This window comes from Macaca thibetana, chromosome 16 (assembly GCF_024542745.1).
Source record: "Macaca thibetana thibetana isolate TM-01 chromosome 16, ASM2454274v1, whole genome shotgun sequence".
NCBI classification, from domain to species: Eukaryota; Metazoa; Chordata; class Mammalia; order Primates; family Cercopithecidae; genus Macaca; species Macaca thibetana.
This window is the reverse complement of record NC_065593.1, coordinates 6,558,004-6,630,092: the sequence shown is the minus strand read 5'-3', so window position 1 is coordinate 6,630,092 and position 72,089 is coordinate 6,558,004.

Genomic DNA, 72,089 nt, shown 5'->3' with positions numbered 1-72,089 from the left:
CACACGTCCCCAGGATGGCTGAAAGTGGTCAGAGGTCTGGGAAAAGAACGGGCTTTGAATCCTTGGCGTTCTTTTAAACAGGCCTTTATTTGGAGAGCCTTCCAACCTCCTAAGCCTCATTGAACTTGAAAAGCTACAAGCTTCCTTTCTTTCCGGAGACCCTCTGGCCTCTTCGCTTACCTCTTTCATCGAAGCCATTGTTAGGGGCTGCATTAGTGGGAACCACCGATCCTTCAGAGGAGGCAGCAGTATCATATCACAGATGTAAAAATGACAGAACAAAGGCTCTGAACAATCCAGAGGAGGGTCGAGGGGGCCCAGTGTCGCGTCTGAGGGATTGACGCCTAGGCCCCCGCTTCTCTGCATAAATAACATTTTTTCAGTTTACAAATTGCTTACCCGTACAGAATGTGCTTTCTTGCTGAGAACAACTACTATTTCCACTGGACAGGTGGGAAAACTGACACTTGCCAATGAGACACTTGAGGACATAGGTCAGTGATGTGGCCTGGATGGAACCTCAGAATTCAGACACTACATCCCAAGATCTCCCACCAGATTGCACCACAGTGAGGAATTTTAGGACGAGGTTGCTTGAGGCTTTCCACTTAAGCAAGAACTGGCTAAAGTGTTCAATATAACTACGATGGATCATCCTTGCTATGGAATATTTTAGTGGCAAATCAAGGAAAATAAATTTTTATGTCCCCCAAGATATTGCAGAGCCTGGGGCTCAGGGCTTGGCAACAGAGCTGCTGACAAACAGCACCCTAAGAAGCATTAGCAAATGAATAGTTTAATTGAAGTGTGCCCAGATGAACTAGAGCAGCGCTGGCCTGAGCCACATGAGGAAGCCTCACCAGCTGGTCTCCTGCCTATCTCATCTGCAGGCTCTTTCCCCTGCCCTCCATAAGCCCCCAGCACTCCACAGTTCCTAACATTTGCTCTCCAAAATCAGGAATTGTCATGACACTAACCCCTGGAGGTTGTTGGCTAATTGACCTCATTTTAATGTCATTGGACTCTAGCCCAGTGTCGGAGCTCATGGTTATTTGCATTTTCACTTAAAAAAACAAAAGATTACTGTAATTACATACAGTAAATTCACTCTTTTATAACGGACAATTCTATGTGTTTTGCAAAATGCATACGGTTCATAACCACCATCACAATCACGGTATAGAACAGCTCCATCACTCCTCCCTGCCTACGATTAATTCTCTCATTCTGCTTTATAGTCAATTAAATCCCCCACGAGCTGACCCCATAGTTTTGCCTTTTCTAGAATGTCATAAAAACGGAGTGATACAGCATGTTGCCTTTTGAGTTTGGCTTCTTTCACTTTGCATAATGGCTTTGAGATTTTTTCACGCTGTTGTGTGGATTGACTTGTATTTCATTCATTTTCATGGCTCAGTAGTATTCTATTGCATGAATGCATCGTATTTTGTTTAGCCATTCACCAACATTTTGGTTTGTTTCCAGTTTGGAGAAATTTTGAACAAAAGTCACCACAAACATTTGCTGACAGTTTCTAGGTATGTTTTTATTCTCTCAGAGAAACGCCCAGGAATGGGATTGTTCATTCTCTGCTTAGTGCATGATTAACTTTATAGGTGACGGCTAATCGCTTCCCAGACCAAGTGGATTTTTTGTCTGTGCCATTGGTGTGTCCCTATCAGCAACACAGAGTTCCAGTTGCTCTACAACCTAATATTGTCTTTTTAAATATATAATATAATATGTATATTATATATGTAAGATATATGATATATCATATACGTATAATATTCTGTGTTTTGAAAAATGCATACAGTATATATGTATGTATATATGTATGTATCATACATGTATATGTGTAATATATATAGTACATATGTATAACATATATTGTATGTGACTATATGTTACATATTTTATATAAATATAAATTATAAATATATATTTGCTTATGTATTTATATGAAAATTTATATATAATATATTTATGTTTATATAAATACATATTTGTATATTACATGTAATTAATATATAATTAATTATATATTATTTTATATATTTAGAAATATAATTATGTGTGCTTGTGTGTGTGTATAATTGCCCTCGTAGGGGCAAAGAAGGAACGCTTCCCCTTTCCCCCTCTGAAGGTTCATGGAAAATGAACTGACCAAGGCAGATCAACAAGAGAAAAAGGCAGAAACATTGTTTAATATGCATAGCATGGAGGAATAGCGGGAGAATGACCAATCAATAGCCCAGTGGGGAGCAGAAACTTACATACCCTTCTTCATAGGAAAGGGGAGCTGGGGATGTAAGAGTAAACGATTTTTAGGGGAAATGAATGGATCAAATGCTCAGTCAATGGTAGGTAAATAAATACCTTTGGGAATTGAATGGGACTGGAGAACAAACAGTTGTTTGGGATGAAGTTTGCCTGGGTTTTAATTGTGGTGTTTAACATTTAGTCTTTTCCTCTATGATATGAGTTTTAATTTCTGTTTAGTGAAATTTCAGGGAAAGTATTGAAGCCAATCGTGTTTCTCTTTGGGGGGTCCAGTTACTAGGTAGATAATGAACCTTCAGAGAACAACTTCATCCTATGCTTTGGGAAAGACAGAGAATCAGAGAGATGGAGCAGGAGAAGGTCAGAGGGAGACCTTAGTTCTCAGGCTCATACCTGGGGCCTTTTAGTTTTCAAAGCGCTCAGCATGCCAAAGAGCCATATTCTGGGGAATTGTTTTCCGTGCCCTCAACACCAAGAAATTCTAGTAGGTATGTAGTGATGTCTCATTATGGTTTTCATTTTTCAGAGATAATATCTTGCTATGTCCTCCAGCTGGAGTATAGCAATCTTAGCTCACTGCAGCCTCAAACTCCTGGCTCAAATGATCCTCCTGTCTCAGCCTCCTGAGTAGCTGGTACCATAGGTGTGTAACCACAATACCCAATTTCATTATGGTTTCAGTTCGTATTTCCCTAATGACTAATGAGCTTGTGATGGCAGCTGTGGCCCATCTGGAGGGGCCACTGCGAAGATGCCAGCTGCAGCAAGGGAGGTGTGGCTGCAGTTGTGTGCTCTGTGAGGCCAGCAGGAACTGGGAACAGGTGGGAGCCCCACCCCTTACCGAGCTAACACAGGAGTCCCAGGCTCCTGGGCACGGCTGCAGCCACTCAGCCATGGCTCCAGAATTGGGCATCCCTGTGCTCTTGGGGACCCAGGAAGCCCCCCCTACCAACTCTGCAGTCTGAGAAGGGCCTGCTCGCACTCCTTGGCTTCTCCCTGCTCCCAGCACCTGCTCTGATATTGGAGTAAAGTTGTGGCCGAGCCTGGCTGCATGTGAGCACACTCAGGGTGGCGCTAACACAGCAGTCCCCTGCTGCCTCGGCCCCCTCTGGACTTTGGGCGCCAACAAGCCTGGGATCAAGGTCGAAAGGGAGCTGAGGGTGGCTCAGCACCGGCTTGCAGGCAACCCTCAATATAAGTAACCTGGACCCCATGGACAACATGTTGATAGTGGCAGGAGGCAGATAGGCTCCTGGGCAGAAAGGGGCAGGTGCCTGGTGAAGCCTCACCTTCAAGCCAGGGATGGTCTGAAGCCTGGGAGCCAGGTTGTCAGTTCTGGGTGGAGTTCATGGCCCAGAGTGAGAACTTACGTTGCTTTATCTGGGCCTCCCCATAGCCACTCACGGACCAATCAGCAGGCACTTCCTCCCTTCTGAGCCCATAAAAACGCCAGACCCAGCCAGACTCAAACAGACATCAAGACTACCAGCTGCAGGAAGGAGCTACCAGCTGCAGGAAGGAGCTACCCACTTTAGGTCTCTTCGACTTGTTGGGATGACCTGCCTGAGGAAAGGAGCTACCCACTGCGGGTCTCCTGAAAGCTGTTCTGTCACTCAGTGAAGCACTTCTCTGCCGTTCTCACCCTCCAGTTGTCCACATACCTCATTCTTCCTAGATGCAGGACAAGAACTTGGGACCCACCAAATGATGGGACTGAAATAGCTGTAACACAACCCTTGCTCACCACATTGTGGGTGATGAGAAGGACAGAAGAGCTACGGGCTTTTGAGGAGCCCAGATCTAGGGGCTCCCCAAGCCAGGGCTGTGACACCCTTTTTGGGGCTCTATGGTTCCTGGCATCTGCAAGCTTCCAGGCACCACCACATTCCCCAAGTCCAGATGCAGGTGCCTGTAGCAGAAGCCATGTGTGGTAAATTTGGTCCAGCTGCAGCCTTGCATGGAGCCAGCACCTATACCATGGCCTGGAGCTGTCCACCCTGCTGCAGTGGCCAGAGTGCCTGGCTGTGCACAATGGCTGGATCCTGTGCTCACTCACTCACAACCCCTTCCTGCTCTTTGCCTGGCTTGACCTTGGCAGGTTTAGGATCCAGGTGTGAGCCAAGCACACGCTGCTGGGCTGAGTAGGTAGAACAAACTCCACAGACACGAGCAATACTCAGGCAGAAGGTGCCGCCGGCCACAGATGTTTCCGGCTGGTGATGTGATACCCCAGGGATCCTGTGACAGTTGCAATTTAAAGTTTTAATTTCTGATTATGGACTGGAATCTTGTTGACTAGTTCAAGTAACTGTAATACTCAATTGTAGGCCTCAGTGATTTTCACATGTTTGTTGGTTAAGCTTGATTTTTTTTCAGCCCCTGTAGGATCAGGGTATCTCGGTGATGGTAACACAATCTACCCAACTGAAAAATTTAGATAAACTTGGAATCATTCATGACACTTCTTTCCCTAGCACATCCAACCATTACAATTGTGCCCTTATAAATCTGCCCTTAAGTCTATTTAGTGAACTCAGGTTTGATGTCTTAGTTCTGCTGGTTGGAGCTGAATCACAGGTCTAGGTTCAAGGCCAAAGTTCACTAAGACTTCTTAGTACCCCTCTGGCCTTTTCCCTAGCCCCACACTCTCATTTTGGCCTGAATAGCCTACCACATGGAAGAGAAAAGCAAGAAGGGAATTAAAGGTAGTCCTTCTTCCTCAGTTAAGACCTGCTTGCTTGAGCCTACCAACCTTGCCTTCTATCATTGATTTTATCATGTTTTCTTTTTCTTGGTAAATTACTAAACACCTGCTCAATCCGAAAACTTGGGACTATCAGTCTGTCATTTTTTTCTTAATTTCCAGATTTCTATCCTTAAAATTTTCAAACACACAAAAATGTTAATGGAATGAGACAATGAGCATTTGTAAAATTATGCCATATTTGCTTTATCTGTCCTCTTATTTTCAGTTGAACAATTTTAAAGTAAATTGTAAACAACTTGCCCTTTCACAATTAAATGCTTCAGCTGGAATCTCCTGAAAATAGACATTATCCTACATCCTTCAATATGATTATCCTGTTCAAGAAAATTAACACGAATTCTCCAATATCGAACTGGTGTTCCCTTTGGGGAAAGGCAAATTTCCCCAAATACCTTTATTTCAGTGATCCAGAGCCTAGTCAGGGTTTACGCATTTGGTTGTTATATCTCTTTGGTCTCTTTTAATCTAGAAGAGTCCCCTCAAATAAGTATTTTCTTTTCTTTCTTTTTCTTTTTTTTTTTTTTTTTTTTTGAGATGGAGTCTCACTCACTCTGTTGCCCAGGCTGGAGTGCAGTGGCATGATCTCGACTCATTGCAACCTCCACCTCCTGAGTTCAAGTGATTCTCCTGTCTCAGCCTCCTGAGTAGCTGGGACTGCAGGCGCATGCTTACACGCTTGACTAATTTTTGTATTTTTGGTAGAGATGGGGTTTCACCATTTTGGTCAGGCTGGTCTCAAACTGCTGACCTCAGGTGATCCACTCACCTTGGCCTCCCAAAGTGCTGGGATTATAGGCATGAGCCACCATGCCCTGCCAAAGTAAGTATTTTCTTACTTTGACTTTTGTGATGATAGCAAGCCAGTCATATTACAGAATGTCCCAAATTCTGGGTTTCTTATGTTGTTTCATTATGGTGCCATTTAACTTTGTCCTCTATTTTCTGCAAACCAAAAGTTCCATCTAAAGGGTTCATTAGGCACAAGTTAAAGCATCCTTGCAAGCATTCTGCATGGGTGATGCTCTGCATTTCATAAATGCATCACATCAAAAGGCATGCAAGGCAACACGTCCTACCATTAGTGATACTAAGTTTGATCACCTGATTCAAATGCTGTTTTCCCCCTTTGGTATTTACCTATAACCTGTGGGAGTGAATTTTGGCACCATCTGAACATCCTGTTCCCCCTCAGCCAGTCACCTAATGATTTTGTCATCTATTGTTTATCCTTGCCTGAAGCAGTTACCTCACTGGAGGTTTCCAAATGGTGACTTTTATATTCTATTTACTTTCCATAGTTATTAGCTTGCATTTTTCTATAAAAATAGCTTTCCATCATTAACAAACTATACTTCATCCTAAAAAACAGGGTAAATCCTTAGTTTTCCCTCTTAGTTATCAATTCTTGGAAAAAGGATTTGGTATAATAATCGCTGTTAGTGGTGGCAAGTGAGTTTTCTTTTTTTTTTTCTGTCTCTCTCTTTTTGTGCATCCGTGAAGACTCCTTGATTTTGGGTGTTTCAATTACCTACAGCCAATGTGTTTTTGATGCTTATCTGAAACTGAATTTGACCATCGAGAGCCCCTCAAGCTGCCTTCTGCACCTTTTGATATTCCCCCATTATCTCTGAGAACTTCCTTATTTTCTGGGGCAACAAGATATCCTAGACTCACTTTGTACTTTTTCTGCTCTAGACCTGGATTAGCAATTTCGCAGAGGAGCCTTATCTTTTTGCTTATGGGGAATGGTATTTAGAAAGCAAAATCTAGGTGTTAGGGGTGTTGATTATTACTTGGGTGTCATTGTTCCTAGGTTCTCTGTGGGAACTGATATATAATATATACAGATTTTTTAAAATATTAGTGCACATTAATATTTCAAATTCCAATTAAACAACACAGTTTTTTCCCCTTAACTTTGATTTCATATTACTATCTCTGTTTCCTTACATGAAAAATCTTGGTTCCTACAAATATTGAGATATATACTTATTTCCTTTATCCTACACTATACATAAGCCTGCTTAAAGTTATAATGCTATCAAAAGTATTAAGTGAACTTGAACATTTCTTTGCAGTTATCATTATTTTCCCATTTTTCTTATAATACAAAAAACAGTAGCATGCTAAATGTACCAGCCTGCACCTTGCAGGTTTTTTCCCTGCACATTGCAGGGTTTTCCCCATTCTTTCTCTTGGATGGGGAAGGTCTACTTATCAGAACACATAGACCTTATTGGTACACGTAGACCATCCTCATTCTTTCTTATGACTGCCTAGTAATGTGTGCAGTAAACATACTGTAGTTTATTCAGCCAGTCTGTGAGTTATGAGAATTTGGGTTGTTTCTAATAATATGCTATAAAAATCATTCCGCATGATAGTATGTTTTTAAATTTTATAGGACTTTCCATCCTCTTCATTGCTGTTTTTAATTCAAGGTTTCCCTGGCTATTCTTGCTTATTTACATTTTTTTCTTTTCTTCTGTTTTATTTTGAGATGGAGTCTCTCTCTGTCGCCCAGGCTGGAGTGCAATGGCATGATCTCAGCTCACTGCAACCTCCACCTCCCAGGTTCAAGGAATTCTCCTGCCTCAGCCTCCCGAGTAGCTGGAGTTACAGGCACTCACCATCATGCCTGGCTAATTTTTGTAGTTTTGTAGAGATGGGGTTTCACCATATTGGCCAGGCTGGTCTTGAACTCCTGACCTCAGGTGATCCGCCCACCTCAACCTCCCAAAGTGCTTATTTACATTTTTTAAAAATACAAACGTTATCTCTATCTCTTGGTGGGAGGTCGGGGGAGGTTTGTATGTATATGGAAAAAGTCTTGATATTTCTATTGGAATCATTTTAAATACATATTTATTTGGAAGGAATCAACATATTTATAATTTGGAGTCATCCCAACTAAGAACATAAAATGTCTTTCCATTTGTCCAAGTCTACTTTTATGTCTTTTGGCAGAGCCGTAAAACTTTCTTGACATAATTTTAGCCAATTTCTTGCAAATATTACCTCTAGGAATTTTGTCTTTGTTGGCAGCTTCAGCCAAAAATCTCCCTGCTGTCCCTCAGCCTTGCCTATATTCAAATCAAACTTCTGCCCTGCTAAAGTGCCATCTAAATTCTCCAAAGTCAGTCGGCCTAAAATTCCATAATAATGGCCTCCCATATCACTTCTGTCTCCCCTGCTGCCTTCTGGCCTCTGCTCTATACCTACTGAGACATCCTCAACGTGCAGATGCCTTTAGCTTTGCCTGATTCAGTCTTTGTTATCACCACGCCCTTTCCATTCCATCCTCCCAATCACATACTCACTGACGTTTGCTTATCCTTCAGCTTTCAGGACTTCCGTTGGAAAGCATTCACTGACCCCTCCAAGACTGGATCAAGTGCCTAAGCGCCCCATGTGAGACTATTGTAAGATGCCCACGCTGTTGGTCACTGACTGATTACTCATCCATGTTTCCGCTGGACTGTCAGCTCCCCAAGGGCAGGAACTGTGTCTTCCTCAGAGTTGAATCTGCAGGACCAGCACAGTTCCCAGCCAAACCAGCTCCTCAACCTATGCCATAGAAGCCATGCACACTTTGTACTTAGAGCCACTGCTCCCCCTAACCGGAGCCTCTAAATGCAGGTGGATGGACCTCCTGAGAAACTGGGTGCCTGGATTTGGATAAAAAGAGTTCAGAACCAGGAACAAAGAGTATTGTCTCCAGAGACCTTTCCCATGTGGACTTTGAATGCTCATAGCTACATCCCCCTTTATTTCTCTGATCACCTTTGCTCTCTACCCCTTAAAGTTCACTTAGCACTTTATGTACTACTGGAAAGAAAGTGGGCTTTGCAGTGAAGCCTGATTTTTTGCCTCATAGTGTTCTGCTTACCAGAGTCTTGGACAAAATGGTAAGAAAACAGTCTTCCTCTCTCAAGCAGGATGGGATTCATCTCCTTTCCATACTGCATACATGCCTGTCTGAGGTTTACGGTGTTATTTCTCTGTTCTAGTTCTACTAACATTTCACTGAGATTTGTGGGCATAAAGATTTATGGAAAAAATGGGAGCAGACAGGCAAGAATAGCAGGACAATAAAAGAAGCTATAGGATGTTAGAAGAGTTCAGGTGGAGCACGTTTGTCAGGAAAAAATCTAAATATCAAATATTTAGTGTAAGAGTATATAGAACAACTATGTCATAAATTTGTCTCCAAAAGCATTTAGCAGAGTGTCCAATATAGATTATGTACTAAATAAATGCTTACTGATTTAAAAAAAAAAAGATTTATGGAAAAAAATCTAAAAAATAAATCTCCATTTAGCATAGCGATGACAAGTAAGATACCTTGTTGGCCTTTGCTCTGTCAGAGTTCTGCTGTTGAACACACCACATGCGAAGCCTGCAGCATCCATTTTGCTTTCTCCCAGAAGAGGAATCCACGGTCATGCCAACCTAGTTCTAGCCCTAATGGTTTTAAAGGATCAGCGGTTCTCAATCGCTGGAGTGCTTCAGGATCTTCTGGGCTGCTTGTTAAAACGCAGGTTGCTGCACCGGCCCCACCCAGACCCCACTAAGTTTTGATTCAGGAGCTCTGGATTGAGAATGAATAATTTGCCTCTCTAGCAGTTTCACAGTGATGTTGATGCTGCTCGTCTGGGGACTACACTTTGAGAAGCTGTATTCTAGAGAAAACTCAAGGTTGAAGCGCCAGCCCCAACCAAGGAGAAGCTAATGCCTCCTCCTTATGGACAGATGAGGAGCACTTTCTCCCTGTCCGACGTCCTTATGACATACTACAGCTCCTCTCTCTGGGACCATGTCACCAAAGGTTCACAGCATTTTCAAAGCCAAGCTAAGTTAAATTTAAATTACAAAATATGCCTACGCTATTTATTACTTCGAAGGATGTAAAAGAAGGTTAGAAATGAGGCAAGGCTTCAAACACCAGAGAAGCAAGAATGTGTTAAAGACTTTAGAGTTACTAGGAAGCCCAGTCAAACAGAAACAGCTCTAATGAAGGGTTTTTTTTTTTCTCTTCTTGATGTTTTGGTTAAATTTGGTTATGAAGGTTATAAAAAATGAATAAGACCTGACCCCAACTCTCCAGGGGCACATAGACCAGCTGGAAGGCTGACCTAAGAATAAAGCAGAAGGAAATACGCTGTGTGAGAGAGGCAGGCAAAGGCTGTTAGAGCTCAGCGAGGAAAGGGCTGACTCAACCCAGAGATGGCACAGGAGAAAGAACTCGGCTCTCATTAGCGTCTCTGCTTAGGACTGTACGTGTCCTATCACATTGAATTTAATCCTCCAAACACCGTTGTGCGGTCAGTTATTTGTGAATCTTAGTGTCAGATCTTTTGGTAGTTTGGGCAGCCCTTTCACATATGAGGGTAATTGAAAGAAAGTAATGAACCACTTACCTGGCTGAACTTGAACTTGAATTTGGAGTTTTATTATTCTTGGGAAGCCTGGGGATCATACCAAAAATTAAGCCACTTAATGCCTTAAAGCTGCCTCAAAGGTTTGCATTGTTCGCCATGAGCTAAAGATAGAACAGAACAAAACACCACCCCCCATCACGGTTCTAAACTGTATCTCCCCGGACCAACCCCTGGGGATCAGCACTAGAAGCAAACGTCGCCCTTAGTCTGTGGGAACATGTGTGTTCTTCTGTGAGCCTCTGCTGTGTTCTGAGGCCGCACCCACACCCACTGGGGTCCTAGGCTTTACTGAACGCCTGTCTCCCATATTCAGGCATCAGAAACTCAGCAGACAAACCCCTCAAATCATATTACAGTCTACAGGCAACCAGCAGAAAACGGGGTTGGGGGTATGCTGAGTCAGAGGGAGAGAGGTGATTGTCTGTGACCTCAAATAACAGATGAGTACAGGCAGGCAAGGGACATTGCCTCCCTTATTTTATTTCTAGAGTGACCAAGAGCTCAGACCCCTAATCCTGAATCAGGAGCAGGGAATGCTCTCCCGCCACCCCTGATTCTGATGGACAGCACCCCAACAATGTCCACTTCACAGATGAGGGACATGAGGCACGGAGATGTGTTAGTTTTTTTTTCCAGTCACACAGCCTGTGTGACTCGGTCAGTACAGCACCCTGCTCCTCAGAGAAACTGAGGTCTCCCAGTGAATAAGCCATCTCCCATAGCTCAGAGGGTTCCTATCGCCTTAGTTGTTAATTCCTTTTTTCCTTCTCAACAAGCTCCAGAAAGCTCTGTCACTGTGCCCTTCAGGTCTCCAAGGTGAATAATTAAATCATTGTGGTTGCCTAACACCTGCTATGTCTCAGAAAAAGGGGTGTGGAGAGAACAACTTAAATTGCCTAAATGTATTTGCGCACACCTGCACACACCCACATATACGCTCATGCACATGCACACCATTACCTGCTGGGTGAATCTCGCCTCTGTTCCAGGTCCTTCACTAAGCCATAACCCCTGCCACACGATCCATGTTCCTTCACCTTGAGTATTTTTTCAGCCCCTCCCAGGATAACATACTGAAAGCCTCCTTGGTCTTCTCCTTGCAGTCTTACCTTGGTGTTTCTCTTGCATCTTGAATGTCCTCCCAGGTGTCTGCCTTCTCATCATCTACCTGCTCCTTTGAAGCATCACCTCCTCCAGGAAGTCTTCCTCCCCTACTCGCAGGAATGATGTGTCTGGCCTGGCCCTCACCCCGTCAGGGCTGGTCCAAACTGAAAATGCCTATTCATTTCTTACAATTGCCTTAGCTTTTGTACCAGCCCAGACTTCATAAAGTCCTGTCACCAGTTAGAGGAATGAGGTGTCTCATGTAGCCCTTTCAGCAGGAATTCCGGATTTGTCAAAATCAAACCATTAAAATAAGATCATTAAAAAGAAAAAAAAACATCTCAGGTGTTGAAGCAAACCATTTCCGACCACAGAGTCAAATAGCTGTGCAGGTATAAATGATGCCAGATTTGGTTCAAATTCATGGACATTTTTTATTCTATAGGATTTTCAAAAATCTTTGTGTGTATGCGTGTGTGTGTGTGTGTGTGATTTTTTTTTCCACTGGAGTTTGGGGGTGGAGGGGATGAGAGCAGGAGGAAAAAGCACAGGAAGTGTAAAGGATTCTGGAATTTCAAATGTATGGGGAAGACAAGTAACTTCCCCAAATCAAAGCAGAAGGTAGTGGCTGGAAGTGAAATTAAATAATTAAGTGGACCACCTGCAGAAAATGGGGACCAGAGGAAAAATACTCCATTGGCACAAATAGAAACCACACATTTCTAAAAGCTTCCGTCAGTGGATCGTTAAGCCTGCCGAGCCGCTAGTTTCGGGTTTGGATATCTTGGCAACCGTTGATGAGAAGCGTGCCAAGGCTCCTGCACCCGGGCTGGAAGCTTGCTCTGCAACTCCTTTACTCCTATGCGAGAGATCTGGTGAGTGTTAAGGAAGAAAAGTACTTGTGTCAAAGCTAAGAAAACCAGTTGCACTTCCAAAGCTAAGCCGCATGCAAACACTGGTTTGTTTTCTGAGAGCCTAGAGCAATTTCCACACCAGTGAAAATATCCTGAAGATGAAGGAGAGATGAGGCCGCTCTGCCAGCCACGTCCACCCACTACCAAAAATTACTTGTGCTTCAGAGTTTATTAAACGATTCCCATTTGTATGTACACTTTAAGATGGGTATTACCCATAATTTACAAATTTACAAGAGAGTCGCTGGACCCTCAGTTTAAATCATTTCCCAGATAATTATGATTAATAATAATAATAATGCCCCATATTTATCACTTTCTATGCCCCAGACACTATGCTAAGAACTTAATGCACACAATCTCATTGATGAGTCACAAAATCATCCTTGTTAGTCCTACCCTCAAAGTTTTGAATTCCCTTCCTCAGTTTTCTTGCATCACATGACTCGTTTCTTACATGGGTGGTTTCCTTCCGTGTTTAGGTAAAATCCAAAGTCTTCATCATAGCATCCAAGGCTTGCCATAATCAGTTCATGATGTTGTTAAGTTTAGCCTAAAGCTGCCTCCTTACATATTTTACGTTCAGCCTAAAGATTTCCCCATAAATAGCAAACTGTAACCTAACTGGATGTGTACACAGACCATAAACTACTTTTAAACTGCAATTATTTTTAGAGACGGGGCTTCATTATTTCACCCAGGCTGGAATGCCGTGGTACCATCACGACTCACTGCAACCTCCATGCCCTGGGCTCAGGTGATCCTCCCACCTCAGCCTCCTGAGTAGCTGGAACTACAGGTGCTGCCATCATGCCCAGTTAATTTTTTTGTTCGTTTTTGTAGAGATGAGGTGTCTTATGTTGCCCAAGCTGGTCTTGAGCTCCTGGGCTCAAGTGATCCTTCTGCCTCAGCCTCCCAAAATGATGGGATTATAGGCGTGAGGCACTGCGTCAGGGCCTGTAACCTACTTTTATGCTTGTGCCAATCACTGAGTTTGGGCCAATCACAGGCGGCCAGCTGCTCAAATCATGTTTAACTAAGGCAGATGTGGAGCTGCAGCCAATCCCTCACTTTCTCTACTTCACTTCTGTTTTCTGTGTATCACTTTCTCTTTTCTGCCCAGAAATCTACCATGTGGCTGCGCTGGACTCTCTCAACCTATGCCCCTGTGTGGGCTGCGTGATTCGTGAATGATTCTTTCCCTGGTTAAACTCTGTAAAATTTAATTTGCCTAAGGTTCTTCTTTTAACAATACCAAGCACTTTCCTGCCTCAGGGACTTTGTATTTATTTGCTCTTCCCTCTCTCCTGAGACACACTGACATACAAACCTCAGGCTAATTACTAATTTTCACTCATTCTTTGTGTCTTGGAGTAAGTATCACTTCTTCAAAAATCCTTTACCTGTGCCCTTTTATCTAAATCAAATTCCTCTCTTGTGAGCTCTCCGAACACACCCTGTACTTTTCCTTTAGAGCACGTGTCTGTTCGTAATATTTTACTTACTTGCTTGCTTGGTTTTTGTTTTGTTTTTGTTTTTGTTTTTTTGGGTTTTTTTTTGAGACGGAGTCTTGCTCTCTGGCTGGAGTGCAGTGGCCGGATCTCAGCTCACTGCAAGCTCCGCCTCCCGGGTTCCCGCCATTCTCCTGCCTCAGCCTCCCGAGTAGCTCGGACTACAGGCGCCCGCAACCGCGCCCAGCTAATTTTTTGTATTTTTAGTAGAGACGGGGTTTCACCGTGGTCCCAATCTCCTGACCTTGTGATCCGCCCGCCTCGGCCTCCCAAAGTGCTGGGATTACAGGCGTGAGCCACCGCGCCCGCCGCTTGCTTGGTTTTATCTTTCCAATCTATTCATCTGGGGCCAGGGACTGGGAGTCTTCTGTTCACCACTGTATCCTCATTACTTGGCTGCACTTGGCACACAGTAAGTGTTAAATAATTATTTATCAAACAAATAAGAACAGTTTGAAGTAGAAGTTGTCATTAACTAATTTTTTTTTTTTTGAAACGGAGTCTCCCTCTGTCGCCCAGGCTGGAGTGCAGTGGCGCGATCTCAGCTCACTGCAAGCTCCGCCTCCCGGGTTTAGGCCATTCTCCTGCCTCAGCCTCCCGAGTAGCTGGGACTACAGGCGCCCGCCATCTCGCCCGGCTAGTTTTTTTTTTTGTATTTTTTAGTAGAGACGGGGTCATTAACTAATTTTTAACTGCACAAAGAAAATCAGTGAAACGGTAGTTCTGCGATGGCATTGATTTCTCTATTGGTTTCTGGGGTGCTGGTGAATGTTTAATAAGATTTTAAAGGAGAAGGAAAAGAGAAAGAAACCCGTATGGAACACTTGCCTCTCTCTGTGGTGGAAATACTTCCACTGTGTTAGGCCTCAGTGTGCTGTCCACTTGGGCGAGGTGCACACACATGGCTCTTGAGAGCTGGGACAAGATGGCCCCAGCATATCTCAGGTCTAGAAAACCTGATTAATTACATCGTTCACTGGGAGGTAGAGAATTTCATTTAAGAAATTGAGTCCCTCACTTTTATACTGTTGGTGGGACTGTAAACTAGTTCAACCATTGTGGAAAACAGTGTGGCGATTCCTCAAGGATCTAGAACTAGAAATACCATTTGACCCAGCCATCCCATTACTGGGGGTATACCCAAAGGATTGTAAGTCATGCTGCTGTAAAGACACATGCACACATATGTTTATTGTGGCACTATTCACAATAGCAAAGACTTGGAATCAACCCAAATGTCCATCAGTGACAGACTGGATTAAGAAAATGTGGCACATATACACCATGGAATACTATGCAGCCATAAAAAAGGATGAGTTCGTGTCCTTTGTAGGGACATGGATGCAGCTGGAAACCATCATTCTCAGCAAACTGTTGCAAGAACAGAAAACCAAAAACCGCATGTTCTCACTCACAGGTGGGAACTGAACAATGAGATCACTTGGACACAGGAAGGGGAATATCACACACAGGGTCCTATTGTCGGGAGGGGGAGGGATAGCATTAGGAGATATACCTAATGTAAATGACGAGTTAATGAGTGCAGCACACCAACATGGCACATGTATACATATGTAACAAACCTGCACGTTGTGCACATGTACCCTAGAACTTAAAGTATAATAATAATAAAAAAAAAGAAATCGAGTTCCTGTTTTTCACACATTTGCTCTGAGTTGACTACATTACCATTTCTGTTGTAAGTTAGACTAGAACATCGCACCTGCAGCCCATGGTGAGGGCTCTGTGTGGGTGAGACACGTATCCCTTCAGCCCATGGGATGGCTTTGGACTCCAGGCTGGTCTTCTCTGGCCAAAGTGCACTTACCTGAGCACATACACATGTTTTTGTTTTTGTGTGTGTGAGAACATGGAAGGAGGTTGCAAAGCAAAATAAATGAAGTGGGCAGAGGGGGCAGAAGTATTCCACGTAACCAGGCTTCCTCCAGCTCTTCTTTTATGCTTGTGGGCAAAGAGAGGGGAGAATGGGCCCACTGTGTTTTAGAGGCTGCTCCCCAGGCCTCTCTTTGCTTGCTGCCTACATGCCTCCAATCATCTCTATCCCCGCAAACAACCACAGCCCTGCTCAAGCTGGCACATAGACTTGCATCGTGGTTTCAAGAAACATCTGAAAAGGCTTGGAAAGGGCTCCCTCCTCTCTCATGAGGGTTAGGGATAGAGACTATTTTCCATTTTACAGACAAGAACGTTAACACATGAAGAGGTTAAATTATTCAAGCGAACATACCTCTTGGCTTGGTGGCAGATCCAGGGGTTTAGAATGTTACTGTATTACTGTTTCTTAATCTTCTTGTCCAAGGCACAGATCACTAAAAATTTTATACAGCATTCCCCACCTCACCAAACTAGCAGAATAAAGCAAAATCTTCCAAACCCTCACAGTCTTTTCTTTTTCTACCTTTAATCCCATATAAAAAATCAAGCTAGGCATGGTGGCTTATGTCTGTAATCCCAGCTACTCAGGAGGCTGAGGCAGGAGGATGGCTTGAGCCCAGGAGGTTGGGGCTGCCTTGAGCTGTGATCACGCCACTGCACTCCAGCCTGGGTGACAGAGTGAGAACTTGTCTCTAACACACACACACACACACACACACTCTCTCTCTCTCTCTCTCTCTCGAGATGCTTTTCTGTTACCTGTAAACTCTCTAGCAAACAAAATACATCCTGTGCCTCTGCTTATTCCACACCACCATAGAACAGAAAAGATATTCTAAGATGGTAGGTATTTGCTGATAGACTCACTGAGTCATTAATAAGATAATTTATATTCACATTTGTATGTGTTTATATTTATATTATAATTTATATTCACATTTGTATGTATTTATTACCACAAAAAATGACTTTAACGCTACTTAACCCCTCTTTACACTTTGTTAGGAATATTATTTCCACATCAGCCTCTGTTTTGGAATTCTTTCTTTTTTCCCAAAACATGTATTGAATAAACACACACGCACACACACACACACACACACACACACACACACACAGAGAAAGCCACAAAAATATATACACAAATAGCCTAGTGAGTTACTAAAAGGTTAACATCCCTGTAAAATATCAACCAAGTCAAAAGAGAGATTTGCCAGCTCACCACCCCCAACCACCCCCAAGCCACTGCATGAGCACCTTCCACTCCTGGCCCCCTGCCTCCCTATAAAAGGTCTGCCCCAAGACGGGCAGATCACAATCTTCAGGTTATAGAACACATCTCATCACATTTACTTATGGAAAAATTTGGTTTTTCCCATTACAAACACACACACACACACACACACACGCAAACCACTGGTCACTTTCCGTTTCTTATAATTTGTCTCCTGAAGAAGCCATTTAACCTGAATGTCTGATGGTCTGGACTTTGCTGAGGGCACACTCCTGGTGCGTTCACTACGTTCCTGTGCCGCCTGGATCTCCAGCACATCAGCAGCTCCCTCCAGAGGTTTGCTGGAACTCAGGCTCCATCCCTTTGGCAGGAGGAGAGTCTCCAAGAAGAAAAGGAATTTGGGAATAGGGCATATGACTGAGCTATTGTGAAAACTAATGAGGACATGATAAAGGCAAACAAATCAAGAAAAAAGTAGGCAACTAGATACTCCTGAGAACAAAACAGAGAATGCACACACACAAAAACCAAACTGACCAAAAGGCCATGATCCAACAACAGTGAAACAAACTTAAATGTGGTATGATTTTTAAGCAGTTGATGGAATCTAAGATAAAAGAGCTCATTGGACTTTAGGAATATTCTGCTTTTAGTGGGCCAGGAATTATGACTCTGGGCTTATTGAAATGGAAACACAATCCCATGTGATTTTATATATTTACCTAGCTTCTGCCAACTCCACTTTTACTGTGTCAAGATTGTTAACATTTACCTTCTCTCTTGCAGTCTCCACGTGCTTTTGGACAAAGCACGGAAAGCTTCATTGAGGTTGAAGGCGCAAAGGTAAATGTTAACAACCTTGACATGGTGAGAGTGAAAGTAGAGTTGACAGAAAGTGGGTAATGGGAGTGTGGGTAAGGAAGGTGGGGGAACTCTCCTCACTTAACTGAATGGGGGTTCATGTACACTGTCTAAAGTTGATTTCTTGAGAACTAGAGAAATGTTTGAATATATTATTTTAAAATTGAATGTAGCCAATATGAGAACCAAATATTAAAATGCACATGTCAAATATTGAAGAATGAGGGTGGTATTACAAGTGACTAAATATTCATCTCTCATGAGGGAGTCTGTGGATATTGTCAAAATACTTTAATTGAGAAAGAGATACAAGCATTCAATTTGAAGTTTTGAAGACATTAATAACCGAAGGAGTAAATGAAATTCGTCTTTGCAGAGTAGGACATAGGAGGAATGAGGTCCTTGGCTTCTGCCAACGAGATTCTGTGCTGCGTAACAGTTATTATCTTAGTTTGGGTCCCCCTAGAAGTAAACCTTGAACCAGGATTTGGACGCACATTGTCTATTGAGTGGTGCAGGGCACAGCCGCCAGGGAGGAGAGGAAATGATATAATGCAGGATGAGAACCAGAAAGACTCGGTTATTAAACCAGCACACCACAGCAGGCAAGGAGAGTTCATTCCAAGGAGAAACCAGAAAACATCTTATACACATCCGCACTGAGAAGCAAGGGAGCTGGGGGCTGTTTCTATACTGATCCCTCTCAGCTGTTAGCTGAGGGCGACTCCCAGAGTGCTGTTAATTTCCAAGCAACTGTGGCCCGCCGTTCTAGGACAGCCTGCTGTGGTTCTAGAAAGAATGCGCTCAGGCGCAGAGATGGGGATGTGCCAGTCAGCAGTGTTGGGGATCACATGGAAATGGTGCGGATGCATGGATATTGGGTGGGGCACGGACAGCATCTGCTACAACTACCCTGTGTGCATATTAATCTTATGGGGACACAGGGAAAACCTCCCATCGCCCTCTGAAGGTTTGCTGAAAATTACTGATAAAAGACAGATTAATTGGAGAAAAAACGCATGAATTTATTTGATCACAGTTTTATGTGACAGGGGGAACTGTCCATTTTTATTTTTAGGTTCAACAAAATATGAACAGACATATAGAAATCAGCTGGGCACAGAGGCTCAGGCCTGTAATCCCAGCACTTTGGGAGGCCAAGGCAGGAGGATCACCTGAGGTCAGGAGTTGAGATCAGCCTGACCAATGTGACGAAACCCTATGGCTACTAAAAATATAAAAATTAGCCGGGCATGGTGGTGTGTACCTGTAGTTCAGCTACTTGGGAGGCTGAGGCAAGATAATTGCTTGAACCCGGGAGGTGGAGGTAGCAGTGAGCTGAGATTGCAGCATTGCACTCCAGCCTGGGCGACAGAGTGAGACTCCATCTGAAAAGAAAAGAAAAGAAAAGAAAGGAAAGGAAAGGAAAGGGAAAGGGAAAGGGAAAGGGAAAGGGAAAGGGAAAGGGAAAGGGAAAGGGAAAGGGAAAGGGAAAAGGAAAAGGAAAGAAAAGAAATAGGATTGGACCAAAAGGTATGATCTAATGCTAATGGATTGAATGGGGAAACCCCACAAGGTCTCCCTGTCTAGATTCTTCTTGGCCTTTCTGAGTATGCCTGCCTTCTGGATGTGAGACATTCCTCTCTGGAATGGGGGTCTTCTGGCCTGCAGTCAAACATGATGGGACAGATAATTTCTTTATGACTAGTTTTTACATAGAAAAGCAGATGGAAAGTTAGAATAATAATTTTAGGTTTTATGGCTGCATTTTGGGGAAAAGCTTTCTGGTCTGTGACCTGCCTTGGAGAAGAGGGATTCTAGTTTCTACTGCTAACCTCCGGGAAGAATGAAGAGCCAGAGACAGGTGGGTAGGAGAAAGTCAGAGAAAAACTTCGGCTTCTGAGGCCTCATTTTAGGTGTCATTTTCTGAGCCCAGACACTTTGATACAAAAACAAGAAAAAATGAAGTAACAAAATGTGTTGTAAAATTTCTTGTGTATCCATGCAAAGAAATGAACATTTATTGCACATTGTCTATGGACCAGAAATCATACTAAACAGAGTCATTTGTATTGTCTCAATTCTTATGACAACTACATTGTTGCGTATATTGCTATCTATTTCAGATAAGTAAAGGTGGCTCATAGAATCTTTGTATTACAAGGAACTTCAGTTTCTAAGTCAATGCGTCACATGTAAAAATAAACAAATATTGAATTGGAATGATGCCAAAATTGACTGCAAAGTTTCCAATGCAGAAAATCCTAAGAATGATGAAATAGGACAGTAAGAATTACAGGAGAATAAAAAGATGACCGTTTTACTTGGGAAGATGCTGAGTGGGAGGACAGAAGGACTCATCACATGTCCTGCCAGCAGCTGCGAATCGGGAGCTGTGATGGGTGAAGAGTCTTGTCTATAGCACAGTTCACAGGCTGTTCCCTCTGCCTGGAGTGCTTTGCACTCACATCTTTATTTTCCTGCGTAGCTCATTCCTCATAGCATTCAGACCTGTTTAAAACCCTCCTCCTTGGAAAGATCTTCCATAACCATGCCAACTAGAAGAACACATCCCAGCCCCACATTTCCACACTGTCACAGGCCCCATTAATACCTGGCATCGACCTCTTGTGACCAATTTAAGAGGAGCGCTGATCTTCTGTGCATGAAAAAGCCAGCCTGAGGAAACCAGGGAACAAATGCAATATCTTCTTTCTTGCTCCAATCTTCCCTCTCTCCAGTTTCCCACTGGCTGTGTCCATTCAGAAGGCAATGCATACGGGACTTCATTGATGCAGCCCATACAGGTCAGTCTTTTGGGTAGAAATTAGAGTGGAGAAGGCTAGAGAATAGATGTGAAGGGGTGTGATGGATTGCTTGTAAGAATGGTCCTAATTCTCCACCTCTCTATATATTCATAATGTTGGCAATTTGATTTTATAGCTCTACCCATCACAAAGTTGAATCTGTTTTATTATTCCTTGAGTCTGGGCTAATCTTGGAGTTGCTTTGACCAACAGAAAATGATGGAAGTGATATTGTGCCATTTCCAAGCCCAAGCCTTAATGACACCATCCACATTCCCACATGCTGTCTTGGAACACTGCCTAGGACTTTGAGAAATAGCCTTGATAATCGACTACCAGATGAGAGACCATGATAAGCAAGGATAAGCTCTCTAATTTGAGACCATCACAGACTAGCCAGTCCTCATCCAACACAAGAACTGACTGTAGTGCATGAGTGAGGCCAGCCACGACTGGAAGAACTGCCCTGCTGAGCCCAGCTCAAATTGCTGACCCTTAGAATTATGTGCTAAATAAATATTTATTGCTTTAAATCACTGTTTTGGGGATGAGTTGCTATTCTGCATTATGATACTAGATGACTAATATGGAGCACTGGCACAGTCCTCAAAGAATGTTTGTTAAGATGCATGAATGGCTTTTCCTTATTTCCTATCTTGACATAATTTGGCAAAATTTTCTTTCACCAAACCAATATACACGTATTGTGCTTTACAATATACATAACTGTTTTGTGGATATTTGGAACCTATATCACATTTCAATTGTTGCAGTGGGTTTCCCCCACTTAGAAGAAGACATTGCTTTGGGGTGTTAGGGCAACTTAAGTTCATTTTTATTCTCCCTCTATACTTATGATTAAGGTGATTCCTGAAGTTCTGAAAATAAACATATTTTCTGAAGATGATAAATAAGAAGAGCTAAAGGTCACAAAATGAAACTTGAGGCATGTCCCTGCTAGCTATGTAGAGAGAGCAGAGGAAGGGGTAACCGAGAGAGAGACTGAAGGCAGTCTTTGACTTACCCGGTGACTGGGCCAAGGTAAAACTGCTTGTAGATGTCATTTGTCTCTATAGTTTCTAGGGTCCCAAAGCATCTAGAGTCATGAATATATTTGGACTGAGAGACGAAAGCAGGACAATTTGAGGGAAAGCAGGAAACCCATTGCCTCTCTTATCCACACCAAGTCTCTGTATGACAAAGAGCTCCAAGCTCACATTTTTCTCTTGGCCTGGACTTTGGGTCTTCACATCCTCATAGGTCAATTTCTTCCAGGTCTGGAGAGAGGGGCTGTGTCAGAAACAAGACAAAAGTTCTGGGTGAAAAATGAAGACATTTAGTCAATCACTACATTGCTAGGTATATTAGTCTGTTATTACATTGCTATAAAGAACTACCTGAGACTGGGTAATTTATAAAGAAAAGAAGTTTAATCGGCTCATGTTTCCTCAGGCTGTACAGGAAGTGTGGCTGCAGGGAACCTCAGGAAACTTACAATCATGGTGGAAAGTGAAGGGGAAGCAAGCACATCCTACATGGCTGGAGCAGAAGGGAGAGAACTGGGAGGTGCTACACACTTTTAAACAATGAGATCTCTTGAGAACTCACTCACTTTCATGAGAACAGCAAGGGGAAAGTCTGCCCCTATGTTCCGATCACCTCCTACCTGGTCCCTCCTCCAACATTGGCTATTTCAATTTGACATGAGATTTGTCCAGGGAAACAAGTCCAAACCATATCACTAGGCCTCCATGCCAAACTGCTCCATGCTGAGGAGCATCTAAGTAGTCAATCATTGTACACTTTTCATTTAGAAATGTTGGCAGACACAGCCCTGACCAAAGACATGGAGAGGCTACAGATCTGTTCACCATTACAGCTTTGGGGAGCCCAACCCCATGAGGTCTATAACCATGAAGTCCATTCTAGAAGAGTAGATTTGAAAAGGAATTCATATGCAATCTAGGGTAACTAGAGTAATCTACTATTTTGTAGATAAAGAAGCTGAGGTCCAGAGAAGGGATATTACTTGGCTAAGTCCACACAGCTACTTGATGACTTACCCTGGTTTAGACACTAGCCCTCTGGACTTCTATATACTTTGTTCCATTTCTCCATTTTCTCCTTTACTTAGAGGCAAGAGAAAACTTTTCAACTTATGCCTCAACCAAAAATAAATGAGTAAAATCCCCTCAAATAGGCAAGTTCACTTGTGCAACACTTTATGGCTTATTCTGTGCTTTACCAAATGCTTTTTGGGGCATCACAATACTTGTAGCAGACAGCAGCTAACTGTATGCTTACTTACGGAAGAAATCACGTGTTGGTCTTGCAATCAGAAAATGACAAAGCTGGCATTGGAAACCAGATCTTTTCCTTGCATTTCTTTTTTTCTTTTCTTTTGCATCACTCAGTTTTTAGAGTTTGTGTCACCCAGGGTGCCTTGCTTGCTCTGTCACCCATGCTGGAGTGCAGTGGTGCCATCTTAGCTCACTGCAGGCTCTAACTCCTGAGCTCCAGAGATCCTCCTGCCTCAGCTTCCCAAGTAGCTGGGACTACAGGCACACACCACCATACCTGGCTAATTTTTTTATTTTTTGTAGAGACGGGGTCTCGCTATGTAAGCCCAGGCTGGTTTCAAGCAGTCTTCCTGCCTCAGCCTCCCAAAATGTTGGGATTACAGGCATAAGCCACTGTGCCTGGCCTGCATTTATTTTTGCAAATATTTATTGGGTGCCCACTTCACACACCCCAGACACTATGCTGGGAGCACATTTGTATCCATGTGTATTAATGCCAGTTATAGGTACGTTGCCTGTGTATCCGTCAGCTTTGGCTAAATCATGCTGCAATAACAAACAGTTTCAGATACCTGTGGCTTAAAATATGAAGATTTTATTTTGACTCATGCTACACGCCCTGGTTCTGCTACCTGTCCTTATCATCTCATTCTAGGATCCAGGCTAATGAAGTAACCAAGAACACTATGTCCTAGACATGGTGTTTACTCTATAGCCGTTATAACTCTTCTTAGAGGCCTCAGTTCTGGAGGAAGGAGGAAGCAAGAATAAGGAAAGGGTGCCCCAGAGATAGAAAGGGAAGCCATTGTAAGAGCTCCGCAAAGATGATTTCATTAGTTACAATTGTAGGAACAGAAAAATGACTGGTTTGCATTTCAAACAAGGGAAAAAAGAACCATTGTTTTGTGTGTGAGTGTGAGCCGGCTGGGTATTGGATTCTGAATTCTTTGTTATATCCTCTGGCAAGAATTCAGCTGGCCTCTTACTTCGTCCTGTCAAACCCCGAAATGGACTACAGCCTTTGAACTAAAATGCTGCACACCCAACCCAAAACTCAGACAGCTCCGAAAGCGCTCACTGCTCAGCAGCCGATTTTAAACCACTCTTGCCCTTGGCGACTTTAAATCATCTCCCCACCAACACCCTGGAACACATTAGACAACTTTATTGCCACATTCCTTGCCAATTTAATTTTTGTAAATCATATTCTAGCACTTTAGATTTCCTCATGTAACAGAGAAGTTTTCAAGTGAGCCTTGGAATCTAAGAGTGGACTCCCGGGCCTGTGGGGATCACGGCATTCCATCCTTAAAAGGGAGCAGGAGTAATTGTTAGCTGATGTCCCTGGCATGTTTTGGTGTCTTCGGATACTGCTCTAATTATGACTGTTATGATAACATGACATGGGTGACTCTGTGGAATCTGAAATATTGCATGTCCAACGTCAGCCCAAATGAGAACCAGGAAGCCGGCAGAGAAGGACCCAGTCAGAATGGATTTGCTGACTCTGTTACTGCGTTAAAATCACCTGAGTGGATTTATCCAAATTCAGAGTAAATGTTCCATAAAAACCTCTTAAAACTTTTATTTCAAAATGGCTTTTTAAATTAAATTTTAGAAGTAACAATAAATATGATAAACACAGAGTATGGAAAATGGTAAATACAGATAAATCAAAAGAAAAAAGAAAAAAAGAAATGAATCTCATTACCCAGTAATAATCACTGTGGCCTTTTGGCATAAGTGCCTTAAGTCAGTTACTTTATCTGTGTGTGTGTGTGTGTGTGTGTGTGTGTGTGTGTGTGTGTGCGTTTATATATTTCTTTTTAAAACACAGGCCGGGCGCGGTGGCTCAAGCCTGTAATCCCAACACTTTGGGAGGCCGAGACGGGCGGATCACGAGGTCAGGAGATGAGACCATTCTGGCTAACACAGTGAAACCCCGTCTCTACTAAAAAATACAAAAAACTAGCCAGACGAGGTGGTGGGTGCCTGTAGTCCCAGCTACTCGGGAGGCAGAGGCAGGAGAATGGGGTAAACACGGGAGGCGGAGCTTGCAGTGAACGGAGATCACGCCACTGCACTCCAGCCTGGGCGACAGAGCAAGACTCCATCTCAAAAAATAAATAAATAAAATAAAATTAAAGAAAGAAAGAAAGAAATAAAACCCAATTAGAATTTTATTCATGCCAACAAGAATCCTTATTCAAAACAACTTTTTATGACTGCCGTATAGCTGTATTGATCAATTCTGTATTGTAATGCATTTAGGTTCAATCCAGTTTTTCCCTATTCTAAGCAACAATGCGATGAACATTTTCGATAAATATTTCCCAATCACTCATCGGAACAGGAAAAGAAATGTTTGAGCACTCCTAGCCCACACTGTAGTGTCTTCTATTTTATTCAGTTTATTAATTTGATCTTTGAAAAAGAATTTTTAAAATTTACTTTCATTTGATGAAGCTGAATCTTTTCACGCTTTTTGTTTTTTTTTTTTTTTTTTGTAAATTTTCTGTTTGTGTCCTTGCCCATTTTATTACAGGGGCAACTCATATTTTCATAGTGATTTTTAAGAACTCTGCAAAAGTTGATGAACAGCACCTTGACTGAGTAGAGAATTCTTGGGGGCACATCATATGTCCTTCAAAACTGTTGACCTTGCCTCCCAGGCCTTTGGTGCATAAAGTTGTAAATATTGGAAATAGCCTACTTTTTGTCTTTTTGGTGACATGTTTATCTTACTTCAGTGATTTTCAGCCAGGGGTGATGTTGCCCTGCAGGGGACATTTTTGGCTGTCACAACTTGGGGATGCTACTGGTATCTAGTGGGTAGAGTTCAGGGATGCTGCTAAGCATCCTACAGTGCACAGAACAGGCCCTTCCCACAACAAGGAATTCTCTGCTCCAATGCACAGAACAGGCCCCTCCCACAGCAGGGAATTCCCTGCTCCAATGCACAGAACAGGCCCCTCCCACAGCAGGGAATTCTCTGCTCCAATGCACAGAACAGGCTCCTCCCACAGCAGGGAATTCCCTGCTCCAATGGCAGAACAGGCCCCTCCCACAGCGGGGAATTCCCTGCTCCAAAATGTCAACAGTGCTGAGGTTGAGAAACCCTAATCTAAATGATTGGACAATTAATTCTTAAATAAATTCACCAAGATATGTCTTGATTTTAGTCATTTTTCAATAATTTGCCTGTTGCATGTTAGGGCCTATCAACAATTTTTCGGAAAAATTCCTGCTATCTAGCTGCCTTTATGTGTTTTTAAAATTTTCCTCTGCCTTCTGGCTAACATCCGCTACATAATTCCATTTGTTATGCCATCTTAATTTATGTTCTCTACTATTTCTTTCCATTTCATAGGGGCTTTGTCTCCTACCATTGTTTTCTTAGCACTATCAGTTTTCTCTTCACCTTTGTAGAGTGCTTGCCCATTATTTTTAATTATATTGACAAGTAAAGCATTTACTCTTCTAACCTTTCTTATAGTTGCAGAAATATGTCTTTTCTAGAAGTATACTCTTAGTCTTTTTTTTGCTGCTTGTGTTTATTTTCTTTTTTTGTTGTGTTAGAAAATTTTGTACAAACCCTATGTTGTGTTTCCTTTTTTCTTTTTTTGTTTTGGTTTACTTATTTTAGAATGGATACTTATCTATCCAGTCTTCCTATTTATCATAAAAAGTGTGGCTAGTTTTACTTTGGGTTTCCTTCTTATTTACCTGGGCTCTCTTTGAATGTCCTCCATGGAGGACACAAAATGAAGGCTGGTTCAAGTTTATATAATTAGTCAGAATTTCAGGAGCCTGGAGATGGGAATGGGGGTCACAGAAGCTAAGTAACTTAGTCATTGAACACTTTTTCTTCTACATTTTATGTAACCATGTTATAAGGTACCATCTCAACAGCTTGGAGAAGTAGCCTTTACCTTTGAGAGAATGTCCCAGTGGCACCAGATTCATCATCAGCTTTCAAATGACACAGGCTTATTGCTTGAAGAATAATAGAAACCTTATTAGCAATGTGTTATTTGGAAAATGCAGTCATATATTTGTCTGTTGCTTTTGAGGCTTCTGGGCTACAGAAAAGCTACAAGTAAATTGGAAACTCTGTTGATCCAAATGCCTACTCTTCCTAAGCCATATTTAAGGCTTTCCAACTAAAATTAATTAACCTGTTAATCCAACTATATTGTTTTTAAAAAGATCCCAATGCACAGCCTCAATGGAAAACAATATGGTAGTTTCTCAAAAATTAAAAATAGAATTATCATACCATCCAGCAATTTTACTCCTGGGTATATACTCCCAATAATTAAAAGCAAAAATTTCAACAGATATTTGCACGCTCATGCTCACAAAAGCATTATTCACAATGCAAAAAAGGTGGAAGCAACCCAAATGTCCATCAATGGATAAACAGCTAAACAAAATGTGGTTCATCATACAATGGAATGTTACTCAGCCTTAAAAAGGAAGGAAATGATGGTACATGCTGAACACGGATAAACCTTCAGGACATCATGCTAAGTGAAATAAACCGGTTACAAAAGTATAGCTACTATGTGATCCCACTTACGGAAGTACCTAGAATAGTCAAATTCATAGAGACTGAAAGTAGAATGGTGGTTGCCAAGGGGACATCAGGACAATGTTGTTAATAGTTGTTAATAGGTATAGAGTTTCAACTTGGAAAGATAAAAAAGTTCCAGAGAAAGATGGTGGTGATGGTTGCACAATATAAGTATACTTAATGCCACTAAACTGTACACTTAAAGTGGTCAAAATGCTAAATTTTCTGTTATGTATATATTATCAAAATTTTAAAAATTTGAAATTTCTAAGCAAAGAAAAAAGAAAGAAAGAGCCTGAATGGAAGGATGTATAAGGTTATAAGAGATTGTGTCTCATCTAATAACCTAGACAAGCCAGATAAACTACTAGTCATAGAGGGTTTCTTCCTTGAGCCAATAAAATAGCTGAGAAAATTAGGTGAACTAAACTTCAGAAAATCTCTTCATAGAAAAAGAAGCCTATGGCTGCTCTTATGCCTGTCAGACCATAGATGGAAGGAATGCACCATGGAAGAGGGTAGGGAGAATCTGACTGAAGAGTATAAATACTTTCGGCAGGAATGTATAGGCCAGAATAATGAATTAGAGCTCTGAGGACCCCTACACACAGAGCATATCTGTGCCCAGAGGTGAAATTTGTTTCATGTGCTGGACTATGAAACACATCTCATATGGAGTATATTATCTGATCACTATGGTATTAAATTAGAAATCAGGGCAAGGCACGGTGGCTCACATCTGTAATCCCAAAAAGTTAGGAGACTGAGGCAGTTGGATCACTTGAGCCCAGGAGTTTGAGACAAGCCTGGGCAACATGGTGAAACCCACCTCTACAAAAATTTCAAAAACATTAGCCTGGCATGGTGGCATGCACCTGTAGTCCCAGCTACTCAGGCAGCTGAGGTGGGAGGAATGCTTGAGCCTGGGAGGTGGAAGTAGATGCAAGCTCAGAACATGTCACTGGACTGAAGCCTCAGTGACAAAGTGAGGCCCTGTCTCAAAAAATAAAATAAAATAAATTACAAATCAATAACAAAAATACCCCCAAGTCCAAAATATTTGCAAATTAAGCAACATACTTTTAAATAGCCGAAGAGTCTAAGAAAACATTGCATGAACTATTTGAAAATATTTTACACTGAGTGATAATCAAAACACGTCAAGTTTGTGAAATGCAGCTAAGTTAGTAGTTGGAAGGAAATTTGATAGTTTTAAATACTTGTATTAGAAAAGAAGGTACGAAATACTCTTAAGTTTCCATTTCAATAATCTATACAAAGAGAAAATTAAACCTAAAGTAAAAGGAAGGAAATGATTTTTAAAATAATAATGAACAATAAAGCAGAAAATAAGCAGCATAGAAAATAAAGTTAGAAGTTAGTTTTTTGAAAAAAAATGAAAAGAGTAAATCTTCAGATACATTAATAAATAATAAAAAAGTACAAATTACCAAGATCAAGAAGGAATGAGGAGATACTACTACAGACCCTACATACACTAAAAAGAAAATTATGATACACTATGTCAATAAACTGAACAGCTTTGACAAAATTGGCAAATTCTCTGGTAAAACATATGGAACTGACATGCAAAGAAGCAGAAAACTTAAATAACTTCATATCTATTAAAAAACTGAATTTGTGACAATAGGAAAAAAAATCTTCCTACCAAAGAAACTGCAGGTTTAGATATATTCACTGGTGAATCTTATCAAATTCTTAAGGAAAGGATAACACCAACAATATGCAAACTGTTTTGGAAAATGGAGGAGGAAAGTAACTTCAAAATTCACTTTACTAGGGCAGCATTAGCCCGATATAAAAACCTGGCAAAGATGTTGCCAGAAAAGGCAATTAGAGATTAAATCCTTCATACATATAGATTAAACATACCGTAACAAAATATTAGCCAATATAATTTAGCAACATATCAAAACAGTAACACGTCATATACAATTAGGGATTAATTTCAGGAATGCATAGTGGTTTCAAAGTTTAAAAACTGATCTGTATAATTACCACATTAACAGAATAAAGAAGTAAAACATCATCTCTTTAGACACAGAAATTGCATTTGACAGGATGCAACACTCATTAACAATTAAAAAATAATAATTTGAGAAAAGTGGGAATAAAATAAAATTTACTCAATTTGATAAATAACATCAATGAAAAACCTATAGTTAACATAATACTTAATTGTGAAATATTAAGCCCTTTTTTTCCTCAGACAGAAAAAAGGTAATAATGTTCATTATCATTACTGTTCACCAGTATAATGGACATTCTAGCCATTGCAAAAAGGCAGGGGGAATTAAAAAGAAAGTTCAGAAAGGTTAGAAAGGAAAACATCAAGTGTCTTTTTTACCAGAATAACATTATTATATATGTTGAAAACTCTGTGGAACCTACAAATAAATCTACTATAACTAATAAGTAAATTTAGTAAGGCCAAAGTCTATAAAGCCAATGTATGGAAAATAAATTGTGTATCTTTATTTTAACAACAAAATTAAACAATCTTAAAATGCCACTTACGTATCATTAAAACCAGCAAATACAAGGGAATAAATCTTACAATAGAGGTCTAAGACAACTATAGGTAAAATTACAAAGCATTACTGAGAAGAAAAGTAAAGATACACTAAATCAATGTAACAAATATTATCTTCACAGACTGGAAGATAATAGAGTTAAGATATTTTTTCTCCCCAAATTGGGGGAATCTCTACCAAAATCCCATGACTCTAAGCTTTACATGGAAATTCAAGGGATCTAGAATGTCCTAAAAAACTGGAGGATGTACACTACCTGATTTCAAGACTTGAAATTGTCTACATAAAGTTGTCTATCTTTATGCTCATATCATACTGTCTTGCCTTTGAAGGTAAGTAGTCAAGACAGTACGGTAAGAGCATAAAGACAGACAACTAAAGCAACAGAACAGATTGAGCCCAGAAACAGAATCACACATATGGTCAATTGCTTTTTGAGTAAGGGGCTAGGTCAATCCAATGGCAAATGGAACGCTTTTTAAAAATAAATTATGCTGGAGCAACTAGATAAAGGTATGAGGACAAAAAGCTTAATCATTCCACACACAAAACTTAATTTGAAGTGGATCATGGTCACCTCAACACAAGCACAAAAGTCAGAAATATAAAACTTCTAGAAGAAAACAGGAGAATACCTTAGTGACCTTGAAGTAGAAAAAAAATATCTCTGGGACAGGATACAAAAGGTATACTATCCATAAAGGAATAGAATGGTACATTTAACTTTATCATAATTTAAGATTTCTGCTCATCTGCTTTTATCTTCCTTAACTTTAGTTCAACTTTTATTGTATTTGGAAAAATTTCCTGTGGCATACGGTTACCACCTTGCCCTGAAGCCCCATCCCTTCACTCCACCCCAACTTTGCTTTTCTTGATCCTTTTGGTCAAGATAAGGGGAAGTGTGCTAGTATTTTTACTTAAATTATCTTCTGGCTTTTGTGCCCCCTATATTCCTTCAACCATTTAGGGAAATGGCTTGGAGTGTTCAGCCTGAGTCCATTTTGTGCCCTCATTCTCAGTTCCTGAATCTGATGATAAATTTGTACCAGTTCATACCCCAACACAATCAGCTTCATTGGTAAAGGTTTTCTTTGGAGAACCCTATTAAATGCCAGTGGCTATTTCATTTGACACCTCTGACAGTCCTAAAATGTTTGTTTGGAAAAGCATGTGACAAGTATAGTAAATAGCAAAGAATTGAAAGAAAAGTAATAAAGATAATTAAGTGACTCTGAGTATTGATTTATGAAGGATGATTGAAGATGTTAATACAAACCACATTTCTTTCTGGAACACCCAGTGAAAGAGGGGGGTTGATGAGGCAATAACTGCTAACAGAATAAACAGCCAAAGGAGAAAGACATCTGTGGGTGGTATCAAGGGTATAACTTCAAGTTTTCAGGAGGAATTTCATAAAGAAATGCTTAGGCTGAGAAAGTTCCAGTTAGTGGGAGGCCTGGAGCATGGCAGGCTGCGCCTAAAGACATGGGTTCCTGTCACAGACCTGAGATTCTGGAATCAAATAAAGCCTAAGGATGCTTATAATAGAGCATCACACAGAGACCAAGCGTGTGTGAGGGGTTCTCTCAGTCTTTCTTTCTTAATTAATTAATTTCTTTCTTAATTTCTTTCTTTCTTAATTCAGTGGCTATGAATACCAAAGAAAAGTGATAATGGGGGTTTTCTAATCCATACAAACAATGGCTGTGTTTTTGTGTTAAAAAAAAAAATCAGTAGGAGAATCACTTGAACCTGGGAGGCAGAGGTTGCAGTGAGCAGAGATCGCACCACTAGTACACTCCAGCCTGGATGACAGTGCGAGACTCCATCTCAAAAACAAAACAAAACAAAACAACAACAGCAAATATATATACAAATATATATATATATATATGTCATCTAGAAGAAGGGAAATCAATTAGTTTTCTAGTATAGAAAACACTAAACTGGAAATTAATCATATATAACATCTATAACAGATTATTGTATGTACATAATATGATACTTTGTATCAGTAAATACAGATAAAGGCCTAGTGTCTCTTGCATTAAGAAGGTAAGCCTTAAAAAAACATTTTAATGAAAAACGGAAGGCTGCTGTTACCTCTATGGGTAAACCAGAAAGTTATCCAGACAGGGATGACTAACCCTTCCTTTGCCCCATGGAAAGGGATTCAGATGAACTCTGCCAGTCATGGGACCCATGCGAGGACAGGTTGATGGGAAATCTTGAACTGAAATGGAACCTGAGCTTGAGTTGTGCTCCGGCTTTTGTTGCCTGAATTTCCTGTCTTCCCATTATTTGTCCACTAGGATTGTGAGGTTTGAGAGTGCGAGGTTCATGTTTTTCATTTTTGTATTTCCAGTGCAAGGCATGAATAAGCAAGGTCTCTAAAATACATCTGATACATGTGCCCTTCTTGACTGCCATGGCTGCCATCCTGGCCAACCACTGCCATCTCTTCTCTGGATGGCAATGTCAAACAGCGTGACCAATGACCACTCTTCTACACCTGCCTTCTATGATATGTTCTTCGCAGGGAAGAACAGAATGAACCAGCCTCTTTGGCCAATTTAATCTATGTATTACTTCCTTTGTATCTTGTATGTTCCTGCCTCTTTGCTTTTCCTCTCATTTGGAGTACCTTCCCCTGACCCTTCTTTTCTTCAAGCCCCCATGCAGATCCTTCTTTCATTTCTGTAGCTTTTATTAATTTACAGCATCTCATTAATTTAGTCATTCAATAAGTTATTTACCATTTATGAGCATCCACTGCATGCCACACATTGTGCTAATTTCTGGAGATATGAATACAAATAGGTAAATAATCTGGGAACATAACCTAATACTGGGATGTACCAATGGTCCACAAACTTGGCTAATTTATAGACCCACATGAATATTTTTTAAAAAGTTACAGATACTCAATGTGTCCGTCCTCAGGCTGTTTCACTCACATTTCCTCTTTGTTCTGTATTGCAGAGAGATTGTCAGCTGGGAAACAGGAAGAGGGAAATTTGGAGGAAGGAGGAAGGGATAAGCAGGTGTTTCTCCCATCCCCCTCTGACTTTGGTGTCACCTCCAGCAGTGACCATGACAGCGGTGAGGTTTCAGCTTCCTCTGAACAGGCCAGAGGGGGATGCCTCTATGGGTAAACAAGAATGTTATTCAGACAGGGATGACCAGCCCTTCCTTTGCCCCATGGAAAGTCCTTGGACACCAGTCCTACTACTTCATTGCTCTGTCCCTTCAGCCTCAGGATGATAGTGGCTTCCTGTTCTTACTACTGTTTGGGTGGCTTTACTGTTTTCTATTTTATTTAGCTCTTCCAACACTTATGCAACAACTTTCCTATCTTAGATTTCCTTTGTTTTAAATATTCAGAGTGGTTCCCATCTTCCTGGTTGGATACTAGCACAGTTGGATACTACTACAGTCATTGGTACCAGAATTGGCCCCAATAAAACAGATTTTCAGGATGCAGTGCCGGATTTGGGTTGCTCATGTCTTTGAGCGTGGTCGTTTCCTTGAAGAATGGTGGGGAATTATGAGTGTCCTGTAGCATGTGGTAGAGTCACAGTTATTTAAATATGTCATCTGTGCTTGCCTGGGATGAAGTGTCTCACCCATCGTGGTGTTCTGTCCTTCCACTCTAATCCTCAAATGCTTCTGCCCAAGGAACACATTCCACTGAGAGAGAAGTGCAGAAAAGAGTTCTTCTTATGCTCACCATCACCCGGAAGCAGTTGGCCGCATCCGTTTAGAACCGCTTGCGGGATACTCTATGTGCCAATTACAAAGGTGTTGCCTCTCCGCTCCAAATTTATTCTTCATTCCCATTCCTTGCTTTCTTTTTTATTGATTTATTTTTGTTGATACATAATAGATGTGCATATTTGGGGGTACATGTGATAATTTGATACATTCATGTGATGTGTAAAGATCAAATCAGAGTAACTGGGAGATCCATCACTTTAAATATTCATCTTTTCTTTATGCTAGGAACATTCGAATTATTCTTTTTTAGCTATTTTGAAAGATATCTGCTTTTCTTTTTCCTTTGGTAGCTGGTTTGTCAGTGGAGTGTACTGAGGAGACACTGCAGGAGGAAGGCACTTCCTTGTCGGTTCTAGCGTCTTCTCTTAGCAGGCCCAAGCAGTGCACGCAGCTCTCAGTGCTCGGCTTGGACAGTGTGAGCGGCAGCCCCGGCACCAGGTTCCCTGCCATGCACAGCAGCAGCCCCGGGGCCGGCAACTTCCCTCCACCTCCCCCTTGAAAAGCTCCCCCTGCTATCTTAGAAGGAGGATATCTCCTTAGAAGGAGGATATTCTGCAGAGGAGGTTTCCAGCAAGTTCTGCCGGCGCGGCACTACAAACGCTTCTCTGCCATTCAGGGAGCCACGGTCTTTCCCTCCCCAATGTCATCTGAGGCTAAGCTCTAGGGGAGACGAGGGTCTTGTCGTTGGTTGCTCTATCTCATCCCTAGGGGTAGAGGATATTCTTTATAGGGATAGAGGATATTCCTTATATGTTCTATTCCTAATTAGAGTTCTCATCACCTCCTTCTAGACAATCCCTCATTCCTCCAACTCCCCATCACAGTTAATAATTCTTTATAACTAACTTGCCGTGGTCAAATGATTGAACAATTTGTCCCCTGGTGAGATCCTAATTGAGACTTTCTATTATGGTGCCAGCTATGAAACAACAACAGTCTCCAGTCTCCTGAGAGACTGGAGCACTGCCCTGCAAGATGTATCATACATTTATTATTTAAAAAAGACTTTATTTTTTAGAGTAGTTTTAGTTTCACTGGAAAACTTAAGACAAGATACAGATTTCACATATACCCCTTATTTTCCCATTACCAACATCCCCCACCAGAGGATGCATTTATTATAATGAATAATCCTACATTTACCCATTGTTATCACCCAAAGTCCTTAATTTACATGTGGTTCACTCTTGGTGTTGTACATTCTATGGGTTTAAACAAATGTGTGATAACATATACTCACCATAATAGTATCATCAAGTATTTTCACTGCTCTAAATGTCCTCTCTGCTCTGCCTCTTAATCCCTCGCTCCCCACACCCCCTGGCAACCACTGATCTTTTTACTGTCTCCACAGTTTTGTGGCATACAATTTGAAACAGCAATCAATATATGGTACCATTTTTCCATCAGCCAAAATAATGAGCCTGGGAACCAAAAGATTGAAGTCATGATTACACCTAGTAACCCACTCATAGGTACTTTTGATTCCTGTGGACTCTTCCAGTCTAAAGTTCTGATTTCATAATGGAGGACTGCTTCCATGGGTGACACAGAAAGGCCCCCTTCAGATTAGCAGCTGAGATGATCTGGGCCTCTTTGTGCCACTGAACTGACAGAAGAGGGGTTCTGGGTACATTGTATGCTTTTCCTTAATGGGGGTAGTAGCTTCCAACTGGTGCTAATTTTTGGATTGCCTCATGGTCTCGTATATGCCTCCTCAGCACTCGTATCAGGATTTGGTAGATAAATCTTCTTTATTGAAACAGGTTGAATGGCTTTTGTTTGCTTGATTGAACCTTGTCAAATAAACAGGCCTCTTTAAACTCATATCTTCCCCTGCTTCTACCACTTCCTATCCCTCTTCCCGGCTATATTTCTCCATAGCACTTACCAATATATAACTTACTCATTTTCACCCTCAGTTAGTCATTTATCTATGTTTCACAAAGGCAGGACGCAGGTACATTTTATGCTTTTACTTCTGTACAGCTAATGCCTAGAACCATGCCTGGTATAAGCTCTCTGTAAACATTGTTAAATGAATAGATCAAAACGGGTATAGATTTTGAAGTATGTGATTGTACGTGGTGACTAATCCTCCAAATTAAGCCATCAATTCCATGCAATTCAAATCAAATTTCAAATACAGTCTTTCACTGAAATTAAGAAGCTAAGATTCATATGAAAGAATAAACACAACCAGTAAAGCATTGAGAAAATGTGGGGGAGAGGACTTGCCTTTTCATTTATTGAGATTTATCATAAAACCATATTAATAAAGTATGGTAATAACCTAGAAATAGATAAAACAGTGGGTTAGAATAGAGATCTCCAAAACAGACAAACCCTCACATGAAATATGATAAAAGATAGAGGTGGTACAGCAAATTGCTGAGGAAATAATAAACTATGCAATAAGCAGCACACCCAAAAAAGGCTATTGCTAAACAAGAAAATGAAATTAGTTCTCTACTCCATACCATCCAAAAAATTAAATTACTGTTGAACAGATGAGCAAAATATGAAAATCTGAACTATATGACTTTTAGAAAGAAATGCAAGAGAATATCATCATGATTTCAGATAGGGCAGGATTTCTTAACCGTGAAAAATAATGACACCAGCTAGGCACGGTGGCTCACGCCTGTAATCCCAGCACTTTGGAAGGCCGAGCCAGCAGATCACGAGGTCAGGAGATCGAGACCATCCTGGCCAACATGGTGAAACCTCGCCTCTACTAAAAATACAAAAAAAGTAGGCAGATGTGGTGGCAGGCGCCTGTAGTCCCAGCTACTCGGGAGGCTGACGCAGGACAATGCCATGAACCCGGGAGGCGGAGCTTGCAGTGAGCCGAGATCGCGCCACTGCACTCCAGCCTGGGGGACAGAGCAAGAAAAAAAATAAATAAAATAATACTAATAATAATAAATTAAAAAATAATGCACACCATGAAAGGAAACATTTTTATTTTGATTCCATTTAAATTAAAATATTTTCATAAGATAATAGGCAAAAAATATAATGTGAACAAATTTATGTTGTTTATAGATTGGACTAATTTACATTGTTTACTGATTGCCTATCTCACAGAACTGTTACATGAGTTTCTACCTTTTAAGGGCATGTAACAACACCATGGATATGATAGCTGCTATTATTATTACCACTCCCACTTCCTATCACATTTGCCAGCTTCATTTAGGCTTCTAAGCATGCTTTAGAGGGAAAAATGTCATATAATGGAAATAGGGATATTACAAATTCAGGGGACCCAAAATAGTATTATAATATTAAAATTTGCATAATAGTAAACCCAGTGGTTCAACCCACGCAGCTGACAAAGATATAGTGTCCAGGAAATATATTTTTTAATTCTACAAATTAATAAAAATAGAAACAATCTAAAAAATAGACATTTAACAGAAGAGGAAGCCTAATAATAAATAAACATATGAACAAGATATTAATGTTGCTTTCATGCAGGAGAATGGAAGTGAAAACAAACAAAAGTAAAGTACCATTTCACACTCAAAAGAATGAGAAATTCTAAATTGACAAGAATATGGGAAAATGTAAACTCTAATATCTTGCTAATGGAAGTACTTCATAAATGTATAAAACTATTTGAAGAACAATTTGGCAACATCTATTAAGACTAAAGCTCCCTAATCCTTGAGACTCAGTAATTGTACTAAAAAACTGTAGAGCAGATTCATGTGGAGATAAAAGAATATTCATGGCAGTGCTGCCTGTTAAACCAAAAAAAAAAAAAAAGTGAAAAGACCTAAATATGCATCAACGGAAGATTTGATAAATGTGCTATATCCACAGAACACTTTAAAGTGGTTGAAATGAATGAACCAGACCTTGATGTAGCAAGCAAATCAAATCCTGCGTGGTGTGGAACAATGAAACCAATTTGTGGGAGGATATATACAAGAGGGCGTTCTTACACCTATTTTAAATTTATACACAACAGTAGAATCTATTGTTTGTGGATATTTACATACATGAAGAGAAGAATGGGATGTCTGGTGAAGGAGGGATAGGAAATAGTACAGGAGAGAAATACAACGGTGACCTCAACTTTATAACATTTTATTTCTTAAAAGTAAGAACATGAAACAAATGTGACAAAATTTTGACACTTGTTAAATTTGAGTATTTGGTATATATGTGCTTGTTATGTCACTCTTTTTGTAGAAATAAATATATTATTTTCCATTATTTCCTAACGATGTCAATCTAACACTCATATCTTTACAAAATTTTCAATGCATTCTAGCACCTCTTTTTTGTCTATGCCTCATTCCTTCTCTGTCCTCATTAGGATGCAATATTCATGTGGCTGCCAAGTGAGTCAGGAAAGTTGGGGAAAAAAATCAACAAATGTTAATGTGTCTCTGAAAAACTTGCAGAGATGCTGTGCTCGCTCGTACTTTCCACAAAAGACTGATTATTGTGAAGTGTTTTAATCATAATGTAAATGTATAGCCATGCTACTAAACAAAGGTTAAAGGAACACATGCATGTAAATATATATTAGCACCTTCTTTTACAGTACTTTAACTCTTGCTGGATTGTGCTTTATCTAACTACGGTGTTCTCTCTGTAAATGTAAAACCAGGACTGTTCTGTTTTGTTTTGTTTGCTTAATTTTAGGTCAGGCGTTTGTTTGATTTTGTGTAGGTTTGTTATACAGGTAAATTTCATGTCACAGGGTTTTGGTGTTCATATTATTTCATTCTTCCACTTTTTACTGTCAAGTAAACCCTGTTGTCTGTTCTTCCCTTCTTTGTGTCCATGTGTTATTAATGTTTAGCTTCACTTATAAGTGAGAACATGAGGTATTTGGTTTTCTGTTCCCGCGTTAGTTTGTGTAGAATTATGGGGAAGCTGTGGCAGGTGGATCACAAGGTCAGGCGTTCGAGACCAGCCTGACCAACATGATGAAACCCCGTCTCTACTAAAAATACAAAAATTATCTGGGCATGGTGGCGCACGCCTGTAATTCCAGCTACTCAGGAGGCTGAGGCAGGAGAATCACTTGAACCCAGGAGGCAGAGTTTGCAGTGAGCCGAGATCATGCCACTGCACTCCATCCTGGACAATAGAGTGAGACTCTGTCTTAAAAAAAAAAAAAAAAAAAAAAAAGAATTATGGCCTCCAGCTCCACCCATGTTGCTGCAAAGGACTTGTTCTGTTTTATGGCTGTGTAGTATTCCATGGTGTATATGTACCATATTTTTTTATCCAGTCTACCAGTGATGGGCATTTAAGTTGAATCCATAACATTGCTATTGTGAATAGTGCTACTATGAACAGACGAATGCATGTGTCTTTATGATAGAATGATTTACATTCCTCTCACTATATACCCAGTAATGGGATTGCTGGGTCAAATGGTACTTCTGTTTTAAATTCTTCGAGAAATCACCACACTGCTTTCCACAATGGCAGAGCTAATTTATACTCCTACCAGCAGTATATAAGTGTTGCCTCTTCTCTGCAACCTCACCAGCATCTGTTATTTTTTGACTTTTTAATCACAGCCATTCTGACTGGTATGAGATGGTATCTCATTGTGGTTTTGCATTTCTATACTGATTACTCATGTTGAGCATTTTTTCATGGGCTTGTTGGCTGTGTGTATGTCTTCTTTTGTAAAGTGTCTGTTCATGTCCTTTGGCGCACTTTTTAACGGGGTAGTTTTTTGTTTGTAAATCTTTTTAAGTTCCTTATAGATGCTGGATATTAGACGCATAGTTGGCAAATATTTTTTTCTCATTCTGTATGTAGGTTGTCTCTTTACTCTGTGGAAAGTTTCTTTTGCTGTGCAGAAGCTCTTTAGTTTAATTAAATCCCATTTGTCAATTTTTGTTTTTGTTGCAATTGCTTTTGACATCTTTGTCATTAAATCTTTGCCAGGGCCCATGTGCAGAATAGTATTTCCTATGTTATCTTCCAGCGTTTTTATAGTTTTAGGTTTTACATATCAGTCTTTAATCCATCTTGAGTTGATTTTTGTATATGGTGTAAGGAAGAGTTCCAGTTTCAGTCTTCTGTATATGACTAGCCGGTTATCCCAGCACCATTTATTGAACAGGGAGTCTTTTTCCTATTGCTTGTTTTTGTCAGTTTTGTCATGGATCAGGTGGTTGGAGGTATACCACCTTATTTCTGGACTCTATCCTATTCCACTGGTCCATGTGTTTGTTTTTGTACCAGTACCATGCTGTTTTAGTTACTGTAGCCTTGCAGCATAGTTTGAAGTCAGTTATCATGATGCCTCCAACTGTTAATATGTTCTTTTTGCTTAGGATTGCTTTGGCTATTCAGGCTCTTTTTTGGTTCCATATTAATCTAAACCCTGGTTAGCTTTCTTCCTAAGTATTTGTTCTTTTCTTTTCTTTTCTTTTTTTTTTTTTTTTTTTGGTTTGTTTTGTTTGAGGCAGAGTCTCACTCTGTGGCCCAGACTTAAGTTCAGTGGCACAATCTTGGCTCACTGCAACCTCCACCTCCTGGGTTCAAGAAATTTTGTGCTTCAGCCTCCTGAGTAGCTGGGATAACAGGCACACACCACCAGGCCTGGCTAGTTTTTGCAGTTTTAGTAGAGACAGGGTTTCACCATGTTGGCCAGGGTGGTCTTGGACTCCTGACCTCAAGTGATCCGCCTGCCTTAGCCTCCCAAAGTGCTGGGATTACAGGTGTGAGTCACCATGCTCAGTCAGTATTTATTCTTTTCATAGCTATTGTGAATGGTGTTCATTCTTGATTTCGCTGTCAGCTTGAATGTTTTTGGTGTACAGGACTCCTACTCACCTTGGTACATTGATTTTGTATCCTGAAACTTTGTTTTTCAGATATGGAAGCTTTTAGGTGGAGACTATGAGGTTTTCTAGGTATTCAATCACGTCATCTGCAAACAGAGATATAGTGACTTCCTCTCTTCCTATTTGGATGCCTTTCATTTCTTTCTCTTGCCTGAGCACTCTGGCTAGGACTTTCAGTACTACGTTGAATAGGAGTGGAGAGAGAAGCCATCCTTGTCTTGTTCTGGTTCTCAAGGGGAATGCTTTCAGCTTTTTCCCATTCAATATGTTGGCTGCGGGTTTGTATCGATGGCTCTTATTTTGAGGTAGGTTTCTTTAATACCTAATTTGTTGAGGGTTTTTAACATGAAGGGATGTTGACTTTTATCAAAAGCTGTTTTTTTTTTTTTTTTTTTTTTTTTTGCAGCTATTGAGATGATCACGTGGTTTTTGTTTTTAGCTCTGTTTATGTGGTGAATCACATTTATTGAATCGTGTATGTTGAACCAAATTTGCATCCCAGAGATAAAGCCGACTTGATTGTGGTAGATTAGTTTCTTGCTGTGCGGCTGGACTCAGTTTGCTAGTATTTTGTTGAAGCATTTTGTGTCATGTTCATTAAGGATATTGGCCTGAAGTTTTTGTTGTTGTTGTGTCTCTGTCAGGTTTTGGTATCAGAATGATGTTGGCCTCACAGAATGGATTAGGAAGGAGTCTCTCCTCCTCCATTTTTTGGAATAGTTTCAGTCGGAATGGTACCAGCTATTCTTTATATATATGGTAGAATTCGGTTGCACTTTGGTTTGAAATGGTTACATTTTCTTGCCTTCTCTCATCCACCTCACACCCCTGCTAAGGAACCCCCTTTGGAGCTTTCTTTGGGATCATTCTGGTGGGAATCAAGGTTTGCCCTTTTAGGGATAGAAGATTACATACCTCAAAATAAAATAGCTAATGATCTAAGTACCATTAATTTAATAGGGAGTCCTTTTCCCATTGCTTGTTTTTGTCAACTTTGTTGAATACTGAAATACCATATCATATATTTAATGGCAATCAGTATGAAGTCACAGCACAGAAAACTCTAACACTGCTTCCTCTGCATGGCTTAAAGTGGAAAGATGTTCACCTAAGAAGATTTACCCTCTAGATTTTATTTCCAATGACTGGCTTCCAAATAAAGAATTTTAAAAAGTTATTTACTCAATATATTTTTCTTGTCTTTTCTAGAAAAAAAATAATTTCACCAAATAGAAAAGAATTTTCATTTGTTTTCATTGTAGGAAGCCTACAAAAATCTGAAGTTTCTTATTTAAAACATTAACTATATCTGATATTGTCTAAATTTTATGCCTAGCATTAAAACTATTTTTTCATTTAATAATTCTCCCCACAGAAAACTTAGAAAACAGGAAAATGAAAACAAAAATCTTCATTAGGATAAGCTATGTACTGTTAATACTTTTGATGCATTTCATTTTACTTTAATATAGCTTCTGTATATACTTTTCACATATAACTTAGGTCACCGTGTATATGCATATATATACATATATATGAATATATAAGTTATATCTGGTAATTTGAAAGCTACTTTCTGTTTATAAAATAAAAGCTGTTTGTCAAAACATAAAAGAAAAATACAAAGAAAAAATAATACTCTTATATCTAGAAAAGAGAGAGAGAAGGCCAGGCACGGTGGTTCACGCCTGTAATCCCAGCTCTTTGGGAGGCCCAGGTGGGTGGATCACGAGGTCAGGAGTCTGAGATCAGCCTGACCAACGTGGTGAAACCCTATCTCTACTAAAAATACAAAAATTAGCCAGGCGTGGTGGCACATGCCTGTAATCCCAGCTACTTAGGAGGCTGAGGCAGGAGAATCGCTTGAACCTGGGAGGCAGAGGTTGCAGTGCGCAAAGATTGCACCACTGCACTCCAGCCTGGTGACAGAGTGAGACTCCATCTCAAAAAAAAAAAAAAAAAAAAAAAGATAGATAGATAAGTACCTAACATTTTTGATATGCTTATGCAGTCTTTTTTTTTTTTTTTTTTTTTTTTTTGCCAGGTATGAGTGTATATGCATGTGCATGTGTGCGTTGTTTTGATAGTTGAGGTCATGTTGCATAAACTAATTTCTATGTGTAGATAACAGGAGCAGTTTTACTTCCTAGACAGAGGAGGACATGTAAAGAACATTTTAATAACAGATAATATCTGCCTTTGGGAGGTTTGTGATTCATTCTCAATTTTCAAAAATCTCAATGACTCATTATTCCATATGGGTTCTTTGATTAACTGCTTTTAATTAAAAATTAACATTGCATTTAGAAAAAACTTCCAGAGCACAAAGTATATAGAACAGGAAGCAAGGCTATCTTGTTTGTAGTTTTCCTTAGTCCCGTTCCCCAGAAATAACTACTGCTGCAACCGACATAGCCTTCCAGAAATATTTTTTCAAACAGTAGAATAGATATATGTTACCATCTATTGACAGTCAAACCTACATGCATTATTATCAGCTTACTATATGAATATATGTTATTGCTTTTAGTAATAATACCCATATTATCACCCATGTTTATACAAACAGGAATATCATGTATATGCTGTACTACACCTTGATAATTTTGCTTAAATATTTGAAGAACTTAAAACATACCAGTTCATAAATATTAACCTCTTTTCTTTGCATGGCCATATAGAAGCAAATAACAATTTATTTGCTGAGTGCCTTAATAGTGGACCCACAGATGGTCTCCTATATTTTGCTAAGAAAAGCAATGTGGCAAAGAACATCCTAATATGCGCAGGCTAAATTATGAGATGTAGAATTGCTGGGTCAGCAAGGATGCCCATTTTAAATTTATGTATGCTGCCAAATTGGTCTCCAAACTGGTTACAGTTTACTAGCCATGTGAGAGAATGACCTGTGCTTTTGGTGTTATATTTAAGAAATTATTGCTGAGACCAACACCAAGAAGCATTTCCCCTATGTTTTCTTCTAGGAGTCTTATGGTTTCAGATTTTAAATTCAAATGTTTAATACATTTTGAGTTGATTTGGGGGCATGGTAAAAGATAAGGGTCCAATTTCATTTTGAGGGATGAGGGTAGTGGATATCCAGTTTTCTCAACACTAGTTGTTGAAGAGGCTATCATTTCCATGTTGTACATTCTTGACATCCTTGTTGAAGATCATATGACTATATATGCATGGATTCATTTCTGAGATCCCTATTCTGTTTCATTGGTCTATATGTCTATTTTTATGCTAGTAACACACTGAGATTTATCCTTGGGATGCAAGTATTGTTCAATACACACAAATCAATCAATGCTGCTATATCACATTAATGGAAGGACAAAAATCACAATTGTCTCAATAGATGCAGAAGCATTTGACAAAATTCAATATTCTTTTGCAATAAAAACTCTCAACAAATTAAGTAAAATTACATCTCATTGTAAGTGACATGTTATATGTAAAACCCCCCAAAAAGGCCACAAAATCATGGTTAGAAAAAATTCAGAAAATTTGCAGGGTGCAATATCAACCTACAAAGATTAGCTGCATTTCTATATACCAATAATGAACTATCCTGAAAGAAAATTAAGAAAACTACCATTTGCAAATAGCACCAAAAATAATAAAATACTTAGGAATAAACCTAGCTAAGGAAGTGAAACACTTGTTCACCAAAAACTATAAAATACTGAAGAAATCAAATCAGATAGAAATAAATAGAGAGGCATCCTGTGGTGTATTTATGGATTGGAAGAATTAATATTATTAAATGTCCACTATCAAAAGCCATCTACAGATTCATTGCAATAGATGCAACATAATCCTGATCGTAATCCCAAAGATATTTACAGGCATTTTTTTTTAAACTCTAAAATTCATATGGAATCATGAAAGACCTCCACAGACTACAGCAAATTTGAAGAAGAGGAACAAAGCTGGAGGCATCATACTTCCTGACTTCAATGGATATTTCAAAGCTACAGTAATGCATTCACCTTTTCAGAACAATTATTCTGGAAATGTATTTTTTTACCTTGCTTTTTGTTTTTATTGACACTCTTCTTTGTGTTTTGTCTATCATCTATGACATTAATTTATGCTATTTTTACTATTTTATTTCCCCTGCTTTTTGGATTCAGTCTGGTTTTTGTTTTTTATTTTAATTTTTAGGCTTGAGTTATATGCTTTGCTCATCAACTTTTAATAGTATCTTCTATACGTTGAAAGCTGTTAGTTTCCCTGTAAAGTACTATTTTAGCTGTATTTCTCAAGCTTAAATACATAGTGTCATCATTGTCATTCAGAGCTAAACACATTCTCAAATTTTACTTTTTTAAAGATTTCTCCTTTGACTCTTGAATTATTTAAAAGGGTATCTTGAATTATTTAAAAGCCTTGAATTATTTCAAGGCTCCAAATACATGAAGCATTGCTTATCTCTGTTATTGTTCATTTCAATTGTTGTTAAATTGTAATTGAAAACTACATTTTATTATTTTTGTTTTACATAGTTATCATTAAAGTGATTAAAAATAAAAATGTTTGTTATAGTGACCTTCATTTTTACATTTCCAACTTTCATTTCTTTATGTAGATGCAAATTTTCATCTATCGTACTTCCTTTTGCCTGAAGAACTTTCCTTACCATTTCTTGTTGTACAACAAATTATCTTAGCTTTTGTTTGGAAAAAGTTCTTTATTTCATCTTCATTTTTGAATGTGTTTCTGCTGGGTATAGCATTCTGAGTTGATGTTGCTGTTTCATTTTCTTTTGGTAAAGATATTTCTATCTTGTCATCTTGTTTCCATACTTTGATGAGAAGTCAGCTATAATTTTCATCTTCATTCCTTTGTGTTCTGCTCCACTTCCTCTGCCTACATCATTTTCTTTCCATCATCAGCTTTCTTAAAAGTTTGACTATTATGTATCAGGCAATGTTTTTCTTTGTGCCAGAGTTTTTTAATAGTTTTCAGACCTATAATTTGCTTTCATTTATTTTAGAAATTCTTATCTGTTATCTCTTCAAATATTTATTTTGCCACTTTCTCTGTACCTTTTGGGATACCAATTATACATACACAGTATCACAGCGTATCTGTTGGCTGGCAAATTTTAGTGTTTACTTATATATGTACAGATCTACTTCTTCGTGGCCATTATTTGTGAAAGCATTAGAGCCAGAGAATAAACTGTTTTAACAGGTTGCTTAATTTTTGCTCTCTTTTCTCATAAATAATCCTCCTAACTGTGGCTGCCAGCCTACAAAATGGGCCTCACTCATCCTCACCTCCTGGCATTCCCACCACCTAGCACTGATGTGTCTGTGTAGTGTCCTCTTGCACTGTATAGCTAAATAGGATTGACATATAGAACCAATAGAAAATTGCAGAAAAGACAGTATGACTTCTAAGGCAAAAGTTTTGCATCTTCTGTTTTGTTGTCTTGGATTACTTGCTCTTGGGGAATTCAGATCACATGAAGAAAACCAAGCAGCTATATGGAGAGGACCACACGGCAAGGAATTGAGGCCTGTGCCAACCACATGCAAAGAACTAAGGCCTCCTGCCTACAGGAGGTCCTGTCAATGGTTTGACCGTACTTTATGACAGATTATGAACCAAACCCCTCCAGCAAAGCTGTTTTAGATTCCTGATCCTCAGAAACGATGTGACATAATAAGTGTTTATTGTCTTAATCTACTAATTTCATGGATAATTAATTATGCAGCAACAAATAACTAATGCAGATTTCATTTTGTTCCAAGGAGATGCATGCTTCATGTTAGTAGGCTCTCTCCCTGGCTTTCTATGAAGCTCTATGTCTCAGAAGACTTGTCCTTTATTGCCTTTAATTGATCAAACTTAATAGCTATGGGGAAGCTTTCTATTGTTATGAAGAGACTGTTCCGCTTCACAGTAGCAGACAGGATTCAAGGAGGCCCTATGATATGGTTTGGATATTCATCCCCTCCAAATTGCCTGTTGAAATGTAATACCCAATGTTGGAGGTGGAGCCTGGTAGGAGGGGTTTGGGTCATGGGGCAGACCCTTCATGAATTGCTTGGTGTTCTCATGGTAATAAATGAGTTTTCACTCCTTTAGTTCACCTGAGGGCTGGTTGTTTGAAGAATCTGGCACCCCTGCTGTCTCTTTTGCACCCTCTCTTGTCATGCGACGCACCTTTCTGCCATGAGTTAAAGCTTCCTGAGGCCTCACCGAAGCCAAGCAGATGCTGGCACCATGCTTGTACAGCCTGCAGAACCACGTGCCAAATAAACCTCTTTTCCTTATAAATTACCCAGCTGCAGGTATTTCTTCAGAGCAACACAAAAATGGACTAACACATTCTGTATTCACCTTGTACTCCTCAATCTTAACATTTTCAGCAAGGAATAATTCTGTGCTCTGTCCTCTAGTTCTGGGGGCTCTGACACTTATTCTCTCAGCATGCTTAATACCACAACATTTTCAGCTAATATTTAAGAGTGGTGTTATCGCTAGGTCCCCATTCTTTCCACATGTTTGAGAAGGTAAAATCCTTGTACTCTATAGAACTTTTTTAGAGAAGTCCCCTAGAGAAGAGGAGCAAGACAGTTGTCATAGTGCGCTTTATTATATTCTCATAATAAAAATTAAAATTACTGTTTAATGCTTACCATTTACCAGTGTAAGAATTAACTTTACAAGGACCGAGTTGACTGAGAGATGATGAAAAGCTGTGCCGATGAAGTTGCGGGTCTGGCTCATTTGTCAGGAAAAGGAAATCGATGATTAGCAAATACTGAGTTATTGGAGGAACCATGGAGGAAGTTGTAGAAAGGAATAATGCTAGCATTTTTGGTTGTGTTCTGGGATGCGTCTGTGTATGTGTGTGTTGATTTATCTTTTTCAAGAGTGGGTGTGCTTGTAGTTGGACTATAATGATGTTTCAGGGTTCGTGATGTGTGGTCTTTCTCACAATCCACTTGTGCAAGGTGCACGTCGTATTGGCAGGCCTCCACGGCTTACCAGAACCAAAAAGGCCTAAATCAGAGCAGAAAGGCTGAGATTTATGTGACACTGCACACCTACTACCACTTTCTTTCCTGCCGATGATCATAGCTGGCATGGCAGGTCTCTAGAAGTTGGTATCATATCTACCCTTTCAGTGTGAACTTCATATCTACTTAATGGTTAACCCTCCCATCAACTCTTGATTGAGTATGGGTTTCACCTTTTTACACAATGAAACTTAAAGGGATAATGTAACTCCTTTGAGCTACATGGCTGATAAGTGTTGGAACTCATATATAAACTCCAGATTTTTTATTCTGAAAACCACAAATTTTCCACTGTGTTACCTATAATTTAAGTAGCACTGATTTATATTCTTCCATGCTGTATTTTTGAGTAGCACAGATTTCCTGGCAAGTTCAGAGCCAGCTTTCTCCTCCTTGAGGGAGACTTCTTTAAGTAGAAACTAAATGATGTGCAATAAATATAGTTGCTCTTGCCATGGACTCCTCACAGATGAAAGCTCTTCTCTGACCCATGAACGTGACCCCAGCGGATCATGCTGCCTGTCCTCAGGCCAAAGCTGGGCTGTGAATTGCTCTCTAAAACTCACTCACAGCCACAGCCCTTGTCTAAATTCAGAAGCACACGGCCTGCTCTGAAATTAAGTGCAGCTGCACTGTGTCCTGCACATGGACTAATGAGCTCAATCTTGTAAGCTTATTGCTCAAAAAGGCCAAGTGAAGCGATTCAATACCTGGGAAGGCCCATCTGCACCAAGAGGAAAATTGGCCCCTACATTTTAGAACAGTGTTTCTCCAAATGCGGTCCCTAGACCGGCAGCCTCAGCATCAGCATCACCTGGGAACTTGTTAGAAATTTAGATTCTTAGGCTCCAACTCAGATCTGCTAATCAGAAATTCTAGGGGTTGGAACCTAGCAAATCTGAGTGTTAATAAACCCGCCATGTGAGTCTGATACATGCTCAAGTTGGAGGATCACTGGTTTTGAGTATATTTGCAATCGTGTTAGAATATTCAGAAGGGACAAAGAGGTGTAGTTGGTTATTTTTATCCCTTCTCTATTACAGAAAAAAAAGTCACACACAATCATTCAGTCTTCTCATAAAACATCATTCCTGCACGTATTGCTTTAAAGTTTAAAAAATTAGCTCTTACTCGTCCAAAGAAAAACAAATCAACTCATACTAATGGCGAGACCATTTTAGCCCAACATTGACTTTTTGAAAGGTGAGTAGTTTTATATGGACATAAAATCATTCCAGAATGGAAAACCACTGCCTCAACTTATTACAAAAATTGCTAGAAGGTTACCTTAATTTAGAGGGAAAGAGAACTTGTTACCAGTTGCCTTCTAGAGCACAGATTTAGATATAAGAACAGGTGGAAGGCGTGAGTCTGGGGACCTCCTTCATGGTAGGTACCCTGACTACATTAAGACTAGCAGATGCAGCACCCAGTCCTCTCTGGTTTATCAGCTTCCAGAGAGAGCCAGCCTGCAGGACACCCACACGATTGATTCTGATTCCCCTACTTGGGAGAGACAAAGGAAGAGCAGACCGCCTGGTTCTCGTCACTGGTGGACCTGACAGCTTTAGATGCTCAGTGGAGGGAGGAGCTGAAAGGAGGTGCCACGAGAGTGCATCTATGTGACAGGGAGGAAAGATGGATATTTTTATAGAGGAAGAAATGCAGTGAACAAGGGAAATTAGATGGAAAGACCATAAAGGTCTCAGGTTGGCAAAACCAATTAGTAGATGTTTACAAAAGATAACCCCTGAGGTCACACAGAATTTGCTTTGATGTCGATACTCTTGAGTTTGAAAAATGGGTTGGCAACCTGCACACCATTGTGACTGGAAAGGGACCCAAGGCTTCCTTCTGCTGGAGCCTCCAGCGAGCTGTGTGCCCTTGGGCAGGTTTCATAAAGTCTCAGACATCCCTTTCCTCTTCTGTTAAAAGAGAGGATTGTAGAAGATCACTCTTAAAGTCTCTTGCAGCTCTGACATGTCAGGATGTCCTCTTTAACTTCTAGATATGTGGGAGGGGGTGCATTTCAGGGCTCTGTAGTTCATAATGTGGCTCCTGAGGATTTTCTGGGCAGTCTATGAATTTCCTTTATCTACTTGGAGGGAAAGAGCTTCTCATCTCTTTTACTTTGAGTTTATCTTAGCCATTTTTTGAAACAGAAGTCATTTAAATCGAAATGAGAACAAACTCCAGGAAATGTCTTTTGAGAAGTTCCAAGGTGTCTGATGAGCTTTGCCTTAATGCGAACTCACTGGTTCAAAAGACAAAACCAGAAACTACGGTGCTAGGTCCAAATAGGCCAAGTATGTAATTTCTTTTTGAAATTTCGACGGTGCTTTCTTGGATGCTGTTGCTAAAAGTATCATAGGGAAAAACGTCAGGACATCCAGGGGGATAGAAAGGGATTCTGGAGAAAGGGAAGGGCAGGGAATTGTTATCTCACTTCCCTCTGGAAAAAGGTGGAGTCCAAGTAAGTAAAAAGAGGGAAAGTCAACTTTCCCAAAGTCAAAAAATGGAGCTAGGGCCTGACCCTAAGTCTTATTATTGTGACTGTTTATTCTATTATTAAAATTAACACCTCCCTTTGATTGGACTCCCATCATGTCCCAGCCACTATGCCAATCTGTGATATTTCAATTAATGCTGTCAACAATTGTGGCGGGATATTCTCAGTGCTGCTAAATGTTTAACAACCAGCTCTTCATATATATTTATATAGAAATATGTAAAGAGAAAAAAGCCCTTCTTTGTAGCTTTTGTCAATTTTAATGGTGTAAATACTCCCACCATGGCCAGTTTCAAGCTGCCAACATTACATCACATCACTGAACACAGAGTTGGGAACAGCTATGTACCGCTGGCTGTCACAGGCAGGTGAAGGCTGGCTTCAGCACAGCCTGGTTCTTGTTTCCATGTTAAATATGAAGATTGAGAGACCCAGAGAGAATAACTTGGGTAAGCCACACAGCAAGTAGGTGTTAGAGACAGATTTTGCACCCAAGCAGCCTGACTCCAATCTTGGGTTCTTCATCGTGATGGTTCACTGTCTATCTCTAAAATGTAGCAGTTGAACATTTGGGGACATGCCTAATGCAGATGCCTGCACACGCTGATTATGAACTTCTATTCTAACCCTGTACGTTCTTAATTCATTCTACCAGGTTTCTACAGATTCTGGGTACATAAAAGAGAACTTACTTGACTCAGGACCCCCAGTCCCCACCTGAATCATCACCTTGATTGATCCCCAGTATCTCCGTTTGTCCACAGTCATTTCATCCTTTCCCATGAGTTCCAAGAAAAACCAGAAAAGATTCTGAATAATTGAAAAACTGTATCTTAATAATTGAAAAACTATTGAACCAAGTTCACGAGGTTCCATTTTCTTTAGTAATCTTTGTCAGTCAAAGACCATTTGTTTAATGTTCATGCGTGGCTATGATGGGTGATGCAGAAGCGCCTATTTAGTATCTGAAGCTTACAACAATCTGCAAAGCATTTCTATTTCCTACTCCTGGCTCTCAATGAACGCATACACTTTTGCAATGGAGTCACGGCCACCCGTCCTGTGAAATTACGTTTCATGAGGCATTGAGGAGCTGCTTCTGATTTAGATGCAATGTCTTGGTGTAATAAGAATTGTGGGAAGCAGAAAGCCCTCTCTGAGTCCCAAGCTCCCAACTGCAGTCCAGCTCTGAAAAAGGGAGTCAGTGTTTTCATCTCAGTTTTCTCAATGGGAAAAAGCCGCTGTAATATCTGTCCGGCTTATCTTCCAGGATCGCTCAGTGGATCCACATGAAAGAGTTTGGAAAACTATAAAACATTATACAAATAGGGAGTAGGATCATTCATCACAGAGCAATACCAACTGAAGGGCTGTATGGTTTTGTCAAAATTCACAGAATCCTTTAGAAACAATGAAACTGAAGTTTTATGCATGTAATTCTTCCCTGAACCTCTAAAGAGGTCAGTTTCTTGATATGTGGAAGGTATCCTTCATATTTAAATGTCTAGACCCGTGTTTCTAGTATATATTGAGAAATTGTAAAGAGATCCATTGATACAAGCCACAAAACTCAAAAATTTTAACTTACATCAATTTGGATATTTGTATAAAATATATTAACTAATATGTTTTTTAAAAGAATGGTCACTTTTATTTAAATCTTAGAATTTATTAAGATATTAGTAGGATAAATATTTTCTTTAATTTTCTGTAAGAGGAAACTAACACGTCATACCAAAACATTGCAGTGAGTACTAAAACTGTAAATCTAAGAACACGGTTTAATAGTTATTACTTTTGGACATTTGCCCTGAGATTTGTCTTTATTTTTTTTAGTTTAATTTATAATGTTTTTGCTTTTGCACCATGAAACACACTGTTCATTGTTTGTCATTTTTATGATTACTTATTTTAATTTGCTAGGAAAATAGATATTTTTCAGGCAAAAAAATTTAAAGATATGTCAGTGCACATCTCATACCAAGCAAATACATCTCACACTATTGTTTAGTTATCAGCTGTTTCTAAGTGTCAATCACATTGGTAAAAAGTTATGACTGACTATTCCAAAAGTCTTAATCTGACCACAATTGAAACAAATCCATAAAAACATTATGTTGATAAAGCATAATCCGTCAAAAATGGTAAAAATAGCTAAAAGTGGAGGAAGTAAATAAAACACAGAAGTTCATAATAGGAAAGAAATGTTGCGATGTTATAAATATCCAGTTAAGGCCCTTGGACAGAATCTAGAGAGGCATTGACAATAAATTAACTAGATGTTTCTAAAACATGTCAACCAAATGAATCATTAGCTAATGCTTTTTTGTTGTTGTTTGAGACGGAGTCTTGCTGCCAGGCTGGAGTGCAGTGGCGCGATCTTGGCTGACTGCAACCTCCGCCTCCTGGGTTCAAGCAATTCTCCTGCCTCAGCCTCCCGCGTAGCTGGGATTACAGGCGCCCGCCACCACGCCTGACTAAATTTTTGTATTTTTAGTAGAGATAGGGTTTCACTATGTTGGCCAGGCTGATCTCGAACTCCTGACCCCGTGATCCACCCTCCTTAGCCTCCCAAAGTGCCGGGATTAGAGGCATGAACCACCGCGGCTGATCCTAACTAATACTTTTAATTAAAATTATGGTTGTTCTGGTTTATACCACAGTTGTGGGGTTTAAAAATATATTTTTAAAGGTTTAAGATATGAATTTGGTGGGAATTGCTGTAGGGAGTTTCTCATTTTAATCTACTGGAAAAACAGAACTGCATAATTTTGGAATTGAAGAAAAGCTTCTAGAGAGTGTTTTACAAATTTTGGCAGCATCAGAATCAAACACAGACTGCGGTGCCTCAGCTGCAAGAGTTTCTGATTCTGTAGGTCTGGGGTGGGGCCCCAAATATCAATTTCTAACAACTTTCCAGGGGATGCTGAGGCTGCTGGTCCCAGGACCACACTTTGGGAATTGCTGCACTTTAGTAACTAACATGAATTTTTTTTTTTTTAAATCAACTTTCCCCAGAGCTCAATCTAGATGCAGGAATTGGATTTCAAGTCCAACATCATCCTGCTACTTCCACCCGTATGAATTCTCTGCAAGGATCACAGGCTTTAGAACCTAAGCCTTGTTAATGATGAGAAGACTCTATACACCATTGTGCAGAAGAAAAATATACATTTGCTAATTAGCTCTAATTGGACAGACTTCTGAGCAATAAAGTCTGTGCTAGGAGGCTCAAAGAAAAGCTGACATCCTTTTTTTTTTTTTTTTTTTTTTTTTTTCTGCTTTAGCAACACAGGCTAAATTCCAGAGCCAGAAGGAGGAGGAAAATTAGCCTGAAGAAAGTCATCAAAATTAGAATTAAAAAAAAGAAGTTAAACCTAACAAATGTTTTAAATCATTTAATCTAAGTAATTAGCAAAGTACCTTACATTAATAGCACACCTTCCTTATAAATCACATATTATGTTTTACTGTGTGTAAAGTACATTTAATTATCAAAAGCTTGCAAGGTGCTTCTCATGTGCCAGACATTGTTTGAAGTGCTTTACAGATAAAAAAAACCTCAGTTAATTTTCACGATAGCCCTGTGAAGGAGGAACTCTTCTTTTCTGTTTCATAAGGTGAAGAAACTGGCACAGAGAAGCTAAGGAAATTGCCAAGGTCACACAGCCAGGAAACGACAGCCTAGGGATTTGAACCCAGTCAGTGTGAGTTCAGCATTTGTGCTCTTGGCCTCCAGGCTCTGATACTTGCTTACTGGCTCGGGTTGAAACAATCTTGTCAATTTAAAACATGGCTGCACTTTAGACTCACCTAAGGGGATTCTAAAAAGTGCCAATACCTGGACCATCCCCCAACAAATTGAATGAAACAATCTTTGGGGATGTAGCCCAGGCATTGATATCTTTTAAAAGTGCCCTGGATGATTGTAATACGTGGCCAGGATTGAGAACAACTGTGCTAAAATGTCAGGTGACTATGTTGACCCTCCAGATTTGCTTTATTTTTTATTTTTATTTTATTTTATTTATTTTTGAGACAGAGTCTCGCCCTGTCACCTAGGCTGGAGTGCAATGGTGCCATCTTGCCTCACTGCAACCTCCATCTCCTGGGTTCAAACCATTCTCCTGCCTCAGCCTCCCCAGTAGCTGGGATTACAGGCACCCACCACCATACCTAGCTAATTTTTGTACTTTAGTAGAGACGGGTTTCACCATGTTGACCAGGCTAGTCTCGAACTCCTGACCTCGGGATCTGCCCGCCTTGGCCTCCCACAGTGCTGGGATTACAGACGTGAGCCACAGCACCCGGCCTCCTTTTTCTTTTAAAGCAGCACAGATGACAGCATCATTATGGCTACATCGTACACTTTTGGGAAGGAAGCACTAAGGAAGGGCAAGTACCTAAGACATTGCTCCAGGAAAGCCAGAACCAAGAAAGAGGCCGGTGAAATTAAAGCAAGGCATGGACTTAACCAAAGAGTGGCGTCTGGATATTGTTGACAAAACTTCTCGGCACTTAAAGATATACACTTCCTATGCTTTATTCTTATTCATTCTCGTTTCACATAAGATCAAACTAATTTTTCACACATGCCTTGATTTTTTGCCTTGGAGCTTCTAGTTTCTGATCTAAACCTAAACCTAAACTAAACTCTTACCTAAACCTTTTTCTGTTACCTGGCCAGAAAGGCTCAGTCTCCAGGCAGCGGATTTCAGGGGAAATTTACAACATCTAATGGTGCAGCCAGCCAGCCTGGTAAGGATTTGAAACTAACATCAAGAAGGAATTGTGGCTGACACAGTTATGAGGAAGTGGCTGGCCTCAGGGTTACATAGTTTCCCTTTGAACAGTTACTCCTGTTTGCTTTAAGCATCCAATGACGCCTGATCATCTTAAAACAAGAGTAACCACAAGGCTTTAATACCAATTACATGAGATTAAACAGGAAATGATTACTAAGAATTAAATGTGCAAAATAGTAATATGAATAGTGTAGTATTGGCACCAATGTGCTCAAGAATGGCTGCTAATGGGAGCAGCATCTGCCCGGGTCATATCAGCAGCTGCTTGTCATCACATGCAGCCTCAGAGCCCGGATCTTACACATCCCACCTAGCCTCCCAGCAAGCACCATTAGCGTTATTTAAACCAAAGGAAATGAGATGCATGGCAGTGAAGAGCCTTTCCCCAGCACACGGCATCCTTGAAAGGCAGAGATTTGAACGCTACCTTGACTCTGAACCAGGGCTGGATACCATTTGCAGAGCCTAATGCAAAATGAAAATGTGGGCTTCCTTGTTAAAGAAATTATTAAGCATTTCAAAATGGCAACCACAGAGCACTAAAGCAAGCACAGGGCCCTTTTAAGGGTGGGGCCCTGTAGAACTGCACAGGTCACAGGCCCATAAAGCTGGCCCTGCTCAGAGCCCTTCCTCCTCAAAATGCAGTTCAGAGTCGGCAGCATCAGCATCCCCTGGGAGCTAATTAGAAATGCAGACTCTCAGGCCGCGCTCCAGACCCGCTCAACCAGAGTCTACATTTTGACAAGATTCCTTAGGAGACTCCAGTGCACATTAAACCTACAGAGGCCCAGCTGTGAAGCCTCAGCCCTCTCACCCTGGTCTTGCCTTCATCAGACAGATTTTCAAAGCACTGGTTTGTGGTCTAACATCCCCCTACCGGTCACCACCTGACACAAATGTGGTCAATCTTTTATTTCTGCACATAGTTGCACACATACCGTCTGTACATATTAGCAGAAAGTCTCATGTCTCAGCTTTGTGAGTTCTTTCTTCTTCCCTGCTTCCCCTACTGACCAGTTCCCACCACCAGAGATTTGGTGGCTGCCTCCAAAGAGCCACTGAGGCAAACAGGGCCATCCTCTGGTAGATCCTGTTGTGCCAAACCCCTATTAACCTCAAGAGGCAAAGTATCAGGTTCAGGAGGCCAGAAACTTGAAGCTAACAAATGAGACATGGGGTTTCATGAGTGGGAAATTTACAAATAGAGTGGTCCAGTGGTGGCAAGCTAGATAGGAGAACCACCGCCGCTTGCAAAAAGCATGCAACTTATATAGCATTTTCACTTAGCACCCTCCCCTTAACAACCCCCACCCGGCAAGTTTCATTTAACCCCAAAAGGCCTTGATCCCCTGTACCAGCCCATCTGTGTTCCACAGGATGGGCTAGGGAATCAAAAGTTCCTTATAGATAAGAAAGGAATTGGCTGGGTGCGGTGGCTCACGCCTGTAATCCCAGCACTTTGGAAAGCCAAGGTGGGCAGATCACAAGGTCAGGAGTTCGAGACCAGCCTGGCCAACATAGTGAAACCCTGTCTCTACTAAAAATACAAAAAAAATTAGCCAGGCATGGTGGCACACACCTGTAATCCCATCTACTCAGGAGGCTGAGGTAGGAGAATTCCTTGAACCCAGGAGGCGGAGGTTGCAGTGAGCTGAGATCATGCCATTGCGCTCCAGCCTGGGCAACAAAGTGAGACTCCATCTCAAAAAAAAAAAAAGACAGAAAGAAAGAAAGGAATTTCCAGGTTGACCACTCCCAATTCCTTAGCTTGGAAACCTGAACAAACACTCAGGTGCATCTGCCTTACAGGATTGTTCTCAGGGTGTTCTTTTCTTTTTAAAAAATTTATTTATTTATTTATTTATTTATTTATTTATTTATTTATTTATGTACATGTCCTAATACCCCAATCCTATGAATATGTCTCTTTACATGGTAAAAGGGGTATGTCAGATGTGACAAAGTTAAGGATTTTGAGGTGGGAGGACTATTCTGGATTATCTGGTGAGTCTGATGTAATTGCAAGGGGCCTTATAAGAGGGAGGCAGGAAGGTCAGCGTCAGAGAAGGTGATGCGATAACAGAAGCAATGGTTGTGTGATGCTGCTGTGAGCCAAGGAATGCAGGCAGCCTCTGGAAGCTGGGAAAGGCAAGGAAACGCATTCTGCCCAGTGCCTTCAGAAGTAATGCAGACCTACTAACCTGTTTTACACTTCTGAATTTCAGAACTGTAAGAAAATAAATGTGTGTTGCTTTAAGCTACGAAGTCAGTGGTAACTTGTTATAACAGCAATTGGAAGCAAATATAGCTCTTAAGCAAATGTGTCTGTCCCTGCTGCAGCAATCACTTCAGTGTAATGGAACGTTGTGGAAAGGGCAGTCCTCAACAGGCTACCAGGTCTCCATAGACCTGTCTCCTGGTACAACAGATGCTTATTACATGCTCCAAAGAGACCACCCATATGATTTTTCCCCCTTAAAAATGTGTTCCAATGAATAATTTGTTGCCCTACTCCTAGATGTATTAAGAGAATGGGCTGGCATCACTTTACAATTGGACCCCGTCAGTCAAGAGGTTACCCGAGACATTGCAAAAGGAGTGGAGATACCCACTGAGTCAACTCTCCACTGAATCCAGGGCTTCCTTCCCCTCTGTTTCCTGCCTGTTCTAAACCAGTTGTCTTTCCAACTTCAAGACTCTCCCTTGTCTCTCAGAGCCACTTGATTTGTCCCATCCAAGGACAAATGGAAGCTCTCTACTTGTTTTGCAAACTTTCCAAAGCCTTTTTCGTGACCACGCCCTCACCTCTTAGATCCAATTTTTGGTCAAAAAGACAGGTGTAGTCCACAAGGGATGGGAAGGAGAGTACAAAGTCACAGCGTGTCCCCTTGGACTCAGGGGAGTGGTTCCATCCACTTTAAGGAGTGCCCAGATCCTGGCTGGATGTCTGAATCCCTTGAGGGACTTTAAAAAATACCCCACCACAAACCAGTTAAATCAGAATCTTCCGTGATACAACCTGGACATATATATTTTAAACAAATACTCCAAGTGATTCTAAAGTGTAGCCAATCCCTATTTAGATTATGGTCCACTTAGGAGATGAATGCTTTGGAAGTGAAATCCTCCATTACAGGTTAGAAGTTATCCTGGAAAATCCAGCATCAACCTTTCATACCAAAAACCCATTCTAAGTTGAGGGTTACCAATTTAGAGGACTGTGAACTAGTAGGTATTTAGAATCCTTGGGTACTTAGGTGCCTTTGACATTCTCCCCTAGGGGTCTCAATGCTGAACCATTTGTTACATAAGTCAACTCACCTCACTTAGTTTCAGTTTCCTCATTTTAGAGTGGAATAATAGTTCTTGGTTCTTTGGACAACCGGGAGAATTGCATATTCTGTGGCCCAGCATAAGCACCCAACCGTTAATATTTCCATGCTTCTCTGTCCTTCCCGTGGAGCCTGGAGCTTGAGGAACTGTACAGTGAGGCAGCAACTCACATTTCCAGCTGTTGGACTGTCCTGCGAGCGACGTCTGCTCAGTAGAACAAGAAGCACTTTCCCCAGCTCTGTGCTGTCTCATTTCTGAGACTGAACACCCCGTGCTCACTCTACATAGATGGGTAGGTTTCCTGAAGGCAGTGCAGTGGATTTTAATACCCAGGGCCTGGTCTCCTGTGGCAGATGGCACTTAAGCTCTCTGCAGGGGCAGACATCTTTTGTTTTGGAGTATACAAGAATATCCAGCCATCACTTCTTCCCCGCAAGAACAATGGGTGATGCACTATGTTATACCTGGATGTAATCATTGATGAATGAAATGATTATAACATTTGGTGGCTTTAGATCTTGTTTCAAATGCAATAAATCATACCTGGCACACAGGCAGGCTGTCATAAAACAGCTGCTGATGGAACCTGTCAATGACATCTTCTCCTCTTTGACCACCACTGCCTTCCCCGGTGGCCAGGGACAGTTTTATAAGCAGTTACTCACCTGAGGCCCACAACATGGCAGAGTACAGATGAGAGGCACTTCTCCATGGCAGTAAGCCTCCTTTCTCTGGATCTCAGAGTCTGATCTTAGACCTGCTCTGCCCTGGAAAAGTGGCAAACCATAGGGTTGTGCTGATGCCAGACCTGTTGAGCACTGGTCACCGTTGTCTGCAAAAACACCTCTTGCACAGGCATTTTTACAGCATGATGTGGATCCCTCCCCAAGACCTCTGGAGGATGAGTCAGGACCCAGGGCACATGGAGAAGGCCTAGATAGAAGATAGGTTTGGGAAGGGGATGGAGAAAGACTGCAGACCAGACAGGATGGGGAAGGGGCATCTCTCACTGCTGAGCTCCACAAAGCCCAAGTTGTCAGAGGTTCTGCTGCTTCCTCTCAAAGACATTGTCCGCTGGAACAGAAAAAACATCCCGAAAGAAAAGAGCCAGGACAATCCTATCCCTGCAGCAGGGGGAGTCATAAGCTTCAGGGGCTGGGGAACTGAGAGGGAAGAAGCCCAAAAAGAGCTTTCTGGAAGTCTGGAAATACAAAATGTTTCCCTGGTCCTTTGGTAAACAACCCCTATTTGAGGGCTGGGTGTGGGTCTCTTGCCAACTTATAGAACTATAGGTCATGCAGACACAGGGAATGCCTAACTTATGAAAGATAATGAGTCCATGAAATATTTGTGAAGGTCCTAGAAATTCGCCAACTTCAGGGATTTGTTGTCCATATCTCAAAGTCTTTTTCTTTCCTTTTTTCCAGGCTTTTAAAAAACCCTTTTCTTTTGCCGTCACATTTTGCTGTGGAACTCAGATATTTTCTAATTTCACTCATATCTTTTTTAGGAATTAATATGGTTTGGCTGTGTCCCCACCCAAATCTTATCTTGAATTATAGTTCCCATAATCCCCACAGGTCATGGGAGGAACCTGGTGGGAGGTAATTGAATCATGGGGGCTGTTACCCTCACACTGTTCTCATGATAGTGAGTTCTCATGACATCTGATGGTTTTATAAGGGGCATTTCCCCCTTTGCTCGGCACTTCTCTTTCCTGCCATCATGTGAAGAAGGATGTGTTTGCTTCCCATTCCACCATGATTGTAAGTTTCCTGAGGCTTACCCAGTCCTGCGAAACTGTGAGTCAAACCTCTTTCCTTTATAAATTGCCCAGTCTTGCATATTTCTTCATAGCAGCCTGAGAATGAACTAACACAAGGGCTAAAATATAATTGCTTATGTGGTAAGCTGAAGGAATGTTCCAACAAAGAGTCCTATGCCCTATGGGAAAATCATTGATTTATTTATTTAAATTAATCTTATTTTTTTTTAAAAAAAAGAACATTATATATATTTTTTGAGTCTTATTGAATCTTTTTTTCATTTTACAGGTTAGTTTCCCTTAGCAAAGTATTGATGATCAAGTGATGCTAACAGCAACAGTGTTAAAGGCTTTTAACACTTTTAAAGGTGGGACCTCTGGGAGTTGATTAGGTCATGAGGATGGAGCCTGGTGAATGGAATCAGTGAAAGAGGCCTGATGTGAGGTAAATGTTGATCAAAAGATAAAAAAATAGGTTCAAGAGCTCTGTGGTACAATATGGTGACTATAATTAATAGCAATACATTGCATTCTTGAAAATTGCTAAGACAGTAGATTCTAAGAGTTCTTACCACAAAAAAAAAAAAAAATTAAGTATGTGAGGTAATGCATTTGTTAATTAGCTTGATTTAGCCATTCCACAATGTAAGCATATTTCAAAACAGTTATTAGTCAATTTAAAATAATTAACTAGTAAACTAGTTTAGAAAAAAGCAAAGGCCCTAGAGAGATACCTGCTACTGCATAAGGACAGAGAAGGAAGTCCATAGTCTTCAACCCAAAAGAGGGTCCTCCCCAGAATCCCACCAAGCCAGCACCCTACCCTCAGACTTCAGCTCCCAGAGCTGTGAGAAATACATTTCTGTTGTTTATAAGCCACCCAGTCTATGGTATTTTTGTTATAGCAGCCTGAACAGACTAAGGAAGGAAAGAATTCAGTTGAAAGGCCGAGAGACTGTTACCTAAAGGCAATTTAGAGGGACTATTGTAGGACACAATTTTTTTAAACCAATATTTTCTCTCAAAACTCCCTTCAGTTTGATTTTTCTTACCACTAACTGACATGAATTCATAAAGGTTGTTACATACTTTGTGCTAAATCTGGAATCTTTCTTCAAATTATAGATGTCCCGGTGCTTAGTCATTTTGTTTAAAAATAATATATGTTAAATTCTTATTTAAATGGAATTTTTTAATGTGCTCCAAGAGTCAGCTTCCCCTACTTATTCTGGTATAAACCTAGTTTTTCATCAGAAGTAAGTCATTAAATAAGTTCTTAAGAGGATTGCTACCCTTTTGTCACATCATGTAATTACTGGGTAAAGAAGACCTGGAGAAGAGGAGAAAGGAGGCTGTTTCAGTCCTCTCAGGATAATAAATTGTCAGGAAAATGTCTGGTTAAGGAAGAAACATAGGATCCTACAGTGATACTGTATGTGATACAGGAATGTGCTGGTCATGCTGAAAGACACTAATATACAAAGAATGCAAAGTTTATGTTTTATACAGTTGTAACATCCTGATTACGGTATACAAGTAATATATGACTGAGGCTAAGATAAACTTCTAGATGTAAAAGAAAACTGCTGAGAGGATTTTTATTAGAAAGTTTGTTCTGAATTTTTGTGCAGACTTCAAAATACAGATTCAGGGGAAGTCAGAAAGAAGCAACATTTAGATCAACTCTTACACCTAAACCTCAAGATTAGATTCAGCAGTGATAAATGCAAAGCACTGCAATTATAGTCAAGTGCTTAAACTTACCTCCCAAGGTAGGCTTTAAATGTACCTGTAATTACAGTTGACATACTAACCTGTTGCTTTAAAAGACGTTTTTCCTTTTATTATTAAAATTGATATAATTGCACATATTCATGGGGTACCTAGCGATGTTTCCACATATGTAATGTATACTGATCTGGTTAGGGTAATGAGCATATCTGTCATCTTTTCTTTTTTTTTTTTTTGAGACGGAGTCTCACTCTGTTGCCCAAGCTGGAGTGCAATGGTGCAATCTGAGTTCACTGCAAGCTCTGCCTTCTGGGTTCACGCCATTCTCCTTCGTCAGCCTCCTGAGTAGCTGGGACTACAGGCACCCACCACCACGCCCAGCTAATTTTTTTGTATTTTTAGTAGAGACGGGATTTCACTGTGTTAGAGAGGATGGTCTCGATCTCCTGACCTCGTGATCTGCTCGTCTCGGCCTCCCAAAGTGCTGGGATTACAGGCGTGAGCCATCGCGCCTGGCCGCATATCTGTCATCTTAAGCCTTTATCATTTCTTTGTGTTCGGAACCATTGATATCCCTCTTCCAGCGATTAGAAACTATGTATGATTGTTAACTATAGTCATTTTACAGTCTTACGGAACGCTAGAACTTATGCCTCCTATCTGACTGTAATTTTGTGTTCTTTAACAAATCTCTCTCTATCCACCCCCTTCATCTCCTCCCATTCCCAGCCTTCAGTATCCTCTGTTGTACATTTTACTTCTATGATATCAACTTATTTAGCTTCTGCATATGAGTGAGAACGTGCGGTATTTAGCTTCCTATGCCTGGTTTATTTCACTTAACATAATGTCTTCCAGTTCCATTCAGGTTGCCAAGAATGACAGAATTCTTTTTTTATGGCTGAATAATATTCCATTCCAAAATATATACTACAATTTCTTTATCCCGTTTTCTGTTGTTGACACTTAGGTTGATTCCATTAAAAGATTTTTTTATAAGGAGCCACATGGAAAATCACACAGACCTGGTTGTTGAGACCAGGTGTTCACCTGGCATCGTCAAAGTTCAGGGACACTGTCTAGAAATAAACAAACTCTTGAAGAGGAAACAAGCTGAAATCTACAAAGAAGCTCTGTTGTAAGACTTCCTTGTGGCTGCACCCATAACCTACGCCTTTCTTACCTTTTCCATCACAGACATTTTCTCACCCCTTGGACAGTTGTCACTACTTTGTCCCCATTGCCCTGGTACTTGTTAGCCTACACATTGTTTCCCACACTTATGCTCCTGAAGTTTTAACTCTTTTACTCCTCTCTGTGCAGTTTTTCTTGGAAGAGCCCCTCCAAGTCTCCAACCATCCCCTTTGCTTCTTCGGCTTAGAAATCTCTTTCTCGCAGAAATTTGTTTTGTTTTCCAATTCCAACAGCTTTAAAATGGCTCTATTTGGCCGGGCGCGGTGGCTCAAGCCTGTAATCCCAGCACTTTGGGAGGCCGAGACGGGCGGATCACAAGGTCAGGAGATCGAGACCATCCTGGCTAACATGGTGAAACCCCATCTCTACTAAAACATACAAAAAACTAGCCGGGCGAGGTGGCGGGCGCCTGTAGTCCCAGCTACTCGGGAGGCTGAGGCAGGAGAATGGCGTGAACCCGGGAGGCGGAGCTTGCAGTGAGCTGAGATCCGGCCACTGCACTCCAGTCTGGGTGACAAAGCTAGACTCTGTCTCAACAAAACAATAAAAAAATAAAAAAATTAAAAAAGGCTCTATTTGGTTGGATATAGTCAGAACTACCACAAGGTGTTATCCCAACAAGAATTTGAAAATCAGATTCGTCTCATTAGTATTTTGAAATTGCTATAAAATGGATTCAGCCAGAGGCACCCTAGGGAAGAAAAAGCAAAATGATCCCAGGCATTTTACCGTAGCCTTTTGTCTAAAGTAAAATGTGTCACTCTAAAAGGGATATGTGGTGGTTCCTCCAATGAAGTTTAGAGAAAGTAGTGTCCCTAAATGTCTTGGGCACAGTCTAGGGGAGAGAGAAAGGGAGATGGGTTAGTTGTCTAGTTCATGCCCATTGAAAGCTCATCTTATCACAGACCCATCTGCATCAGGCATTCTAGGCTTGCTCATTAGACAGTAATTTCAGCTGCTTCTCCTTTTGATTTCATGCCCAACAAGATTCATGATTATGAATTGGCATAAGGAAGGAATGTGCTGGTCATGCTGAAAGGCATATTCCGGGCAGGTGACATCTCTTGTTATAAATGGTTAAATTAGAACACTGGTTTTATAGCTTAGTCTTTTGAGTTTGATTAATGTGTTTTCCCCTCAGTCCCAGTACGCTGAAAGGACATGTTTCCAAACCTGTCAGGCGAAGCACCAAGCCCTGGACCAGAGTAAATTCACCCAAAAACTCCACCTGACAAGGCCTTGTGGGTGACTGACATTCCTGCATGCTCCTGACAATGCTCCAACCTCACCCAACATTTTCTCCTTTGCATGTCTACAGATGCCTTATGTTTGCTATGGGTCAGATGTCTGTCATTATGGAAACTCTCAGTAAATTCAAGTTGACTTTAACTTGACTCAACTTGCTAGTAATGGAAGGATTTTCCTTTATGCCAGTTTCCAAGTTTTCCCATTATTGTCAAGAGTACCAGGATTTTCAATAAGATAAACTTGGCCAGACACAATGGTTCACGCCTGTGATCCCAGCACTTTGGGAGGCTGAGGCAGGCAGATCACGAGGTCAGGAGTTCAAGACCATCTGGGACAACATGGTGAAACCTCATCTCTACTAAAAATACAAAAAAGCTAGCTGGGCAGGGTGGCATGCACCTGTAGTCCCAACTACTCGGGAGGCTGAGGCATGAGAATCGCTTGAACCCAGGAGATGGAGGTTACAGTGAGCCGAGATCGTGCCACTGCACTCTAGCCTGGCAACAGAATGAGACTCCATTTCAAAGAACAAAACAAAAACAACAACAACAACAACAACAAAAAAAAGCAAACCAAGCTCAAAGACTCAGCAGTGTTAATCCCAACCTCATAGCTCATTTTAATTCAGAAAATGTGTCCTGTTGATAATTTTTAATGTCTCAACTGCCTCATCTGCTTTTTTCTACTATGATAGACCTAATGCTAGACTTTATCAACTCACGCTGGAATTAATGCGGTGACCTCTTAACCATCATTCTGGTCTCTTAATGTCATTTCTAACCTCCTCCCTCTGGTATACCTCTTATGATTAATATTGCCAAGTAGAACACATCTTATCCCCTCATAAGGGTTATCCATAATTTGGCCCAATACCATTCACCCATTTTATTTTCATTGCTCTAATATATATTCTACACTCACAGTCATGTGGTCCATCAGTTTTGTATTGCTGAGTAGCAAACCATTGCAAATCTTCAGGCTAAGACAACAATTATTTATTTTGCTCACAAAACTGCAATTTCGGAAGGACTATGTGAAGACAGCTAGTCCAGTCTACATGCAGCATAAGCTGGAGTAGCTTGACTGGGGGCCGGATGGTCCACTGTGAAGATGACCCACTCTCAAAGCTGGCAAATTGGTGCTCAGCCAAGACTGCAAGATGGTGCCTCTTCACGTCCTCAGGCTGCTTGGGCTTCCTCACAGCATGATAGCTGGGTTCCAAGTGTCAGCATCCTAAGAGAACCAAGGGGAAGCTGTATCACATTTTATTACCCACCTTTGGAAGTCAAATAGTGTCTACTCCACTGTAGTCCCAAGAGCGCCCAAATTCTAGGGGAGAAAATATAGATACCATTATTCAATGGAATGAATCAAGATCACACTAGAAATGAAGAGGGAAGAAAGAAATGGAGAGAGAAGAAAGAAAGAGAAGAAAAGAAAGAAAAAAAGAAAGAGAGAAGGAAGGAAGGAAGGAAAAGGAAGAACGTAGGAATGGAGGGAGGGAGGAAGAAAATAGAATGGGCAATAGTTTTGGGCAGTCTTTTTAGAAAAATGCAATCTGCTGCACTTAACATATGAATCAGTGGTTGGTTTAGGAGAGTGGTCAAGTAACACTTCCTATCTGCAGGACAATGTATTATCGAATCACATTCATAGATCTTGGAGTTTTCTATCTCATATGACAGTTGAGAAAACTAAGGCCTACAAAAGTTGTGACTTACCCAGGTCATGATTAGTGGCAGATCTGGGAATAGACCCTAAGTCTATTTAACTACCCTGGCAGATTTTTATTCAGTACGTCCAGATGAGCATTGGGAAATGCATATTCTTAATACGTGTACAAGGTGAGTCTTACAAGCAGACAAATTTGAAGAAAGTTGTGCTATAGCTTACTGCACACTGGAGTTGCAGTTACAGACTGGCACATGGGCAGCTTGTTACAGAAATTCAGAAGGGTGTGATTGCATAGCCTGAATATTTAAAGCCTTCTCTAAATGGAAGACATTATTATTAGTCCGTAGCCCGGGTGTGCAAACTAATCTCCCTGGATAATGAGGAGAATGACTAGTCAAGTTCCCCATCCTGCCCTTGAGAAACAGGAATCAGGTACTGACTTGTTGGGGATAATTTAATCCATGCTGGTGTGCTGGCATGCTGCCTTTTTCCCTCAGATGATTCCAGAAGAAAGTAACCTGTTGCCACAAGCAGAAATTGTTCAGGTACCAGCTGCAAAAGTGAACTGGCAGAAGCGAGAGAGCCCTTCATTATGCAATTATCCATAATTAGGTGTTCATTACTACTTTATCATCAGGGAGCCAGCTCCCACCTGGGCAGGATTGTCATGGGGACTGGCAAGCACAGTGGAACAGAGCTTTGCTTGTTCTCTAGGAACGTGACATCTGAAATCGGGAGTTCCAACCTGTGCATGGAGAGAGGCCATCCTGACATGCAGACAGATGCAGACACATGGAGGCCAACTATGTAAATTATGCAGATGTCATAATCCTGGCATTCACTTCAGGTTTTGCTTGCGATAGACGCATGATAGAGAAGGGGGGTGGAAGGGAAGCGACCACTGCTACTTTATCCTCAGTTAATTGAGAAATAGTTTACATTCAGAATAAAATGCCCTTAAGCCAGAAATAAGAGCTTGAAGTGGTGAAAAGTGGAAGACTCAGAATTTGCTTTACCCTTTCTTTGTTAAAAAAAAAAAAAGAAAGAAAAAAGAAAGTCCTCATTATTAAGTGCTTCCTGGCCCAAATTAAGAGCAAAGACTCTGTCATTTTATCTCCTGCCATATATTACCTAGCAAACCCTACACTGGACTGTCAGTAAATGTTTCCATGAATGGGCGTAGCTAGACAAACATCATGTTAACAAATGAAGGGAAGATATGCAGAGAGGGTCTTGCTTTAATGCATAGAGAAAAAAAAACATGTGATCAGCTTGTGAAATACTCATAAGGAAACAGGAAGACACAAGTCCAAGTACTTATACCAATTACATAAAGAGGGGGGCACTTTTCCTGTGTAAATAAGCACAAGTGATACAAAGTATTACAGATCTTGAATTCAAACTGGAATCAGTAAGGTATAACAGGCATAAATTCAATGTGGTGAGTTAAGCACCATCGCAATCTCAGTTTTCATTAAAGTAAAAAGACTGGGGTTTCTTGTATCCCATAAATGATTACTGCTCTGCAGAATTATCGATGCTTCCCTGCCTTCCAGAAAGGAAAAAGCATACGAGTACATTTATTGATTTATGTATATTCTACAGCTTTAGTAGTTAAAAGATTCTGGTGTTCCAGGCACCAATAGACACAGGTATCTTTAACTGAACGCAGGTTTAGAATTAGCCTCAAAATATGTAACGGTTCTGGAATTAGATAGTGGTGATAATTGTACAATTTTGTGAATATACTAAAAACCACTTAATTTTAGAATATGATATAAATATGAATTTGGAATATGATAAAAGTGACACTTCTGAAATTTCTAGATAACATTGGTTCAAGGGAATTGATAGTGTAGGAAAAAATAGAGCATCACTTTGCTTATTATACCAAATTTATTGAAAATGTACATATTAAAGAAAATGTTATATTCTAGACAACAACCCAGGCAAACTACTTTTTATCATTCTATTGTGGGAGGGCCTTTTAAAGCATTATAAAAATATTGGAAACCCAAACTGACAACTTTATTATTATTTTTTCTTTCAGCTTTTACTTTGGGTTCAGGAGGTATATATGCAGGTTTGTTACATGAGTAAACTATCTGTCGCTGGGATTTGGATTACAAACGATCCCATAATCCAGGTAGTAAGCATAGTACCCCATAGCTTTTCAACCCGTACTGCCTCCCCCCTCCTACCTTCCCCTTCTAGAAGTCCCTACAAAACTGATCAGTTTAACCACATAATTTAAAACTCATATAATACATAGCAAAATTCTTTTTAAAAGCCACATGCAAAGTTGAGGCAAACAGTATAAGGGTAAGAAAAACTTACAGCATGTGATGAAAGGCTAATTTTTGTGACATGCAGAACTCATACGAATCAATGAAACATCATATAACTCAATAGAAAAACAAAAAAGGGTATACATGAACAGTTCACAGAAATAAATATCAATAGCAAACAAATACATTAATTCTCATTCATAATTAAAGTAGCTTATATTATGATAACCATGCAATGCCAGTTTTTAATCTGCCAGAATTGGTAAATGTTAAGATTTATAGGTGGTAAAAAAATATATAGCATCTTAAATCAGGCTACCCTTGGGTTCCAAGCTTGGCTTCACCACTTACTAGCTGCGTGATCTCAGGTAAATTACTTAGCCTCTCTGCGCTTGACTCCTCTTCTATAAAATGGAAAAAATATACTTCACTCATAAAGTTGTGAAGAAGATAGAGTGAGACAATATACAAAAAGCACTTAGAAAAGAGCGTTTCACATAGGATGCACTAAATAAGTGTTAGACTTTGAAGGAGTGTGCAAAAAATAGCTACAGTTTTGATTTGTTGGGAACTTAAATCAGAACAATCCTTTTGGAGAACAGTTAATGATATCTAACTCTTCTTTCTTTCTTTTTCATTTTTCTTTCTTTTTCTTTTTCTTTCTTTCTTTCTTTTTTCTTTCTTCTTTCTTTCTTTCTTTCTTTCTTTCTTTCTTTCTTTCTTTCTTTCTTTTTCTTTTTTCTTTCTTTCTTTCTTTCTTTCTTTCTTTCTTCTTTCTTTCTTTCTTTCTTTCTTTCTTTCTTTTTCTTTCTTTTTTCTTTCTTTTTCTTTTCTTTCTTTCTTTCTTTCTTTTTCTTTCTTTTTCTTTCTTTCTTTCTTTCTTTCTTTCTTTCTTTCTTTCTTTCTATTTTTGTGAGACAGGGTTGTACCCTGTCACCCAGAGTTGTCAGCCAGGCTGGAGTGCAGTGCTGCCATCTCGGATCACTACAACCCCCGCTTCCTGGGCTCAAGTGATCCTCCTGCCTCAGCCTCCTGAGTGGCTGGGACTACAAACAGGCACCATCACACCTAGCTAATTTTTTGTAGAGATGGGGTTTTGCCATGTTGCCTATTCTGAAATATCTGACTATGTTTAAGTACACATGCCCCAAGCCATGACTCAGCCATTCCACTGCTAGGATGTAGCGATATGGCTATATTCATAAAAGTGCACTCAATTATCCGTGTGGGATTGCTCACTGCAGCATTGTTAGTAATCAATCACAACATGGGGAACAAGCTTGTCTGTCAATACGGAAGCTGTTATTAGAATACAATGCAGCTCTCAAAAAGTACGAGGATTGTTATGCATAAACTGATATAAAAGATCTCAGGTAATTTGAGTGAGACCAAACAAGGTACAAGATTTTATATGAAGATGAAATGAACTTGTTTGTATCATTTAAAATGTATGAATTATTAAGGAAAAAGAACGAAATTATATTCATCTCCTTTTTTCTTCTTCTCCCATGTGCAGAGAATTTAGTTTATCTTAAGGTCTGTGCTTTTTTTATATTCTCTTTCTTGAAAGAGTACAAAAGCCATTAGAGTGTCAGGCTCATGAAGGACAGAAATGTGGGGGTCCAGGTATGTGGAAATGGAGTCCAGTGCTTGGAGTTAGAAGGGTAGAAGTGACTAATCCTAGAAATGCAGATGCTTGTAGAGCCCTCAAAGACTGAAAGCTTAGGGGAATTAGGTTTTGCAGTTTCCGTGAGCAGTAAGGACGTAAGGCTCCTCCCTGAAGAAGGGGACTTTTCATCAGATGGAACTGGATACAGGGTCCCCAGGCAGGCCAGGCAAGGAACAGAGAGGCTATCAGACTTGGACATTGCCCTTGAGCCTAAAGTGGAGATCAATTTCTCTTGCTTTCAAGAAAACATAGAAATCCGGACAATGATCACATCAAAGGTGACCAATAGGGACTGAAGACCAGAGGACCCTTCTCCAAGTCTTCTGGACAGTAGAAGACTGTAAAGATTCCAATGCAGTGTGGGGAGGGGGAAGGACCCCCAAAACATGACTGAGATTTAATGTCCCTGCTACCAAAAAGAATGGCTTTGGTTTCCAAGGATTTGAAAAGAGGAATTTTAGTTTTTACCTTTCCATAGTCTTTAGCACATTAATATATAATAATATTATTATAGAAAATGTATATACTTTCAATATAGATAATTTATAGAAAGAAGCTTGGTATGAAGAAACATTTTATAGCATTTGAAAGTAGAGTAATGTTCCTTTGGGTTGGGGATATCTCTTCCAGGACTCTTGGTTCCACCTTCTGTAATGTGGAGACAGCACCTAACTTACTCCTTGGGTGGTTGTGAGATTGAATGAGGTCTTTATGCAATCTCTATGAGATCTCTATATCCCTAGCATGTGGAAGATGATATGACTGCTAGTCATATTCTATGAAGCCACAAATAACTGCTAATAAGGGTGAGGGTCCTATTAGAAGGAGGGGTTAATGCTTCATGTGTCTTTCTTTTAACGTGTGGTCCCCAACATCACTATAAGGACAATGGTGGCAGGAAGGGCAGGGGAATCTTAATAAAGCTAAGTTGCCTATTAAGGGGACTTATCATGTGAACATTTGCCTTGGCTATTTCTTCTGCCTGGAAAACTTTTCCCTTAAATACCCACTCAGGTAACTCCTTCACCTTTAAGTGTTTTCTAAAATGTCACTGTAGCCTATCTGGACAACCCTAATTAACACTGTAATCCCCTTGGCACTCCCAATGCCCGTGACCTTGTTCTAATTCACCCCTAACCCCATAGTTTTTATCATCTGACAAGTTATATATTACTTTTATTTTCTAATTGGTTGGCTTCTCTACATACATACATACACACACACACACACACACACACACACACACACACACACACACACACAAATGCCCTCATTAGTCTGCAGGCTGCTTGCAGGAAGGGATTTTCTTCTGCCTATGATGAATCAGAAGCATATAGAAAAGGGTCTAACCCATGATACATGCTCAAAAATTAGTCGAACAAAGAAAATTGTGAATGCCTCTTACTGCTTCTATATGATACTCTTTAATGTTAGAATCTATGTACTTTTGTTACCATTGCAAGAATAATTAGTGATCTTGATCTTTAGGATGGAAAAAAGTCCAGACTAACAGTAGTGATGGAAAGCATTTGACATTTTGTCTACTCTCCTCTCTGCCACAAGCAGTTTTTGTAACCTTGGAAGTCATTTCACCCTCCGGGATTGGCATGAAAATCTAAGATGTCTATTTTTAATATCTCACTTTCAATAACTCACTATAGAAGTGGACACGCCAGATACTGGCTGCATCCTTTATGTGTAATCTCAGTGGGTGATATTAATTGGGATGAGTAGGGCAATAATCTTCTTTCCTTGGGAAAAGAAGAGAGTGGGCACCAAAAGACCTGATGAGAAGAGAGATTATCAGCAGAGAGGTGGTAACAAACTGAACTAAGGCAGTGAGATTTGAAAAGAAAAACACAGCCTTAAAGCTGTTAGGCTTTAAAACTCCAGTGTGTTCCATTTGCCCTGTGCCATAAAAACGACGGAGTTGGGTTAAGGATTCTGTACCCCTCATTAGCCATTAGC